General features: G+C 43.9%; 1 protein-coding gene and 1 long non-coding RNA gene across 5 annotated transcripts; both read left to right on the forward strand.

Moving 5' to 3' along the window:
- Positions 1-27,553: 27,553 nt before the first annotated feature.
- On the forward strand, positions 27,554-40,000 carry MON1B (MON1 homolog B, secretory trafficking associated). 3 transcript variants are annotated; one of them, XM_066242133.1, is made up of 8 exons: positions 27,554-27,695; positions 28,074-28,231; positions 30,202-30,531; positions 30,928-30,984; positions 31,081-31,900; positions 32,270-32,417; positions 36,520-36,743; positions 36,776-40,000. In XM_066242133.1, the coding sequence occupies exons 2-7, from the start codon at positions 28,084-28,086 to the stop codon at positions 36,727-36,729; spliced, it is 1,713 nt and encodes a 570-aa protein (XP_066098230.1). In that variant the 5' UTR covers positions 27,554-27,695; positions 28,074-28,083; the 3' UTR covers positions 36,730-36,743; positions 36,776-40,000. The 3 variants fall into 3 exon arrangements, with proteins under 3 accessions (XP_066098230.1, XP_066098229.1, XP_066098231.1); XM_066242132.1 differs by having other exon boundaries at positions 36,520-40,000; XM_066242134.1 differs by lacking the exon at positions 30,928-30,984 and having other exon boundaries at positions 36,520-40,000.
- Positions 40,001-48,020: 8,020 nt separating this feature from the next.
- On the forward strand, positions 48,021-48,683 carry LOC136313418 (uncharacterized). Of its 2 annotated transcripts, none has more exons than XR_010727141.1 (3): positions 48,021-48,112; positions 48,314-48,342; positions 48,550-48,683. It is a non-coding gene; the product is annotated as an uncharacterized lncRNA (long non-coding RNA). The 2 variants fall into 2 exon arrangements; XR_010727140.1 differs by having other exon boundaries at positions 48,038-48,112; positions 48,314-48,454; positions 48,550-48,677.
- Positions 48,684-72,089: the final 23,406 nt, after the last annotated feature.

Consider the following 72,089-nt stretch of genomic DNA (forward strand, 5'->3'; position numbering starts at 1 on the left):
CTTCTAATTCAGAAGATCCTATATTTCCTCATCTTGCCAAAAAGCAAGAGCTCTGGGCCCAGACAAATGGATAAACCCAGAAAAACTAGGGTTAAACAGCCCCTGACATGCCCTAAACCTTCCCCAGATGATGTGCTGAGCCAAAACCCGCTGAGTGGGGGAGTAGGAGATTCCCCGTTCCTATAGACTCAAGACTCCTTTGAAAATATAAGAATCATGCCTTGTCATATTAAAGTCCTGAGAAGAAAATAGAAAACTTTTAAATTTTTATAAGAACACAAGGGGGGATATTTCTTGGGCATCAAATCACAAAAGGTGCAAGATGTGCAGGGAACTATCGACATATTTGACTACTTTAAAATAAAACATCTTTCCAAAAATAAAGTACGATAAACACTGTAAAAATAGAAGATGCAGACATAGATTGGAACTGTAGAGGATTTTCAGCTTTAGAGTAAAAATGAGGTCTGGACTGTGAATGTTTTGGAGGATTGGTTGAAGGGTTCCTTTGAACGTAATGGACTTAAAAATTTCCCAGAGTCCTTTCAAAAACAATCTCTTCTCTCTTTATTTTACTGAATTCTGTTTTTTTAATTTTGAAATACTTTTGGATATATAAAAAAAAGAGGTGCCAGGTTGGCACAGAGAATTCATGTGCAGACGGCCCATGACTTATGATGATTCAACCTGTGGTGTTGTGTTTTTTTGACAGTAAAATGGTGTAAAAGCAATAGGCTTTTTCAGTAGAAACCGTACTTCGCATTTTGAACTTTGATCTTTTTCTGGGTATTGATATATAATACAATATTCTGTCATGATGCTGGGCAGTGGCAGCAAGCCACAGCTCCCGATCAGCCATGTAATCAGGACAGTCAACAATCCACGTGCTATTGTGTAGTCACTGTGTTAACTGATCTCGCCCAATGGTAGGCTAAGGTAAGTGTTCTGAGCAAGTTTAAAGCAGACTAAGCTATGATGTTTGGTAGTTTAGAAGTATTAAATGAATTTTCCTTTCTTATTTATTTTAGAGAGCCAGAGAGAGGAAGGTAGAGAGAGAGAGTGAAGAAAGCATTCATTTGTAGTTCCACTTAGTTGTGCATTCATTGTTCACCCTTCGTGTGTGCCCTGACTGGGGATCGAACCCTCCCCTTGGTGTTTTGGGACAATGCTCGAACCTACTGAGCCAACAGGCCATGGCCTGCATCTTTGACCTATGATATTGTAAACCTTTTTGTAAGTCAAGGAGCAGCTGTATACCCTTCACCTAGCTGACCCTGTTGATAACATCTTATGTATCTAAGTTTGTGAAAACTAAGATATTTAACATGAGTACAATACTATTAACTAAATGACACTCTATCCCAGTGGTTCTCAAACTTTTTGAAGTCGGAGCACATTTAAAATCCTACAAATAATTGGAGGCTCACTGTATACAAATTTCTGAGAAATATGTTATAATAATTAAGTTAAATGTTAAAGAAAAAAAAAAAAGTCCAAGTGTGCTTTTATGGTAATTGAACAAAATAAATATGACAAAATTAAATTTATTCTGACATTAAAAAACATTTTTATGTTACATGTTTTGAGTTATGCTTTTTAGAATTCATAAAAAAGAGGGGTTAAAAAATTAAAAAACAACAAAAAAGTTATCTTTTTATATATAGATAGATACATTCTTAGTAAGATTTAGTAAATTTGACAGGTCCCAGCATGAATGTGTTTTTTCATTCTTGTGTTTATAAGAAACATGAACCTGATATGTCCTAGCGATTTCTTCAATGTTTGGGCATATATTTGAAAGGCAAACTCTCATTTCCTCGTCAATACATTGAAGAATTCCTCTCTTTTTACTCTTAATAGTGTTGAGTGCAAATAACCCTACCATACATATTATTTTAACTTTACACCAAACAAAGGAGAGAAGAAACTTACCTCCAGTCTTTCCGGGAAACATGGGGGGTAGTGTAAACAATCCAGCACCACAGTTTAACAGCCTTTTGCAACATAATCAGGCAAGTGAGGTGGGGGGTTGGGCAGACTGTCAGCTTACAGCCAATTCCCCACACCTCTGTCCGCCAAAACTCTAAACTCCAAAAACCCTGTTGGTTTTTTGGTCCCCAACAGGCACATATTTCTCTGGAATACCACAGGGTGCACCTGGAAATCTTCTAGGGCGCACCAGTGCACCCTGGCACACACTTTGAGAACTACTGCTCTATCCAGACTTCCTCAGCTTATCCTTTTATCTGTGCCAGAATCCAATCAAAGTCATGGCAAAAATTAGTCATCCAGTCTCCTCAGTCTTCTCAGTGCTGTGACAACTACTGAATCTCGTTTAACTTTCTTTGTGACAACCTGGCAATTTTTAAGAGCACTGGACAGGTGTTCTGTAGGCTTTTCCTCAATATGGGTTTGTCTGGTGTATTTTCATGATTAGACTGGGACTGTGGATTTTGAGGAAGAGCACCACACAGAGGAAGTACTTTTCTCGTTGCACCACATCATGACAACATAGCACTTACGTTATCTCCCTGGCTCTGGTAACATTCCTAACTTAGTTAAAGTGGTATCTGCCAGGTGTTTTCTCCGTAAAGCCTCCATTTTTCGTTTTCTAGACTTCATTGGCCATGCCCTCATTTTTTTTTTTTTTTATTAGACAGTGGAATTTAGAATCCCCTATCTGGACTCTGGATTATTCATTGCCACTGGGGTGTTACTGCTTCCAGGCCCTCTCGGTAGACAGTGCCAGGAAATATATATGTGTAATTCATGTGTATACTCATAACTATTTCTCTATCTCAGTTTATATTCAAAGTAACATGATTTTATACTACCTTTAGCCATGGAGTAACACAGGGTTTATTCTAGCCTTCAATCTTTGATTATTTGTACCTTTATTCTCTGACAATAAGAAATCTGGCTTCTATTTCATATAATTTATTTACTTGTTTAACCCCAATATACACATAAAATAGTTACAGAATTGTCAACCTATAGCCCTTTAAAAAGAAATTTACCAACTAGATTACCAGATTTATGTAGTTTTTATATAAATCCACTCATTTCAACTCAAGTGCATATGGTCCCTACCATCGGGCCCCAAAGGTTCCCTGGGTCCATCCATTCTGGGAGGGGAAGCCTACAGGGGAGATGGCACTCCTGGAAGAGGCCCAGGAATCTGAGTGGACATACAGTGTCCGAAATAAAGGCACTGCCTCATATCTACACATCGACAGTCCCCAGCTAACCAACCCAGACCCCTGATAGCAACCTTCCAATAAGCAGGTCCTCCCATTGAAAATTCTCAGATTAAAATAGAGCCAAGAACCAAAAATCTAAGGAAGCATAGTTGTGGTTAATAAGCATAAAGGAGGCTGCAAAATCTGTCCATGATCTCACCCTCTGTGGAGTTCAACCATCAAACCTTGGGATCAGAGGATCATTCGAGAAAAAGAACACCATTGGGACAGATGGAATACCTCACACAGATTTTGGGAACCAAAGAGAGCACAGGGAAGTTTCCTGTGGCTACAAGGTTGTACACATGCACACACTCACGTGCATGCTCACACACATATATGCACACGTTTATAGATATTTGTATATACACAGGAAACATACTAGATGTTCTAGCTTTGTCTTCTGAGAATCTAAATGAAATAAAATTTATCAGTTGCATAGGCAACAGTTTCTTAGATGGAGTACAAAAAGCAAAAACTATAAAAGAAAAATAATTGTGCCTCTTTAAAATTTAAAACTCCCACTCTCCAAAAACTGTAATTCCAGAAATAAAACATTAAGCCCCAAAGAGAGGAGTTGTGTGCAAAACACATATATTTTACAGACATCCTATATCCAGGATATATTAAAAGAAAAAAAAAAGAAGTCTCTTACCACTCAATAATAAAAGGAAAAAGAAACCATTAAAATGGTCAAAATATTTGAATAGACACTTCATAAAGTATGATAGATGAATGGCCAACAGTCCCTAACAATACTTGTTTTTGGAAAAAAGTAAATAAAAACTTTATAAGATGCCACTTTGTATTCACTGCAATGGCTAAAATAACAAAAGACTGACAATACCAAGTGTTGACAAGGATATGAAGTAACCGGAAGTCTTCTAAAGTGCTCCTGGGAGTATGAAATATTGCAACCAATTTGGAAAGAGTCCAACAGTTTCTTATGAAGTTAGTGATATAATCATCCCATAATCAACTGATTACAGTCTCGGTGTGTTGCACAAATAGTGAACACATAGGATAATAAAGAGACTTGTAATGAATGTATATAATATTTTTATTCATAATGGCCAAAATCCATTAGTAACTGAATGAGTAAACACATTTTGGTTTAGTCATACAATATAATAGTAACTAGCAAGAAAGGAAATGAACTATTAGCACAGACCACAACATGGATGAATCTTAAAAGTATTGTGCTGAAGGAAGAAACAATTTACCAGAAAGATTACACTGTATTAAGCTATTTATATTAAATTCCAGAATACACAGACTTAATCTATAGTTATAGAAATTAGGTCAATGTTTTTCTGAAGCTGGCTTGGGGGACTGATTAACTCCACATTTTTAAGGGTCATACTGGAGAATTTAAATTCAAATATATTAGAATTTAAATTCAAATATATTAGAATTTAAATTCAAACTCATTCTTCCCTTAGGATGTTAGTAGTGTAACTGATTCCTGCCATTATCCCCAAATTATGATATTATTTTATTACCTTGGCCAGGAGTTCGATTTCAGAGGCTTCCACCTGGTCTTACTCATTAAGATAGGTCTTATATTAGAGATGAAAAGCCCAAATTAGTGGTTGTGTCAAGCACCACTTATACCTACCCCAATTATACATTTGGAGACCGGGATCCAAACTACTGGCTGTGTCTGTAGACCTCGTAGACACAGTGTGATCTGTTCCGGGGCCAGCACTCCATAATTACCTGGACCCATATGATCCCAATCAAACATGGATTCCTGATGATACTTGGGTGGTCCAGATATCAAAGTAAATTCTGACTTATGTCCTGGGAGCACAATGTCCTAAGTTACTAAGGAGGGACAATTACAGTGTTTCTGATCTGTTGGCCAAAATTGAGGGTTCCTGAGGATCTGGAAAACAGCCCAAGTGTCCGTCAGTGGATGAGCGGATTAAAAAGCTTTGGTACATATATACTATGAAGTACTACTCAGCCATAAGAAATGATGACGCCTGACCTGTGGTGGCGCAGTGGATAAAGCGTTGACCTGGAAATGCTGAGGTCACCGGTTCGAAACCCTGGGCTTGCCTGGTCAAGGCACATATGGGAGTTGAAGCTTCCAGCTCCTCCCCCCCTTCTGTCTCTCCTCTCCTCTCTGTCTCTTCCTCTCCTCTCTAAAATGAATAAATAAAAATTATAATTAAAAAAAAAAAAGAAATGATGACATCAGATCATTTACAAAAACATGGATGGACCTTGATAACATGATACTGAGCGAAATAAGTAAATCAGAAAAAACTAAGAACTATATGATTCCATACATAGGTGGGACATAAAAATGAGACTCAGAGACATGGATAAGAGTGCGGGGGTTACAGGGTGAGGGGGAGGAGAGGGAGGGGGTTGGGGGAGGGGAAGGGCACAAAGAAAACCAGTTAGAAGGTGATGGAAGACAATGGATTTTGGTTGATGGGAATGCAGCATAATAAAATGTCAAAATAACCTAGAGATGTTTTCTCTGAACATATGTACCCTGATGTATCAATGTCACCCCATTAAAATTAATTTTAAAAAAATTGAAGGTTCCATGCAGGGGGTCAGAGAAGGTAAAGGGCTGGGGGAGGGGCAGTGAGCACACCCTAGGGGAGTTATGTTTTACTGAAACTATATATGCATGAGTGTAATTATGACATTTTCCTTCATCTCTTGTGTAAGCATCTTCAGATTTCCCCCAGGAGAGTTGAGTCTCTGAGGGGGAAAGAGGAAAATGATTTGGCACTCGGGAATGTGGGTGGGGTGGCAGGTGGGAGTGTTGATGTCTAACCAGGACCGGTCAGACTCCAGACACTCTGCGTGTTCTCTCAGTTCGAGCAGAATGGAAAGACTTCTGTCCTCGTGGGAGAATATGGATGGGGAGAGGGTTTGGTAGGTTGACCCTGGTAATATGACCTCTGAGAGCTACATTTTCCTGTTGACATGGCCAGGCCCTGTAATGAAGCGGCAATGATGGAGAGGGTGGGAAGGGTATGCATGGGACCCCTCGTGTTTAGGTTCTCAAGGTGCCGCTTCCATGACTCCAGCCAAGTCTCAAGATGACAAAATGTGCATCCACACTGTACCCTTGCCCAAGATCTACCACTCAACCACCAGAGCAGGGAGAATGCTCACCCCTTATTATTTATGCATTTATTTATTTATTTTTATTTATTTATTTATTTATTTGTATTTTTCTGAAGTGAGAAGCTGGGAGAAAGACAGACAAACTCCCGCATGTGCCTGACCAGAATCCACCTGGCATGCCCATCAGGAGGCAATGCTCTACCCATCTGGGGTGTCTAGCACCCAAGGTGGAGGCCATGGAGCCATCCTCAGTGCCCAGGCCAACTTTGCTTAAATGGAGCCTTGGCCGCAGGAGGAGAAGAGAGAGATAGAGAGGAAGGGGAGGGGGAGGGATTAAGAAGCAGATGGGCCCTTCTCCTGTGTGCCCTGGCCGGGAATCAAATCTGGGACCTCTACACACTGGGCCGATGCTCTACCACTACGCCAACCAGCCAGGGCTATTTATTTATTACTAATTTTCACCTCTTATAAACACATGATGAGGCGCCATAGCGAGGGTCTCGCCAAACTAATGGACTCATCATCTTCTAAGTAAACAATTCAGTGGTGTCACAGTACACAAGAACAGGACTGCCCACCCACGCTGGTCAGAGTCTGAAGGATGCAAAGACCACCAGGAAGGTGGGAATCAGGTGGGAACCTGAGGCCCAGGAAAGGACTTAGGAAAAGGCCTTCTTACAGTTCCTCGGTCTTTAATAATATAGCATTATAACATTGACAGAATATGGCTAAATCATGTTAGTGATTTGTGATAAGGATTCCTTTAATCACCGTAAGGAACCTAGTGGCTAACTGAATGGAACCTGGACTCAAGGTACTTGGGTTAAAATCCAGGTTGAATTAATTCCTGGCTGTAGTGCCTGAGGGCAGGTTGTTCAGTAGCATTTTGCTTCAGATTCTTCAACTGTGAAGTGTAAATAATTACAGAACTTCTCCTACAGAATTACTGCCAAGATTAAATAATTTAACACCTGGAATACACTTGAAGTATTAGCTGAAGTCAAGTAGGCACTCAATCAGTTTGGATTTGTATTGTATACTCTACGGTTAGTAGCTATTATTACTAATACTTGAGCAATAATGAACACTGCTTTAATAAATATGGATCTGCCTCGTGTAAGCCTCACCATACACATAAAAATATGGATTTACGCTCTAATTTGTAAGTATCTTTTCATTTCTAATTAGAGCATTAATTTCAATTATACTTTAATTGAAATGAATTATACTTTAATTTAACGAAGGAAAAAATAATATCAACGATGCATCATAACTATCTCAATTTTCATATGGATTAAAAGGGAACAACAAGATTCATCAGGATAGTATTAATTGTAGTCATAATGCTATGTTTATGCAGTTTAATAATGTACTGAAATCATCCCCTTTGGAAAGGAAAAGCAGTATTCCCAAGGAGAATGCCTATATTTTATGACTGCTTCCTTGGCCTGGAAAGGTCCTGGAATAGTAAAGAACTCTGCAGGCTGTCACAAAACTTCTCAGAGATTAGTCACCACAATCATCCCACACTGTCCTTCAAAGTTGGCCATGGATTTTTTTGGATTAGCAGTGCCCTACCTTCTCATCCCATGCTGGCCACTAACCGGGGTGAGGCCATAATGTAGTCTTTCTCCCTCCTCTGAGAACGTCAGAGCCTAAGCAGACATGTAGCTGGATCTTACTTGTATTTATATACAACATACCCCAATATTAAACATAAAATCTTTGTAGGCTACATTCCCTGACTGTCACCACAAACTCACACATTTGCCTCAGGAGGAGGTCACAAATAGGTCAAGGATCAATTGCTTGTCCTCATGCTCTATACTAGGGCCTCACAGTAGTATCAATGAACTCATCCAACCCACCACTCCTTTCTTGCATAAGCAAAGCAGACAAGTGGCACATTGTATCCTCTGGTGATAGATTAGTTAGATATATTAGTGCAGTGTGAATCCATGTTTATTTTAATAGATATTCTAATAGATGCAGAAATAATCATAGATATGTTTCTATACAAAATTTCCATATATGTATATATATGTACATATGTATGTGTGTGTGTGTATATATATATATATATATATATAATATCTCAATTATTTATTTGTTTGTTTTCTGGCTCTGCCTCATGAGCATTGACACCTTGATAGCAATGAGCACACCTAGTGCCCCTATCATGGTTTCTAAACCCCATTATCCATTAAAAGAAACCAGGATCCTTTGTAGAAAGGGCTAAATATAGGGTTGGGGCAGGTTAAGTATAAAATGATCTCATGTGTGCTCAAAGGACATGTGAATTAATATGAAAAAACTTCCAACAGGTGAGGCTGGAACAATTTTTCTCGTAAACTGTATAACAACTGGAAAAATTAAAACATGGGAAATCTTCCTAGCTAAATAAATATGTAGCATTGAATTATAACTCAAAGAAAATACCCATCAGTTCATACCAATATTAATAAAATATTTGAATAAATAAATAAATAAATAAATAGGGGAAAATCATAAATCTTCCTTATGGAAAAATTCCAAATAACATGTATAGACACCTGCCTTCTAGAAGGTAGAAACTCATTTTCTTCTTTTTAAACATGGGGAGGGCTGCTACTATCCCACAGAATAGAATATAGAAAGGACAAAACAGTGATTTCATAAAAGAGAAGCATTGGAGAATCCATCCTGACTAAGAGATAACGGCTGATATCTGCAGTGGTCATTTATATTGCCATCGTGTCACCCCTGATCTGCAATGAGAAACACACTTCACTTCTGAGTATATTTTAGAAATACACTTCTCTTTCAAAGTGAAATTTACTTAAATTTATAATGTAATGTATTACATCTATTTTAATTTTTTTTAATTATACTTGACATAAAATATTAGTTTTAGGTGTTTAGACATCTATATAATTTACAAAGTAATCACCCCGATAAGTCTAGTGCCCACCTGGCACCATACGTGGTTATTATCAATAACAATATTATTGACTATATTCCCTATGCTGTATTTTATATCCTCATGACTATTTTTATGACTACCTATATACACTTCTTAATCCTTTCCCACTTTTCACCCAGACGCCCACCCCCACTCCTATTGGGCAACCATACATCTGTTTTCTGCATCTGTGAGTCTGTTTCTGTTTTGTTTGTTCATTTATTTTGTTCTTTATATTGCACCTATATGTGAAATTATATGATATCTGTCTTTATCTGACTTATTTCACTTAACATAATACCCTCTAGGTCCATCTGTATATCTTTTTTATTTTATTTTATTTTTTTGGAGGATGCATATAACTTTTTGTTTCAATAATATCTAAATAAATACCTAGAAGTAGAATTGCTGGGTCATATGGTAGTTTTAGTTCTAACTTTTTAAGGAAGCTCCATACTGTTTTCCGTAGATTGCACCAAACCTTGCAATCTTACCAACAGTGCACAAGGGTTCCCTTTTCTCCATGTAGTTGCCAACACTTGTTATTTGTTGATTTATTAATGATAGCCATTGTGACAGATGTGAAGTAATATTTCATTGTAGTTTTAATTTGCATTTCCCTGATGATTAGTGACATTAAATTTTTTTTTCATATGTCTATTGGCCATCTGTATGTCCTTTTTGGAGAAGTGTCTACTCAAATCCTCTGTTCTTTGTTTAATTTGATTTTTTTTAAGTTAAGTTGTATGATTTTCTTATATATTTGGATAGTAACTGCTTACTGAATGTTACATTGGCAAAAATATTATCCTATTTAGTAGGTTGTCTTTTTGTTTTGTTCATGGTTTCCTTTGCTGAGAAAAATATATATATTTTTAGTTTGATATAACCTTATTTGTTTATTTTGTTTGCTTCCTTTGCCTAAGGGAACATATCCAAAAAAATTATTAAGAATGATGTCGAAGTTTTGGGTCTTACATTTAAGTCCGTAATCCATTTTGAGTTTATTCTTGTATGTGGTATAAGAAAATAATCATGTTTCACTCTTTTGCTTGTATCTGTCCAGTTTTCCCAACACCATTTACCGAAAAACTATCTTTACCCCATTGTATTTTCTTGCCTCCTTTGTTATAAATTAACTGGCCATATGGGCATGGGTACATTTCTGGGTTCTCTATTCTGTTCCATTGATCTATGTGTTTGTTTTTAGGCCAATACCATGCTGTTTTGGCTATTATAGCTTTGTAGTATATATATAGTTTGATATCAAGTAGTGTATTACCTTCAACTTTGTTCTTCAGTCTAAAGATTGCTTTGGCTATTTGGGATCTTTTGTGGTTCCATGTACATTGTATGGTTATTTGTTCTACTTCTGTGAAAAATCCCTTTGGTATTTTGATAAAAATTACATTGAATTTTTAGATTGCATTGGGTAGTATGGACATTTTAACCCCATGAGTAGTGAGTTTTTTTTCATGCTCACTGACCCCCAGGAGTGAGTTTTTTTTCAAAAAATGAAATTAGTTCCTGTTATAGTTTTATTAACTTAAAATCATGTTTGTTTGATAACCAATTTATGGAAACAAGAACATACATTTGCCTTTTTTTAATGTTGCCTTACACGTTTTTAAAATAAATCGATCATACTCTAGATGGTCAGGAGGCATGAGGACGTGCATGAACGTTCATACTACTCCAAAGGGTTAAGGGTGTTCATTCTTCTTATCCATGAGTATGGTATAGTCTCCCATTCATTTGTCTCTTCTTCAGTTTCTTTTTTCAGTGTTTTATAGTTTTCCAAGTAAAGGTTTTGTTTTTTTTCTCTTGGTTAAATTTATCCCTGAGTATTTTATTCTTTTTAACGCAATTGTGAACAGAATTTTTTTCTACGAGTTTATTATCAATATGTAAAACTGCAACCCATTTCTGAATATTAATTTTATGTATCCTGCTACATAACTGAATTCATTTATTAGTTCTGATAGCTTTCTGGTGGATTTGTTAAGGCTCTCTATATATACAGTGTGTCCGTAAAGTCATGGTGCACTTTTGACTGGTCACAGGAAAGCAACAAAAGATGATAGAAATGTGAATTCTGCACCAAATAAAAGGAAAACTCTCCCAGTTTCATACCTATTCAGTGCAGTTCGATGTGGGCTCATGCACAGATTTTTAGGGCTCCTTAGGTAGCTATCCCGTATAGCCTCTACAGACTAGTCACTGACTGATGGCCTACCAGAACGGGCTTTCTCCACCAAACTACCAATTTCCTTCAACTGCTTATCCCACCCAGTAATGTTATTCCTATGTGGTGGTGCTTTGTTATAAATGTGCCGATATTCATGTTACACTTTGGTCACGTATTTGAATTTAGCGAGCCACAGACACACTGAACTTTCCTCTGTACCATCCACATCTCTACTGGCATGGCCGTGGGCTGCTCCGCTATATACACGGTGTTACGTCATCATCTGCGTATGCGCACAAGCTACCACATCATCCTACAGAAACTGGGAGGGTTTTCCTTTTATTTGGTGCCGATTTCACATTTCTATCGTCTTTTGTTGCTTTCCTGTGACTGGTCAAAAGTGCACCATGACTTTATGGACACACTGTAGTATCATGTCATCTGCTAATCCATTATATAATATTTAAGTTGCAATTATTTTGCAAGCCTCTGTTAGAACTTCCTAAATTTCTATAACTATATCTATACCCACCAACTTTAAAATAATGCAACAAAATTAAATACTAACCATTACATATTTGTTCTCATTTTCTGTTGAATTTTCTTATCTACAACCCACTAACTCAAAGCAAATAATCTCAAAATGTGACTATTGGAGTACAGGGATCTTGCTGAGTGTGTGACTCAAATTAGGTATTTCCCTGTGAGATAACCAGTTCATGGTTTTAATGACAGAAGATAAATATGTCTTAGCCTTCATGATGCTTGTTCAGAAATAATTTTTTTTCTAATTTCCAGGTTTTGTTATAATCATGTTTCAAACGTCTCTCTTTTGCATCCTCAGCTCAGGTTTTGGTTCTGTAGGCTGACGAGAATTTAGGGGTCGCTAACACTAATTGATACTATCATTGCTTGTCAAGGATGTGAGCATGGCAAATAAATAATAGGGATCAAACCATTTGCATGAATTTAAGTGATCTAGAAGTAGTTAACTCATGCTCTTGACACAACATCTCACCGTGTATATAACCATTCCAAGTTTTCACATATGGACCTGTATTTAGGCTTTAGGAATGCCTAATATTAAGGTTAAAAATTTTAGTGGATTTTCCTCTCAAATTATGAAATTTGCCTTTATAAAAATTATTTCATAATCTTGTCCTTATATTGTTCGCCTTAGAGAAAACAAATAATACTGCTATATCTATTAATTCTTTCATGATACAATGACAAATGTCAATCCCAGAACCAGATATCAAGGTTACTTTGAATGGTGATGAATGGTGTTTTGGGACTCTGATGCTGATTAGACCTTCTTATTTTAAGATCTTTGCAAATAAAATGATCAACCATTAAGAGAATGATTAAACATAGCCTGTAGGGACCCTCAGAGCCCGTTGTGGGTGGAGGCTCACAAGGCAGCGCCTTAGATTATAAGTGACAGAAAGCTAGCTCAAAGTCACTTCAGCATAAGAGGAGGTATTTTGGGGCTCTCATGATTGGTTAATACAGAACTTCCCCCTAGCTACTGGCCTGGCTTGACCCCAAGATTCAGAACCTTTAGAGCTTTTGGTCTGTTCCTCCACCTCACAGCTCTGCTGGTCCCTTCTAGCACCATTCCTCTGACCGCCTCCCACCGGCCAGCTCAGCAGCCCCACTGAGAAGAGGCAGTCTTCTCTGTTCCCAAGCGTAACAATTTCCAAGAATTTCAGTGGGCCATGTGCCCTTCACCAACCAATTATCATGTTCAGGGCTGGGGACTCGGTTTAGGCTGGCTTGGATTGGGCCAGGCCTTCTACTCCTCTTTCCAGGGAAGGTCAGGGCCTGGAGAGGCATGGATCAAAAGGAGAGGGGGGAGAAAGGAGAAGTTCTCAAGCAAGAGCGTCCTCTGAGCAGAAAGACTGCAATCATACAGGAGTCACCACAGGAGCCTAACACTGGCCCAGGTTGCAGCCTCACATACCATCTGCTACCCCTTTACTGTTCCAAGCAAGATCTACGCAAAGCAAAGCATGAAGAGAATCTTCTCTGCCTCAGCCTTATCAGCCTGTACCCTCAGTGTAGTGCCCCCTCCCACTCATAGCAGGGACAGGCTCCCAGACACCATGTGTACCATGTTTGAGAGGGTTGATGCTGAGCTGTTACACAATGCTCCTGAGCATGAAGCCGTTCCACCAGAGAAACACATCAGGCTGGAAGAATTGAGTGATGTTTTGCCTGTGGGAACAGAAGCAAATAGACATGAGTTGGTCCCTGACTCAACCCCTTCACTGCGCTAAAGAAGATCACGTCACTTGGAGCCAGCAAGACAGTCCTGGTTTAAAATATTCTGCTAACGTCAGCCTAGGTATTGTCACAGTGCTCCCTTAAGAATTTATGTTCATCCTTACTCGGGGTAACACAGTTAAAACTGTTTTCCAGATATAGTAATGAGAAGATTTTAACAGGTGCCACAGAGTCAGGAGAACAATCTGAACTCATAAAGCCCAGCGATGCTAACATCAAGCACCATATTGTAAATTGCATGTAGTATGAATACATAAAAAGAAATAGTCTTGATCATTTTTCTAATTGTATATAGTTTGCTTGAGCCAATCACTGAAATTCTCTGGGCATAGGTGTACTTCTTAGTACAGGATGTAAAATATCCATCACTTTATAAGGTTGTTATGAAGATTAAATTTGCCAATATAAAGCACTTAGTATAGTGCAGGGGTCGGGAAACTTTTTGGCTGAGAGAGCCATGAACACCACATATTTTAAAATGTAATTCCGTGTAGCCATACAACGACCCATGTACATAACGCATTATCCAATAAAAGTTTGATGTTGTCCAGGAGGACAGCTGTGATTGGTTCCAGCCACCCGCAACCATGAACATGAGTGGTAGGAAATAAGTGGATTGTAATACATGAGAATGTTTTATATTTTTAATGTTATTATTTTTTTTATTAAAGATTTGTCTGCGAGCCAGATGCAGCCATCATAAGAGCCACATCTGGCTCGCGAGCCATAGGTTCCCGACCCCTGGTATAGTGCCTAGCATACAGGTAGTGCTGAATAAATATCACCTCTTATTATTATTTAAAAAAGTATAGGGCTGCCTCCACCACTTAATTTTAGAAGCAGGTGAACTCTTTGTCCAAAAATGTTACATACCCCATTCTGGCCATTACAGACACCTCACTTTGAGATTGCCAAATCTCTATGGTAATACAGAAAACTAGTAAGAAACATGAAATACTGTACCACATTCAAGTCTTTTATAAAATAGTTTTCAAAGTAGATTATTTCCTCCTAAGGGATTTTAATGAAGAGAAAGATGAGATTAACCACAGTACTCTTCAGACAGGTACAGATTTAGTTGAATGGCTTAGGAGCAGTCGGTGCTGGAAGTGGTGGGTGGAGAAGAGGAAGTCGCAGAGAGCAACACTGTCATATAACAACCACCCTACATGTTCAGTATTTACCAGCAGGTGAGCTGGTCTCCTCAGAAAAACTTCATAGACTGTTGGAGCTGCATTGGCCTTGGAGCAGGTGTCTCCATATCAAAATCATGGATTTTCCTGCCATCTACTGGTCGTTTCTGAGAAGAACAACAGTCTTTATGTGAGCAAAGGTGGTAGGGTCTTTGATGTCTTCTCTGTGGGCCCATGTGGGCCTCGCCCACAAACCTCACTGGAACTGGGGGTCATGGAGCTGGGTGTGTGGCGTAAATGTCAGGGATTGAGGTGTATGGGGACACTGAAGAGCAGGTGTGGAGTCGGTGGCAAGTGTCTAGAGGCTCCGTCATAGTAGGGGTCTGAGAGTCAGGGACTGGGGCTGAAGGCTGAGGGATTGAAAGGCCGTGGAGTCAGAGATAGGTTTCTTCAGAGTTGGCAGTGAGGTCTCTAGAAGTAATTTCTAGAATCGGAGATTGAAGTAGCTGAGATGTGGAATCTATTTTGTCTGTGGTACACAGTCTGTAGGATAAGCGATGTTCAGACAGGGTGTTCATGGTGTTGAATCTGGAGGCTCACAAGTGTGGGGCCTTAGGTTAGGGGGTGGGGTCCTGGGGTGTGGTGGGAATCTGTGAGTTTGCTGATGTATCAGCTCTGGATATAGTGACAGGGTTCCTGGGGTCAGTAATGGAAGGCACAGAATGGGGTCTGTGGGATCAGTGATTCTGGGTTTGGGCAGTAAGTACGGGTCTGTAGGCCGAAGGGATGAGGCATTTGGTTTCAGTGATGGGTTGTCTGTGGACTTTTCTAGCCTCATCTATACTAGTCATCAGACAGTGTGCAGGCAGCAGGCGTGCACATGACTGATGCGCTTCCTCTTCAGTAGGGGCAGTTCCCTGGAACTGACTCAGATCTCGGACGTCAGCATCCATCATTCCCAAATGCCTCAGCCCTGAAAGAGGGGCTGATTGTGCCCCATACCATAAACTAAAACAGATAACATGATTTTAATTATGGAAAACTCAAAAGAATAACTGAAAAGTCACACTGCAAACAACTATAGTATTTATTAAAATAGCAAATTACAGAATCAACATACAAAAATCAATACACTTGCTATATCCCTATATAAACCAGTAGAAGACATGAACGGAGGAAAATACTCCATTAACAGTCACAACTAAGTAAGTAAATGGCTAGGCATAAATACAACCAATAAAGGAGCTGCACAAAAGCATGCATTACCTAACTAATGTTTTTGATTATGTAAAATATGAATAATATGAATGTAATCATAGGAAATACCGAATACACCAAAATAGAGGAAGTCTGTACACAGTAAATTGACTGGACTGTTAAAAAATGTGGAGATGATTAAATTAAAAACAAACAAACAAACAAAAATACCTGAGGAGCCTGACCAGGTGGTGGCACAGTGGACAGAGCACCGGCCTGGGATTCTGAGGATCCAGGTTCAAAACCCCCAGGTTGCTGGCTTGAGCGCAGACTTACCAGCTTGAGCCTAGGATCACAGGCATGACCCCATGTTGCTGGCTTGTTCCAGCTTTGCCTATTGAGAGAAATTTCATGTTGGCTTCTGTACCCATTTGAAAAATCCATATTTGAAAAAAGAATCAGAGAATGGTATTTAAAAACCAATATCTGGAGGAGTCATGTCAGCAAAATGGCAGAGCAGGCAGTGCAAGCTCTCCTCTCCCCACACACATCAAAACACAAGCAGAAAATATCAGAACGAATTCTATCAAAACTCTGCAAAATAACAACGTATAGCAACCAAGCAAATGCTGAATCAAAACAAAATGTGACTTCAAACCTGCAGAAAAGTTCTGTGGTGATTTTACTAGCCTTTGTCCCATTCCCTCCCCGGCTATTCCATGGTTTTAAAGGCAGTAGCCACACAAATCCCCAGAGAGGGGTCCTGGTTCCTGAATCAGGGAGGAAGAGAACAGACATTATTTGCAAATTATTGTGCGTCTGTGAGGTCTTTGAGAGACTGATGCAAGTTCAATCTCTGTTTCAATTAACTGGGAAGTTAGTATAGGAAAGCAGGTCAGAGAAGTGGCAGTCAGTGTTCAAGAACACTGCAAGGCATGCTAACAACCCTCAGATGCCCAGAGCAAAAAAATTACCACGTCTTAACACAGTTTCTCCACTCTAACGTGCCTATCTCAATGGCTCCGTTTCCTTTCCTACTTCTCTGTCTGCCATAGCACTTCTGGCATCTCTCCATCAAGTACTTGAGTCATTGCACACCTCTAGGAGCCATCCCAGAAACATGCTCATAGCATCTGATGCAGTTCCTGCCGGGTGCTAAATCCTGCACCCTTGCCCAACCCCCACATTCAGATGTAATCTGCAATACCAATACCACTCGGCCAGCAACCTCAGATTCTGATCCCATGGCCATTGCCTGGCTCTTGCCAGTACATGACATCACATACTGCCTCTGTATTGAGATATTGTCCCTATTTTACGAGCCAGCTCAACATGTCCCTGGCTGGGATATATTATGACTTTTCCCTCGTTATTGGTTTAGTGGGAAGCCCTTGGGAGGGTCTGCATTAGGAACTAGTTCAGTAGGATGTGACAAAGAGGGCAGTGCCTGGGAGAAATGGCTGGCTGTAGGGCTCCAGCAGGGAATATGCAGACTGATTCTGAAGCATCTAGTGCCATAAATCTAGGATGTACACTTCTTCCAGCTTTACTGAGGTATATTGATCTAAAAATTGGATATTACTAAGTTGTATGACATCATTGTTTTATACACATGTACACCTTGAAATAGTTACCTGGGTAAAGCTTAATGCAGTGGTCCCCAACCTTTTTTGGGCCACGGACCTGTTTAATGTCAGAAAATATTTTCACGGACCGGCCTTTAGGGTGGGATGGATAAATGTATCACGTGACCGAGACAACCGTCAAGAGTGAGTCTTAGACGGATGTAACAGAGGGAAACTGGTCATTTTTTAAAAATAAAACATCATTCAGACTTAAGTATAAATAAAACGGAAATAATTTAAGTTATTTATTCTTTCTCTGCAGACCGGTACCAAATGGCCCACAGACCGGAACCAGTCTGCAGCCCGGGGGTTGGGGACCACTGGCTTCATGAACACATCTATTATCTGACATAGTTAACTTTTTTTTTTTTGCATGCTGAGAACACAATATCTACTCTCTTAGCAAATGCCAAGTATAGAGTATAGTATTGCTAACCATAGTCACCACGCTGTACGTTAGATTCCTAGAATTCATGCATCTTATAACTGAGAGTTGGTACACTTTAACCACCCTCTCCCCATTTTCCCCACCCTGGGTAATCATGCTCTAGAAGAATGTACAGTACAATTTTTCAATAAATAAATATTACTGAAACACCAAAATGACATAAGAGCAAATCTAAAAGAGCTCACAGCCCTGGCCAATGGCACAGTGGATAGAGCATGGTCCCAGAGCAAAGAGGTCACTGGCTCTATCCCAAGGATGCTGGAATAATTTGTCCCAGACAGGGCTTGATCCCAAGGACACTGATGTGAAGCCAGTAGCCACGGCCACCATCACAGCCGCCTGGCTCATGCAGGTTCGCATCAAATTCGGACAGACGGTAATGAAATAACAGAGCCAATAACTGGTGGGCCATTAGCTTTAATCCTAGCTTGCTCCTGGCAGGCAAGATATACACACACTGGGCTCCAAAACCCACTCATTCAGTGCTCACAAAGCCACTGACTTATCCGAGTTTCCTAGAGTCAAAAGTTTCTACCTCACCAGCCTTATTCACCTCTGTTTCCCATCTCCTTCTCTCTGCACAAACTCTGCACAAACTGACATCTCCCTCAGCACTCCACCATCTTGGCCACTTTTCCTGGCCTCCTCCACGTGGAATTTTTCTGCTCTCCTAAAGCATGGGCTCTTCCTAGAACGTAATTACTCTTTTCCCAGAACAACATGATCTCTCTTCCTTTTAAAACCTTTTGGGGCGAAAGCCCTCCCCCAACACACGTTAACATAATCACGCCCATCCCAAGCAAGAAGGGCAACTAGCAACTAATGTTATCACCTGGGCGATGGGCTTCCATGTGGGCAATGCCATCTTTAACAAAGTGAGCATAATATATTTTATCTGCCCAACAACTGGCGTGATCCCAAGGTACCAGAGGTTACCAGCTCCATCCCAAAGATGCCGGTTCAAGTCCCAGATAGGGCTTGATCCCAAGGACAATGGCTTGATCCTAAGGTACCTGTTCAAGCCCCAGTTAGGGAACATATGAGAAGCAATCAATGGCACCATGGTCAGACTAAGTGGAACAAGTTGATGTTTCTCCCTTTCTCTCCCCTGCCTTCTTCCCCTCTAAATAGATAGATAGATAGCACAAAAGCTGGAATAATTTGTCCAAAATATATACTATAGAATTAAACCCCAAAAGAATAAAGTAAATAGTTATAAGTAGCAAATAAAAGATTAAATAAAGAAATAAATGAAAAGATGCAAATCTTGCTTACAAAGGTGATCCAAATAACATACACAGATATTCCTGCTGGATTTCACCTCCCTGTTCTTTGCAGGTTGGACTTAGTGATTACTCACTTCCAAAGTATAAGGTGTAGAAGTGTAAACAGTGGCTAACTAGAAAACACCTTTTTCACTAAGTGATCAAGGTGAAATCACCAGAGATAATTTATCGTGATAACATGAATTTACAGTAATCACTCGATATGATGTGCTAAGAAGCAGAATACACCCTTATGGTATTCTTCTCAAACACTCATAATCCAAATCTAATCAAGAGAAAACATCATACAAACCAAAAATGAAAGAAATTCTACAATATACCTGACCTGCATGCTGCAAACCTCTCAAGTTTAAGAAACCTAGGAAAGACTAAACACTGTCACATATTGTACAAGACTAATGGCACATGAAGACTCAGTGTAACTTGCTATCCAGAAGTAGATAAAAATTATAAAAAGAATATGGGTAGCAAGACAGATTAAACATAAGTAAAGTCTATAGTGTACCTCACAGTATTGTGCCATTAACGTCGTAGTTCTGACAAATGTACCATGGTTAAGACATTAACTTTGGGGAAACTGAAGGAAAGGTATACAGGAGCTCTCCATACTAAGTTTCCAACTTTCCTGTAAATTGAAAATTATTACAAAATTAAAAGTTCATTTAAAAAGTTAAAGTGTAAAGGCAAAATTGTAAAAATAAATAAACAAAGCAAAGGAATCCAAGGGCAGGTGGAGTGGTGATTTGTGTAAAGGAAGCTGTTGGTCAAATAAGTTTGTAAATATGATGTATATGTTTGCTCGCTTATAGTTTGCACTGGGTGTGGGGGACAGGCTGTAAGCAGGCAGGGTCATTATAGCCTAAGGCTTAGTTTTAAGACTAAGTTTTTCCCCACACCCTTGACTGTTGCATGGTGTGGGGTGGTGCACTCTCATGAGGAATCCCATTATGCCTCAGATAAGTAACTTTGTATCACAGATTTCCTTGTTTGTATATTGGATTAAAGGTTTTGATTTCTACACTATAAAATGGGGCAGAGGAGCCCATACTGGAGGAGAGCAGAGAAAGGCCACGCAGAGCAGAGGAGAGGCAGCCAAGAGGGTGGAGTGCTGAAGGAGAAGCCAGTTTGTGTAGAAAGGAGGAGATGGGGAACAGAGGTGAATAAGGCTGGTGAGCTAGAAACCCTTGATTCTAGGAAACTCGGATAAGTCAGTGGCTTTGGGAGCCCTGAATGGAAAGGGAAGTGTTTTCCCACTGTGTGTATTTCATGCCCGCCGGGTCCAAGCTAGGATTAAAATGAAACAATGGAACCACCAGTTCTTGGCTCCATTGTTTCATTACTGTCTGTTTGAATCAAATTCGAACCTGCACGGGCCAGGCGGCTGTGATGGTGGCCACGGCTACTGGCCATACAGAAGCTAAAAGGATTATTCCAATTGATTTGTGAACCCATCATCAGGCCTTATTTTCCTCATGGATATGCAAGCCCAAGAGATGAAAATAAAATACAGTTAACTGTTTCTCCCCCACGGAGCTTGGGAGCCCTGCAGAAGCTTTGTGCAGAATCTCAGCCAAGATGGCCAAGGCAAACACTTTATTTATTTTTTTTTCTTTTTTTTTTTTTCTGAAGCTGGAAACAGGGAGAGACAGTCAGACAGACTCCCGCATGCGCCCGACCGGGATCCACCCGGCACGCCCACCAGGGGCGACGCTCTGCCCACCAGGGGGCGATGCTCTGCCCATCCTGGGCGTCGCCATGTTGCGACCAGAGCCACTCTAGCGCCTGGGGCAGAGGCCACAGAGCCATCCCCAGCGCCCGGGCCATCTTTGCTCCAATGGAGCCTTGGCTGCGGGAGGGGAAGAGAGAGACAGAGAGGGAAAGCGCGGCGGAGGGGTGGAGAAGCAAATGGGCGCTTCTCCTGTGTGCCCTGGCCGGGAATCGAACCCGGGTCCTCCGCACGCTAGGCTGACGCTCTACCGCTGAGCCAACCGGCCAGGGCCAAGGCAAACACTTTAGAACAGTGGCCCTGACCAGGTGCATCTTGTCAATAGAAATGCACTCTGTAGAGTATGTTTAGCCCTCCGTACGTGCGTGACTGCTGTCATCCTCTTGCCTAGAGCTTGGAATTACATCGCTACTTCCTTCTTACTTCTCTGCAATAACAGGATGGCGTCTGTTCCTCGCCCAGCTAGAGAATATGGAAAGTTTTCAGGAGATGATGAAGCAGAGGGATTCAATTTGTATATAATCTAAAAAAATAAAAAATAAAAAAATCTTAGGATGCATAAATGTAAATGACCAGAACCAACACAAGTAAAAGGTTTGGGAAGTGAACAACAATATAGAATACTGAACGGGTTTCAAGATTGGCCTGTGAGTGGCACCAGATCGCACTGTAAAGGCTGTGATAGCTGAATTCAACTGAGCTACCGCGCCACCAAGAGTAGGCCAGAGTGTATATCACAATCCACTGCAGGTTGATTACTTCCTAAAACGGAAGGTTTTTAAAGGAAGCATGTTACATAATGCCCCAAATATCTGAGATACAGCATAAAATAGTATAATTGCCTTCTGTCTTGTGGACCCATAGCTTTGCCTTGTTGCTGTTCTCAGCTAGAAATCTTCTCTTCAGTAATTCCTGCTGCATATATTCAGTTTTAATTTCTTATGATTGAGAAAGGCTCATGAAAACAGAAGTCCCAGCCTGGGGAGTCACTTCAGTGTGTGCAGATATCTGCAAAAACGAACACACTGTGGTTTACAAATAGTCCGTTGCAGAGACTCGGGGCCCCCTGAAGCAGATGTAGAATTGCTCATGATTGGCTAATCCTGGGAATGCAGTGTCCGGGGTGACTCATGAAGAATAATGTACACAGAGGGGGTCCATTTTGTCCTGGAAAGATGGGATCCACTTTTTAGAAACAAATGCCAAGGGTTAGGGGTAGAAATCTGGAGAGTGATCAGTTTGCCTTATGCAAGGAATTTCTCCTGAGATGTCCACTTTTGGATGTAAACACAATTATCCTCCTTAGAAGTTTTATAAATGAACTCAAATACTCCTTCAGTTGCCTTGATCCTCTGTAATGAAAGGAGGTATGTGGCATGAGATTAAGGAATATGCTGCTGCTGTTTTCATTATTTTAATTGATCTTAGCGGGAGAGGAAGGAAGAGAGAGAGGAACATTGATCTCTTCTTGTACATACCCTGACCAGAGATTGAACCTGCAACCTCTGTGCTTCAGGACAATGCTCTAACCAACTGAGCTATCTGGCCAGGGCTCAAGTTACTATAATAAAATAGCATAAACAGGGTGGCTTAAATAACAGGCATTTACTTCTCACAGCTCTGCAAGCTGGAAAGTCCAAAATCAAGGAGGGAGCAGATTTAGTATCTATTGAGGACCCATTTCCTGGTTTTCAGACCACTGCACTCTTGCTATATCCCAGAGAGAGAAAGCAAGCTTTCTGGTATCTTCTTATAAAGCCACTAATCCCATCACATGCACTCACCTTTATGACACTCCCAAAGCTCCCTTCTTATTAAGATAATATCAGGCCTGACCTGTGCTGACACAGTGGGTAAAGCGCCAACCTGGAACACTGAGGTCGCCAGTTTGAAACCTCGGGCTTGCCTGGTTAAGGCTCATATGGGAGTTGATGCTTCCTGCTCTCCACCCATCCCCTAATCTCCTCTCTAAAATGAATAAAAATAAAATCTTTAAGAATGCATTATTTAAAAAATAATAATATCATATTAAGATAATGTTTCCTCAAAAATTCATGGTAGGGTATTCATCACAATTACACTAAAACATGGACTTTTTTTTTGGAGTTTTCCAATCAACGATCATAGTATAATCCCAATTTATTTAGATCTTCTTGGTTTCTTTCAGCAAAATTTTATAGTAACCTGGATAGAGGCTTTGCACACATAATACAAACATTCCCTCTAACTGTTTTGTGGTTTTGATGCTATTGTATCCATCAGTGAATTTTAAAATTTTTCATTACTATTTAATTGTAGACATTAAATTGCAGACATTAAATTCTGATGGTTGTGCAATAGTGCCTCTTGTGGTTTTCATTTGTGTCTCTCTAATGCCTGATTAGTGGAACATCTTGTACATACTTACTAACCATATGCATAACCTCTTTGGTAAAGTAGTTGTTCGGTTTTTGACAATTTTGTTCTTGATTATTCATTTTCTGGTTGAAATTGGAGAGTTGCTAATATAATCAGGTTTATTATATATGTGATCCCCCCCCCCCCAATCAGTGGCTTGTCTCTTATTTTTTTTAGCCTTTCAAAGAGCATAAGTGATTTCTTATTTAATGAAGTCCGATGTATCAAAATTTTTCTTTCTTAGCTTTGGTGATTGTGGCTGAGGGTGTTTTGTGAGGCTGAAGACAAAGTGAGAATCAGGACTACAGTCAGCTCAAGACTCTACTGCAGGGAGAGTCTACCTAGCTTGGCTCTTGGTAGACTTGTTTTTTGCCTTGAGAGCCATTTCACCCACCTCATGATATGGCATCTGGCTTCTCCTAAGCGAGAGAGATAAGGAGTTTGCCCAGGAAAGAAGATACATCTTTATAACTAATCAGAAAAAGGCAACCCTTCAGTCTACCATATTTTATACCTCAGAACTGAGTCATTAAATCCAGTATACACTTAAATGTAAGGGTTTACACAAAAGTATGAATACCAAGATGCAGAAATAATTGGAGGATATCTTAGAGGCCTTTTACTACCATTCACAATTCACCTTCTGTCACCCAAAATATTATATATAACACTTTCATATGAAGAATGCTCTCACCCTCCCTTCAAAGTCCCCCCAAATTCTCATCTTGTTCTAGTATAAACTAAAACAAATCCAGAATCTCCTCATGTGGATCAGGTCCAGGTATGGATGAAACTCCCCTGCTGTAGTTCCTGTTGACATAAGAACATCCAAACCTGTAAAGAATTTTTATAAAAATTTACTTAAGCCAAACAGGGAATACACCTGGAAGCAAGACCTCAACAGACTGAGATAAATGCTTCCAAGAAATGACAGTTTGGGAATGGGGCTAGCCCCTTACTAAGTGAAACAGAGTGCTGAAAGCTCCAAATCTGTGGTTTCATTTTCACCTATTAGTCCCACGGGGTAAGTAGGTGCTAATGTTGTTGCACTTGAATTCAGGGCAAGAAGTATTCCATTCAAAATTATGTATCTAACAAAGTCTCCATCACTTTCACTGTGGAAGTCTATTTGAGCAATGAGATAAATGTAGCTAAGATCATCATTCCTCTTCTCCCAATTCCTGTTCACAGCACAGTCTGGAGAAAATAAGAGCAAGGGATCAAAGACAAGAAGAATGACAAGACAGAAAAAGCAAAGAAAAGTGAGGAGCAAGAGTCAAGGAGACAGAGCAGAAAATAGCATAATGGGGCAGGGAACAAAAACTAGGAGCAGGGAGCAGAGATACAAATCAGAGAAGAGTATAGAAGAAGGTTTGGGGGCACAGAAAAGAGAGACAGGGTGAAGAACAGGTGGACGGGGCAGGTAATAGGGAAGTAAAGACACCAAGTGTTCCTGCAGTACAGATACAACTGAGGGAACCAGTCATAACTACACAACTACACAAATGCACTACAAGTTTCCTTATTTCTGCTCATGGCTGTGTTCTTCTTCCTACCCCAATTTATACCATATATATTCAAGTTCAATTTTCTAGCATTCAGGAAGTCTAAAAGGAAAAGAGCCTATAGCATGAGGGTCACCATGATGTATCCAGATAAGCAGAGAAAAGTTTCTAATGTGATTTTTGACTTGTCAGTTCCAGAGGCTCAAGACATCCTGAGACAAGCAGAGAAGTAGGCATGGTTGTTCAGTTCTGGGAACATAATGTTCTAGTGACCTCATGAAAAAAGAATGTGTATAGTAAAAGACTCTTTCCTGGGCTTGTGGGTGGGCCTAATACGGAGGTCTTTAGTAGAATGAGAGGGCAAGTATCTGGAGACTGATCAACCCACCTCAAATAAAGTATTTCTCTTTGGGGATGCCCATTTTGGGATGTAAACCCAATTATTCCCCTTAACAGTCATATAAATGAAACTCAAATACCCTTTGGTTGTCTTGATCCTCTGTAATGAGGGGTCTTACCATTTCACCAGGATATACTGAACTCCAGAAACTCCATTCTTTTGGCCAGGGCTATTTCTTCATGTTGTGTTTTGGTAGGAACATGGATGTGGGGAGAATTGGTGTTTACTGATGATGTTGATTCATGAAAAAGTATATTCTCGCTGACATGACGACGACAGTGGAATTGAGCACAGCACGCTGAGGGAAAGGGAGTCACAATTCAGAAAAACCCTGTTGTGAAGGGATGGAAGTCCATCTGCTGAGGTGTGATCAGAGTATATTTCTCCTAAGATTCCCCAATGTAAAGAGGAATCCTGTGGGCGATAGAGCTGGAGGCTCCACGCGGCTGGTCCTCATCAGGGGTTTTGCTCAGCGGAACTCCGGACAGATGCCTCTCTGCTGGCCAGACGGAGAGAGCATGGGAAGCCAGAGACCAAGAGAGAGCAATGCAAGAGCAACAGAGGAAGAGAGAGAAGGCGACATACTGGAGAGAGAAAACTAAAGGACTGAGAGACACACAATGACCTGGAGTGACCAGAGGTAGTCAACCTTTTTATACCTACCGCCCACTTTTGTATCTCTGTTAGTAGTAAAATTTTCTAACCGCCCACCTGTTCCACAGTAATGGTGATTTATAAAGTAGGGAAGTAACTTTACTTTATAAAATTTATAAAGCAGAGTTACAGCAAATTAAAGCATATAATAACTACTTACCAAGCACTTTATGTCAGATTTTCGCTAAGTGTGTCAGTATAAATCTTTTTAAAACAACTCACTATAGTTAAATCTATCTTTTTATTTATATATACTTTGGTTGCTCCGCTACTGCCCATCATGAAAGCTGGAACGCCCACTAGTGGGCAGTAGAGACCAGGTTGACTAACCACTGAGTCCTAGACAAAAGAGACAAAAATAGAGGGAGGACACAGGGAGATACAGAGACAAACACACCGGAAGAGAGACAGAGACTCAGAGAGAAACACCCAGACACAGAGAAACAGAAACAGACTCACAGGGAGTCGCAGGCAGAGACATTCAGAGCTAAAGAGGAGAGTCCAGGGCGGGCGCGTCCACACCTCCAGCTCGCCTTCACATTAAAATAATACATTAGGACCACTCTAATCCCACCCACTGCGTTCCTCTTTCTATAAAGACTCCCTCTAAATCCCAACGCCCTCTCCTCGTTCAGCCAATAGTGGCGCGAAGCGGCCGATGGGCATTTCCCTCAACTAATGCGACTCAGAAGGTCGCCAAGGCCACGCCCAGAGGCAACCCTGTTAGATTTGGAATTCTAATCTCTATAGCTCCACCCACAGAGCCGTGTATTGAAAAGGAACGTCAGTTCATCCTTTTGTCCGTCTGGGCAAGCCCTGGTCAGCCTGCACGTGAGCTTCGCAAACTCACTTTCCCGCGCCATGAAGATGTCCACGGCTCGCGCATCCCTTTTTCCAGAGACCGCGAGGGCTTTGCCTGCCTGAGTCGGTGACGACTCCCGAACACTCTATTTCTAAGAGTTCCGCCTCCCGCTTTAGCAGCCGAATATCATAGGCTGCCCAGGTTGCGCACGGCACTCCAATTGGAAGCAAAGGCTGTCCGTCAAGCATTCAGACTCCACCTTCATTACCCCCCCCACACACACACACACACACACACATACACTCTCCGCCCCCTCCTTTCTTGGTGGATAAGTGAGGCTGAAGTTGCTTCACTTCTGAGAGAGCACGTTTAGTGTCAGGCACGTATCTAACATTACTCAGGCTGAGAACGTCCTCGAGTGAAGAGAGGACTTGGCCCGAGCCTTTGATTGGGTTCGAGAAAATGTCAGTCAAGGAATGGGCAGGTTTAATCGCAAACCAACGCACAGTATTGGTAGAAAGAAATACGAGGCGGCTAAGAAGCCGACTTCTCTTGATTGCGCCGTAGGAGAGGCAGTGCCGCCCTCCTACTCCGGATTGGCTGAGCGTGAGCCGCGCCCCCTCACGCCGACAGCCTTCAGTACCAGAAGTGGGCCCGGCTCGCCCGGGCTACCCGCGCCAGGCAGTACGGTGGGCGGGAGTGCAGAGCGGGCTCGCTGGTTTCCCAGCTAAGATCCGACGTAGATCCGGGAGTGGTGCGCTCCATCTCAACGGTGAGCGACGACCAGTGGGCGGCGGGAGAGAAGGGTCGGGCCGGCGGGGAGCGAATGAAACTCCTCAACAGGAAGTCCCTTCTGAGCTTCGTCGCACCCGGAAGTGTGATGTTACCGCGGCTACGGGAAATGGTACCCGGCCAATTGAGATACTGGGTTAAAACAGGTGTTCGTGTATCTTTATTTCCTGAGGCTCGGTAGATCTTCCTTTTCGGCAAGTGTTGGAGGATGCGAGTATTTGGTCATATTTTTAAATGTCTCATCCTGTTTAAAACCGAGGGGAAACGAGCATCAGGAGTGTGTACAAGAGGGCTAAGCTCAGTAAAGGCTTTTAAGTTTCTTTTACTGCCTGTCACCCTCAATTCCCCTCCCGCACAGGGATGTGCAGATGGAGGCCGGAGAAGACACTGCTGCCCCCGCCCCCGGGGACGCAGAGGACTTGGAGGAAACGCGGATCCTCAGCGAAGAGACTGGAGACGGCGGAGAGGTTCGCGAGGACCCAACAGATCCCGGAGACGGGGGCCTGGAGGAAACAGGTATGCCTTTTCCTCACTAGGATCTTAGAAAGAATATATAGGGGGTGCCGTTGTTGGGGGAGATCAATGGGGCCCCAGTGAAGAGTCTTTTGGGTTTAACAGGGTTGCATATAGCCAGAAGGAGGTCATTGTTGACTCACATTGTAGTTCAAATCATCAAGGAATGAAAAGGATATCAGTGGATATCAGTGAATATTCACTGGGGACTTGAGTTGAATTCAGATCTTTGAGGAATCAAAAAGGAACTAGTTGGGGTCAGAGAGGGGCATTGGGGATTTAGAATGTTTAGGTCAATGACTGACCAAAAGAAACTTAATAGAGTCAAAGGTGAACTATTTAGAAGTCAGTGTATTTGGGGGCTAGGGTGTTAATTATGTCATTGAGGTAGGGAAGAGGATCAATAGGAATCAATGGACATTCAGAGTATTTACATCTTTGAGAAGACATTGGTGAATTGTTGGAGTCTGAAGGAACTAGATGTTAGTGGATGTTTATGGAGGTCATTGGTGTGGGAGGTTGTGGCCATCAGTGAGATTATTTGGAGAGTTAGAGAACTAGTAGGAGGGTCTTTGAAGACCTAGGCGGATGTGAAAGGTATTGTGTGGAGAATCAGTGGGAGTCCCTGGGGGAATTGCTCAATGACCACTTTGGGATTAGTGGATGTTAATGAGGTCACTAGGAAGGATCAGAGGACATCTCTGAGACTAAATAGTGGTGGGGGGGTCTTTGAGAACTTGGGAATTATTGGCAACTAATGGCAGCTATTGGGAAGAGGTCATCGGAAATTGGGTGCACATGGAATCAGAAAATGTCCATCAGAGAATGAAGGAATATGAGGTCATTGGGATTTTATGGGGAAATTTTAGAGACATAGTTGCCAGTGGATAATAATAGTTGACTCCGGGGATCAATGGGCATCAACAGGAATTAATGGAAGGGTGTCAGGGGAATCAGTAGGGGAGCATTGAAGTTGTGGGTTTTATTGGTAATTGGTATTGATGATCATTGGGAAGGGCAGTGAAGGTGATTATTAAAGTCCTGGGTATTGGTGTATATTATGGTGGTTTTTATAAGGAGGGGAGTGGATACCACTGAGAATAAAGGCAGTTGGGGACAGAATAGTCAGTGGAGGTCATTGAAGTCCTAGGTATTAGTGGAGCTTAATAGTGATCACTGGAGAGAAGGGAGAATGGAATAAAAGAAGGGAGTCACCAGAGGGCCCTAGAAGTCTTGGATGTTAGTGGAGATTAATAGTGGTCATATTGGAGATGGAATGGACATGAAGTAGAATAGATTGTGGGTCAGGGCAGTCACTGAAGATCATTGAAGCCCCAGGTATTAATGATGTTGATGTCAGGTCATTGGAATGTTAGTGAACAACAGTGGGAGTAAATAGGAGAGGGGGGTTGAGGGGTTCCTAAAGATTAGAGTGTTAGTGGATATTTGTGGCAGTCATTGGGAGAATTCATGGTCATCATAAAGGATATAAGTGGTGCTCAGGAGAGTCAGTGGGGTCATCAGTGATTGAAGGATGTCAGTGAGAATATTTAAGGAAGTAAGGGTGGGAAGCAGTCAAAGACCCAAGTATTAACAGATGTAATGGCCACTATTACATCTGTTGTGGTGAGTGATATCAGGAGAATAATGAAGGGTCAGGTCATTAATGGGGGATCACTGAAGATGAAGTTTATTCAGAGGCAATGGGATACTTTAAGACTTGGGAGTGACAGTTATTGAAAGGAGAATAATTGGTCTCTAGGGACTTAGAGGGTTCAGTTATGACAATGAGAGATTGGATTATTGGGGCTTGAAGGGGATCATGTGGATGTAATGGAGGGGCAGAGGAGATACCTGGAGGTTTGTGTCAGCATCAGAGGTCATTGATGGGGCTGGTAGGGATTTGGTGGGTCCTTAGGCATGGGGTGACTGGGAGTCCACAGGCAGATGACCCACCAGGGACTCCCTTTCAGGATCTGAGACCAAGGACCAGCCACCCAGCTTGCTGTCACCGCTGCCTCAGTCAGAGTCCCCTTCATGTACTTGTGGGCTCTGGGATCCTGCAACCTCTGAGAATAGTCCCATCGGTGACCCTGAGAGTAGCTCTGGGGACCAGGGCGGAGACCCCAGTGACGAGGACTGGCGCAGCAAGCGGAAGCATGTGTTTGTGCTGAGCGAGGCAGGCAAGCCCATCTACTCGAGGTACGGTAGTGTGGAGGCACTGTCGACCACCATGGGTGTGATGACAGCCCTTGTGTCCTTCGTGCAGAGCGCAGGAGACGCCATCCGCACCATCTATGCTGGTGAGCAGAAGGGCAGGAGGCAGAACAGGGGGCGGTGACTGGGAACAGGGTTGGTGGCCAGCTGTTGGTCTGTCAGGCATCCTTAGCCACTGTCCAGCCAGCAGGAGTGGGTCAGTGTGTGGATGGCTGTCCAGGCATCTGAAGGGGGGTAGAGGAGGCTGTGTCCATCTGCCAGTTTGGCCTTCTGGGTTCTGAGTGCATAGCTCACTGGATGTGAGTGACTGGCTGGGATCTTCCTTGTGATCTGACAGCATGCTTTTGTGGGTTGTGTGGCTGAGCTGGGTGTCTTTCTGGTTGAGCCAGTCCTTGCTTCATCTTCCCCCACTTCATGCTGTATGTCTAACCTGGTACTTTGATCATCCCATCATGTCTCCACAAACGTTCAAACTCCCCCAGCTTGTCCTTACCCTAGTTCAAGTGTCCACAGAGTGACCGCGCAAGCTCAGGACAGAGGTGTGTGTTCAGGGAAAGGGCGGAAGAGCCTCACCTGACCCCCTCAAGTCACCACTGACTCATCTCTGCCTCCTGCCCATCCCTTCCTTCCCCTAGAGGACCACAAGCTGGTGTTCCTGCAACAGGGCCCCCTGCTGCTGGTGGCTGTGTCAAGGACTCCTCAGTCGGCAGCCCAGCTGCGGGGGGAGCTGCTAGCCGTGCACGCACAGATCGTGAGCACACTGACACGCGCCAGCGTGGCCCGCATCTTCGCCCGGAAGCAGAACTACGACCTCCGCCGCCTGCTGGCTGGCTCGGAGCGCACGCTAGACCGGCTTCTGGACAGCGTGGAGCGGGACCCGGGGGCCCTGCTGCTGGGTGCCGTGCGCTGTGTGCCCCTCGCTCGCCCGCTGCGGGAAGCACTGGGCGCACTGCTCCGACGTTGCACAGCACCCGGCCTGGCGCTCTCTGTGCTGGCGGTGGGCGGTCAACTGGTGACAGCAGCCCAGGAGCGGACTGTGCTGGCTGAGTGCCGCCTGGACCCCGCCGACTTGCAGTTGCTGCTCAACTGGGTCAGTGCACCGGCCTTTGCAGCGGGAGAGGCATGGGCACCTGTGTGCCTGCCCCGCTTCAACCCCGATGGTTTTTTCTACGCCTATGTGGCCCGCCTGGACGCCATGCCTGTCTGCCTGCTGCTGCTTGGCACTGACCCTGAGGCCTTCCATGACATGGCCACCTGCCGGCGCCTGGTGGAAGACGGCATGCACTCCCTTGGTGCCATGCGCACCCTTGCAGAGGCTGCCAGCTTCTCTAGTACTCCATCAGCCAGTGCCCCCTCCTACAGTGTACAGGCCGTAGGGGCACCTGGCCTCCGGCACTTTCTCTATAAGCCACTGGACATCCCCGACCATCACCGCCAGCTGCCCCAGTTCACCAGGTGGGTCCTGATCCTGTAGGCAGTTGGCCGGGTGGGAAGGCTTGTCTAACTGCAGGGTTCGGCATCCCACAGACATGACTCGGGATAGAGAGCTAGCACGCTCTAAAGATGGAGTAGAAAGGGTCTCTAACTGATGAGGGAGGCTCAACCACCAATCACAAGGAATCCGCTATTCTAATGGAGAATAGGGCTCCAATACTCAAGGGATCCCATAGTTTGATGGAGAAATTGGGCCTCCAGCTATGGGGATGCCTCAAGTTTAACGAGGAAGGCTTAGCTCCCTAATTAATTGAACTCTCTAGTCTGGGGAGGTGGGCCGCCAAGAAAAGCCTAGACTGACCTTGTACCCGGCCCTGCCCGTCACTGCAGCCCTGAGCTAGAGGCCCCCTACAGCAGCGAGGAGGAACGGCAGCGCCTCTCGGACCTATACCACCGCCTGCACGCGCGCCTCCACAGCACCTCGCGGCCCCTGCGCCTCATCTACCACGTGGCTGAGAAGGAGACACTGCTGGCCTGGGTGAGCTGGGTTGGGCTCGGAAGGGGTTAATTCTCTGCTTCAGTTCTTTGTTCCCTTCATTGTATCCCCCATCGCAAACTCCATCTATCAAGCACACTGTGCCTTTGCCTCAGCTACGTATACTTTTGCCTTCAACACTGTCACTGCCATTACACACCTGTCTTTGAAACCCATAAGGATCAATCACAATGTCTTCAAACCTCATTAGCCCCATCATTCTGTTTGCTGTTCTCTCATTTGCAACCAGTAGAGTGTCTTTGACTTTTGAGAGGGCCCATTACTGTGCCTGCTGGTTCCCCATTTTCCCATAGGGCCTGCCCAGGTGTCTGCAGGCACCAGTTCAGGGTGGACGCCCTGAGTCACGCCCAGCTCTCCTTGAACATCACAGCTTGGCCCCATGCTATGACTTGTACCTGGGCTGTCCTCCCCTGGGGTCTTTGCAGGGCTCCTGTCCTCACTTCCTATGGATCTATTAAAAGTCAGCTATTGCCTGACCAGGCGGTGGCGCAGTGGATAGAGCGTCAGACTGAGATGCGGAGGATCCAGGTTCGAGACCCCGAGGTCGCCAGCTTGAGCGCGGGCTCATCTGGTTTGAGCAAAAAGCTCATCAGCTTGGACCCAAGGTCGCTGGCTCCAGCAAGGGGTTACTCGGTCTGCTGAAGGCCCATGGTCAAGGCACATATGAGAAAGCAATCAATGAACAACTCAAGTGTCACAACGAAAAACTGATGATTGATGCTTCTCATTTCTCTCCCTTCCTGTCTATCTGTCCCTATCTATCCCTCTCTCTGACTCTCTCTCTCTGACCCTGTAAAAAAAAAAAAAAAAAAAAAAGTCAGCTATTGTGGGAGTTTGGTCAAGGTGACCCCATTGGAAATGGCACCTTCCCCCAGGCTCTGCCATTTAGTGCACATTTATTAAATAATTTATTAGGCCCCTATTGTGTATCAGGCATTGTTCTAGGCCAAGGACTTTATTTTTAACTTTTTTAAACTTCAGTTTTTCAAGCAATTTTAGATTTACAAAGAAGTTGCAAAATAGTACAAAGAATTATTACTATAAATAGTACCATCACCTAGTTTTTCCAGAAATCAACATAACCACAGTAACTTATCAAAATCAGGAAAGTAACATCAGTATAATAACATCCTGGCCACAGACTTAGTTCAGATTTCCCCAGTTGTCCCACTAAGGTCTTTTCACTGGTCCAGAATCCAGTCCAGGGTCACATGTTGTGTCTTCCTAGTCTCATTTATTTCGGAACAGTTCCTCCATCATTTTCGTCTTTCATGACTTTAGCCTTTTAAAGACTACCAGCCGGTTAGTTTATAGAATGTCCTTCTACTTGGGTTTTTCTGATAGTTTATCATAACTAATTTGAGTCATGCATTTTTGGAAAGAATATCACAGAAATGATGTTCTGCCCTTCTTTGTATCATATTAGGAAGTTCATGATGTCAGTTTGTCCCATTTTTGATAATGTTAACTTTGATCACTTAGGGTGGCATATGCCAGATTTATCCACTATCAAGTTAGTGTTTTTCCCCTTTGTAATTAGTAAATAGCATGAAGTGATTATGTCAGTGTTCTGTTTCTCATCATACTTTGATTCACTAATGTTAATATCTATTAAAGATTCTTCCTTTTTTTTTAATTCAGTGACAGGAGGGTAAGCAGAGACAGACTCCCGCATGCACCCCAACCAGGATCTACCTGGCAAGCCCACTAGGGGACATGCTCTGCCCATTGGGGCATTGCTCTGTTGCTCAGCAGCCAAGCTCTTAGCACCTGAGGCAGAGGCCATGGAGCCATTCTCAGCGCCCAGGGCCAATTTGCTCCAGTAGAATCATGGCTGCAGGGGGGGTGGAGAGAGAGAGAGAGAGGTAGAGAGAGGCAAATTGGGGAGGGGTGGAGAAGCAGATGGGCACTTCGCCTGTGTGTCCTGACTAGGAATCAAACCCGGGATATCCACATGCCAGGCCGATGCTCTACCACTGAGCCATCCCGCCAGGACCTCATTAATGATTCTTGCCTTCAAAGATATTACTCTGGTCTTTATTAGATGGTGATTTTCTAACCCTATCATTTCTTCTACAGTTATTGTTTGAGATTCTATTGTCTTGAAGAACTTTTCCTCCTGTATTTGTTTGTTAATTTCTAAATTTTATATCACTGTGGTCTCATTAGTTTTTCTTTAATTCAGCAGGCTAAAAGCCTTTTCTATGATTTATTTTGTTGCTCAAATTGTCTCAGATTTAGCTAGTGGGAGCTGTGATTTAGGCCAGCTAGTCCTGGTGTCATTTTGACATGTCCCCATCACTGCTGGAGCACTCTTCCTTTCTGGCACAAGATGTTCCAAGCTTATTCTGCACTATCTCTGTGTCAGTCCATTTATCCAAGTAGCCCTTGTACCTTTTAGGGAAGAATGGTATTTCGAAACCAAGATATGGCCCTGACCAGTGGCTCAATGGATAGAGTGTCGCCCAGGTGTATAGACGTCCCAGGTTTGATTCCTAATCAGGATATTACAGGGGAAGCAACCGTCTGCTTCTCTCCCCCTCTGTGTCCCCTTTCTTCTCTCCCTCTCCCTCTCCTGCAGCCAGTGGTATGATTGATTCAAGCGTGGCCCCCGGGTGCTGAGGATAGCTCAGTTGGTCTGAGTGTATCGGCTTCAGGCAATAAAAATAGCTCGGTATTCGAGCATCAGCCCCAGACAGGGTTGCTGGATGGATCCCAGTTGGGGTGCATGTATGAGTCTGCCTCACTATCTCCCCTCCTCTCACCTAAAACAAACAAACAAAAAAAACAAGATATGGTAGGCCCAGGATTTTAAATATGGTGGGGCAGAGAGGTAGTAGGCCATTTAGGGACCTGGAAGAAGACTACAGCTGGCAGAGGGAAAGGACTGTGTAAATGCTGTGAGGTGGGACTGAGCCTGGTTTGTCTCAGGAACAGCAAGGACAGGCAAGAGTGGCTGGAACAAAGTGAGAGAGGGGGAACTGAGAGGCAGAGTGGAAAGTTACTAGTGATCTAGTCACATTAAGTCTCTCAGGTTGGTGTGAGGATTAAATTGAATTAATCCTCTGTTTACACTCAGGATACAGATGATGAAGACATAGGTGTTTGGAGTTTAGAACAGGACCTTGTATATAGCAGTTGCTCATTAAAAAGCATTAATTTTGTTATACCCATTCTACAGATGAGCAAACTGAGTCCACACATAGAGCCAGCATCACCCAATTGAAGCTACTAGATCTAAATCAGTGGTTCTCAACCTTTCTAATGCCATGACCCCGCAATACAGTTCCTCATGTTGTGGTGACCCCAAATCAAAAAATAATTTTGGTGGCTACTTCATAACTGTAATTTTGCTATAGTTATGATTCGGAATGTAAATACCTGATATGCATTATGTATTTTCTGATGGCTTTAAGGTGACCCTGCTGGGGTCACGACCCACAGGTTGAGAACTGCTGATCTAAATGATCCCTTAGCTCAACTGAGAACCCATAGCCCATGCATAACACAATATCAGCTTACCACCTGACCAGTGGTGGCACAGTGAATAGAACGTTGACTTGGGACACTGAAGTCCCAGGTTTGAAACCTTCAAGTCGCTGGCTTGAGCGTGGGCTCATCTGGCTTGAGCACAGGATCATGAGCTTAAAAGTAGGGTCACTGGCTTGAGTGTGGGATCATAGTCATGACTCCATGGTTGCTAGTTTGAGCCCAAAGGTAACTGACATGAAGCCCAAGGTTGCTGGCTGGGGACCAAGGTCACTGGCTTGAGCAGGGCATCACTGGCTCAGCTTGAGCCCCCCGGCCAAGGCACATATGAGAAACAATCAATGAACAACCAAAGTGATGCAACTACAAGTTGATGCTTCTCATCTCCCTCTTTGTCTTGTCTTTTTATCTCTTTCTCTCGCAAAAAATAATTATCAGCTTACCTGCTTCAGCCCAGTGACCAGACAGCACCAACTGGGAGCTGCTGCCAGATGTGTCTTCCAGACAGGAGACAGGCATGGGGCCAGAGTCAAATGAACAGGAACGGGCCTGACCAGTTCCAGCGTACTGACCCTGTCTCCTCTCAAACCCGCAGGTAACCTCCAAATTTGAGCTCTATACCTGCCTCAGCCCACTGGTGACCAAGGCAGGTGCCATCTTGGTAGTGACCAAACTCCTGCGCTGGGTGAAGAAAGAGGAGGATCGGCTCTTCATTCGTTGCCCACCCAAGTACTCCACACCCCCAGCAGCCTCATCTGCCTCTACGGACCAGGCTCCCCATAACGGCTTGTTCATTGGACCTTGAAAGGCAGAACTCCCGGATTGCGTAGTGCTGGGAACGACCACCTTTGGTTTTTACCTCTGTCTCCACTCTGGAAATGGGGCGGGTGGGAGGGTGGGAGATTGATGGTGGTGTCTGTGGCTGGCCTCTCTTCTGGGCAGTGGGGCAGGATCTGAGGGCCTGCCCACGAATGGGAGATGGATGGCAGCACAACTCCCACTGGTGAGCAGGCTGCTTCCCCAGCTCCCTCATGCACCTCCACCTGTGGAGAAATCCTGAGGCCTCTTTCCTTCCCTCTACTCACTTCCTCCACTCGGATGATGGTCCAGCCTCTGTCGGGGGCTTTCTCCTCCCATCCTGGGCACCACACCCTCTGTCCTGCATCTGGAATTTCCCACTTCAATGGGGCTCTTGAGTGTCCAGGGCCGGTCAAGGTCTCTGGGTGGTCCACCAGGGATTATGAAATTGGGAATGCAATGCTAGCCTGTGCTCGGAACTGGCCTGAGGAGTCTTTAAAAAAACAAACTAAAGAAAAGGCCTAAACCAATCCCCACAAGGACATTCCTTTGTCTTTCATGTACTTCATACTTAAACCTGTCAGAAATGATCCCCATCAATGTTGCTTGCTGCTCATGTTAATGAGAAAGGTGGCCTCCACAGTGAACCTTTCTGTGTAACAGGACAAAGCCCCTGACTTCACATAGTAGCTGAGATCCAGAATTTTCACATAGGAGAGGCACTGAGCTCATAAGGCTCCTCATTTGTGAAATGTAGGTAACCACACTCATAGGCTGTTAAATGAGGATTTGTGAGCGAAAAGGGACTCGAACTCGTGTGCCACCACATAACACGTACATTTGTCCCAGACTTTCTTACAACCTGCACTACACGAGCAAGCTGGAGAGAGAGACGCCTCCCTAGAGTTTATATATGTACTCACAGCACTTACTCCCCAGTACGCTTAGGCCTAAGTTCTGCACCTGTTTTCTCTTCGAGCTGGAGGTGAGTGCCGCAAACTGCATCAGAGGCACGCTGAAATCCCATTGCTCTGGCCTCGGCCCACTGAGGAGCAGGCGCACACTCCACGCATGCGCACTGCAGAGTCTTTCTGCCTTCGTGTCTTTTTTTTTTTTTTTTTTTTTAACAATTGTCCAAAGTGCATGCCCCAAGTGTCTGTGTTGGAAAATGGCGGAGAAGTTGGAGCCTTTGAAAGGACAGTCACTGGAAGCCTTGGAGGAGGAGGTTGAGGAGGGTGAAGGTAATGAGGATAAGCTGGCCTCGTCTGGCCAGGGAAGAAGGGGGAAACCTCTGTCCCATTCAAATGATGAAATATTGATAGTACTAAAAAGTAAAAGTTTAAGCCTTTTATAAAATACTGTTCAATAATGTGGAGTTGAATAACATGCATATTTCCATCTAGATTAACTCTTGTCAGCTTGATTGACAGACTGCTTAGTATTCTGAAGTAAACCGTACTTCAGTATGCATCTCTTCTAGCAACCAGTGAAGGTAGTCATTCTCACAAAAATCGCTCTGCTGCCACCATATCTAGGAAAATTAATAGCTACTACCTCCCCAATATCATTGGACACCCAGCACATTTCACACTTTGTGCAGACTCAGGTCTTTATTGAGAATGGCCGCTCCCACCGACAGCTTTTCTCCAAGGCATTTTATGACACCCACACCCTAGCAAGGGGGAGCAATTGCCTACAGACAAGTGGGAATTGCAGTCTAACCTCCCAAGACAGTGATCCACTACTGGCCGCTAGCATTTTTTTTTTTTTTAACAATAGGAATTTTTTAAATGTCCCAAAGTCCAGAAAATAGCATGATGAATGCCCATGTTCCCATCACTGTTTCAACAGTTGTCAACTTTCTGCCCTCCTTTCATCTATAACCCCCTTTCCTGCACAGTCTGCTAGATAATAAACACATTGGATTGCATTTTTTCCAGTCCTATCTATGCAGACATTGACAATAATGGTGATTATTTACCCATTTATTGTCCTAGGATGTGAGCTCCACCAGAACCATTTATTGCTGTTTCCCCAACATGCAAACAATGCCTGCTTGGCTTATAGTAGGTGCTCAGTACTTTCCTTTGTTTATTCTATGAATAATGAAATGACTAACATGGAGAGCTCTCCTGGAATAGGGCCACACATCGAATGCCAGCTTTCAACAAAAGGCAGGCAGAAATGAGACGGATGCAAATCTCACTTGTTAAGCACTTACTGTAACTGCCATTGTGCTAAAATACTCTTAGTAGCAATCTTTCCGATTTGTCATAATTGAAGTTACTAATTTCATCAGCAACGGAGAACATTTAAAAGCATGTCAAGTTACCATTTCTAGCCATTAAAATTGGTTTTATAAAGGGAGGGGATAATATCTAGTATTGATTACTCTGAGGGAAAAGGCCATCACTTGTCTCACTGGGAGAGCTGACCAGTAAAGACTTTGCCAGGGGCAGTTTGGCAGAATATTTTTAGCATCTAAAATGCTGTCCGGTCACATCTCTAGTCACCAGGCTTAGTAATCAGAACACACAGAGGTGCGGACTAGAGGGAGTCATTAGAGTGCTGTGGATGGAAGCAAAACTCGCGGAGCAGTCATGGGAATGGCCAACTTTAGGTATATTTAGGCATATTGTGGAATGCCAGGGTGGAGGGTTTTTTAAACAGAGGAAAAAGTAATTGAATTCCAATTTAAAATAATTAAAAATAAATTGTAAAAGGATAAGATCATGGTTTATTGACACTCCAAAAAGAAGATATTTCTATGAGGTAAAAGCAATTTTGGATTTTAAAAGTCTGGCAGGGGGCAGTGTCAACCCTAGCCTTGTGTGGGTGGCACAGAAAAATATCTGAAGCCGAAAGGCCTGACGACTCAGCAAGGGACTTGGGTCTTGGGGGCTGTGCAAAAGTGGAGGCCCTTTTTTTGTTTCTTTTATTTTTCTTTTAAGAAAATGTAAGTAGTACTATATAATTTTAAAGAATGAGAAAGGAGAAAATTTGAATGGCTTCCAAGGATCATATATTAATATTGACTTCTCAGTTTTGATGGTTATACTGTGGTTACCTGGGAGGTTCCCCTTGCATAGAGGAAATAGACACTGGAACATTAAGGAGGAATGAGCCATGATGCCTGCAATTTACGGGAAATACAGGTGGAAAACCTGATAGAAGGGCAAGTAGGGGCCTTGTCTATTTCTACAACTCATGTACATCTAAAATTATTTCAAAATAAAAGGCTTAAAGGGGGCTCGTGTGCTATAGGCTCTTCTGTAACATGGATTTCTAAAAGATTTTATCAAGGTGTTAATTGGATTATTTAAGAGATTTACTGATCAGCCATGATCTTACTCCATGACTAAGCTAAAATACAGGGGAGAGGAAAAATATAGATAGAGCTTTTACAGAAGTGGTTGCAAACGCCAGCTATAAAAGGCATGCGGACAATCAGGTGACATCACCTATGTTCTGGGTACTGAGTGATATTAATTATCCAATGATTAGTGATGACTATTAATATTGGTGTGATTATAGGATTGGAGTCATCTAAGAAAATGTCTTACAGAAGTAGTGAGACTTAAGTATCTGGGGATGACGTGTCAGGAAGCCTGGGGCTTGCTTCAAAATACTTCAGCCCAGTAAAAAGGAGCGCTGAAGCAAATATGCATGAATATTAATGACTGTCAGATCTGCGCAATCAGTAAATCAGAGTTCACCATGGTATTCTCCCTACTTTTGTGTACATTCGGAAGTTTTTATAATGAAATATTTTTAAAAAACAAATACTTATTATGAAAGCTTTAATTTTTGTATTTAATTTCCAAATATTAAGAGTATTTTAAAATGTCTAAAGTCTCAAGAGGATAGATACCAGCCTAATAATATCAGAAAGGCACTGAGATTTGGGGCCAAGGAGAAAAGGGGAAGTTTCATTTTTAACTTCACGTTTGTGTGGTGTTTGAACGTTTTTAGAATGTTACTTGGATAAGAATGTAAAAATTAAAGCAATACATGAAATACATTCAACTAAAATATCTGAGTGCCTTCACCAAACGGCCGGCAGTGGTTACTTCTGGGAAGGGATGGGACTTGGGGAAGGCGGGTGGGGAAGGGAGACTTTCATTTTTCGTTCCATGTTCTTCCACATTTGTTTAGTAAATAATTTAAATTTTTAAATGGAAAGTCAAATTAATGCGTACTAATTTGTAAAAGATTTCAGGCAAGACAAAAATATGTTTTAAAAAATGAACATACCACCAAATAGTTCAACAACATTTAATAAGTTCAGGTTAAGAACCCCAGGTTTATATGATTTTTAATGGCTGCGAAGAATTACATGCTCCAAATGAGTCATAATCCACTAAGGCATGTTTAGGGTGCTTCCATCTTTTAAGATTACAAACAGTGAACGCCTTGCCCATCATCCTTAACTTCCTTACGACAGATTCCTAGAAGGGGAATTTCTGATCCACAGATGTTAAGTAGGTTTTTGGATATTTACTACCAGAAAGTGAAGTGAACTACTTATATTTGTCTATCAGATTGGCAAAAATGAAAAGGTTGAAAACATACTTGGCTGGTAGGGGTATGGGAAGGAATCTTTCTGGGCCTGCCGAAGACAGGTGGGCACAACTCCATCGTATCAGCCTAATTTAAAAATAGGCATGTTTTTTGATCCAGCAGGTAGCCTTCTGGGAATTTATTCAGTAATACACTCCTGTGTGAGCACAAGGAAGAATGTACGTACAAGGATAGTGTACCGGGTTGAATTGTGTCCCCACCAAAATTTTATGAACACCAGACCTCAGAAGATATTTGGAAAAAGAGTCTTTGTAGATATAACTAGTTAGATGAGGTTTTACTGGATTAGGGTGGGCCCGGATTCGATGAGTGGTGTCCTTGTAAGAAGAGGGAAGTTTGGACACAGAGATAGAATGCAAAGTGAAAACAAACACACACAAAAGGAAGCCCCAGTTTGTGGTAATTTGTTTCGGCAGCCCAAGGAAACTAAAGAAGTTGGTCACTGTAGCATTGCTTATAAGTATCCACTCATAGGGGACTGCTTTAAATTATGGTATATTCACTCAGTGGACCACTATGCAGACACTAAAAAGAACAGAAAGATCAACAGTATACATTGTCAAATGAATGATACAAGCTGTGGAGCATCCTTTATGATATGATACCACTTGTGCTGAAAGGGTGGAGATAGGCTTGTATATGAACTGAGTCATCTCCAAGTAAGCATAAACAGCATGTAACACCAGTGGCTTCTGAGGAGGGCAATTGAGGAGCTTAGGGTCTGAGGGGAAGGACTTCTGACTAGACTCCTTTTTGGCTATTGTGTGATTTGTGAGCTGCCTTTCATTTCTCCGCCCAATTTTAGGTCACTGGGATTCAACCTTTTAGCATTGGTTTAAGATGTCAACATTTTTTTCCTGATTCTTTTTGTTGTTATTGTTATTATAATTCTAAAAGTAACACAGTCTCATGTTAAAACTATAGAGAAGTATATATGGTGAAAAGTGTTTGAAGCAAGATCCAAATTAGGTCTGTTCATTACAGTTAATTGATGTATGTCTCAAGGCTCTTTTAATCATAGTTTTCCCTTTCCCATTTTCCTCTGCAATTTATTTGTTGAAGAAACAAGATTGTCTTGTGGAGTTTGCCAGTCTTGTAATGTTGATTACATCCCCACGATATCATTTAACATGTTTCTCTGCGTCTTGTATTTCCTTTGAATTGGTATTTAGATATCTTACCTTAGTAATATTTTCTTTCTTTTCTTCTTCTTTTTTTCTTTTTGGTTGGCAAGAATCTTTCATAGGTGGTATTATATTCTTCCATCAAGAAACTCATAATAACTGATTAAAGAAATTCACATGAAATCTTTGCCCTACCGCAATGGTTAGAACTTCATACTGATTTTGAACAGGAGCAGCAAAAGCACTTTCCCTTCTTTCATTCTTGAGTTTCATTGAGGAATGTGTGGTGTCCTTTGACGTCTCAGGGAGAAGCTGACCTTTAGGTGCCTCAATTCATCCAGCACACACCATAAACCGTAGGGACCAGGGACGGGGTCCCTGCAGGGTCCCTGCTCTAGCTGGAAGCCTAGCCCTCAGCCTATCCCCGGTTCCAGCCCAGGGGTGTCTGTGAAACCCACTGAGTCTTCCTCCCTCCCTTCCCAGTTAGACCTGGACCTTTCCTCAGCCCCCTGTCACTCTCCCTGGAGCCTGTAATTCTGGTTCTCATCTCCACAGGGCAGACCAAGACTGAAGACTTGCCGGCAATGGTGAAGAAGCCACAGAAAGGTCATGTGTCTCCTTGTACTTGAGGCTCTCTGGGGTTTGAGTCAGGCATGGGGCTCACACCCAGCTCCCTCAACTCTCAACCTTGAGAAGTTATCCGTGGCTCTTCCTCCTAATACAATTTATTCTTTGAATGAAAAATACAGCTTTAAAATTCAAGAAGTATACGGAGATGGAAAACCCAATGCGTGTGTGTGCGTGCGCGCACGCACACACACGCGCGCACACGCACACACACGCACACACACGCACACACACGCACACACACGCCATTTCTTTCCCTGAACAACAGGCCAGCAGCAACAACTGTTTTTTAATTGTTGGCTATTTTTCCAGAGATTAAAAAAAATACATTTTTGCATGTATATTCTTTGTCTACTCTTTTTATATACAAATGACAATACAAATACCTTTGTGCCCTGCTTTGCTTGTTGAGAGGGGCCTGAGAGCCAGCCTACTTCAGGGCTGGGTGGAGCAGTGCTGGCGGGGTTTGAAGTTGGACCCGCCCCCCTCACACCATGACTGCCTGCAGAAGTGCACTGGGGCTCCTACCTAGGCTGCAATTAGAGAAAATGCTTTGCTGGAAATGCACAGTGACCCCGACCACAACCCGAGCCCACCCTGGGGATTTCTCAGTCATAATTAGCACCTTGGAAGCACCCACTGTCCTAGAAGCCACAAGAGTTGGAGTTGGTAGCCTCGGAAAATCCAGGGCTTGAGCTGATTCACTCCAGAGAGTTGGGTTTGGCCCCAACTCTGTGCTGCTGTCGATCTTGAAGCCAATCGGATGAGGAAGAAGGCTTTTCCATACAAAGCGCTGATATTGGGGCTGTGAGAAGGTAGAGATGACTCCACTAAAGAGACGGTGACCTCCCTGTCACTGGAAAACTTGAAAGCTGCCACCACAAAATTAAAGCAGTATTTTCCCCATTTCTCTAATGAGACCGATACCAGAGACCAGATGGACAGAGGTGACGACTGCTTTGCCAGACTTTCAACAGGGTGGGGAAGGCAGGTGGTCTTCGTGGGCTCCCACCACACTCAGAATGGCATCTAGAAGCCTCCACCATATCCAGGAGGCCCTGAGTGATCTGCACCCCCATCTCCCCCCACCTTGCCTCTTGCTACTCACACTTGCAATTAGACTCACGCCTGCCACACCAGCCCCTTAGCCATTGCTTTGGGCATCTGCTCACTCATTCTGTCTGTAGGGACTATGCACTCGTTCCTCTGCCTGCCATGGTTCCTCCCTCCACACCCCCCATTCCCACAAAACTGCAGGGCTCCTTTTCCTGTCTTCATTTGGGCCTTTTCATATCCCAAGAAGCACCTTCTACTCTTTAATCCCTTGCTTCACTTTATTACCACACTGATGTCATATCTCTTTGGTCGATGTCCACCTCTCCACCCAGAATGCAAGCCCCATCTTACAGAGCCCAGCATACAGCAGACACTCAATAAATGTGTGTTGATTGATAGCAACAGGGACACAGTGCCAACACCTGCCCCCCCCCCCCTGCCTTGGACAGCTGGGCAACTGTCTTCTCTGGTTCAATCTTTCTTTCCTTGTGTAGAGGGAAGCCTGGAGCCACAGATAGAAGATCTGATTAACCAGATTTATGAGCTTCAGCAAGGTAACTGGGGCATAGGCTGGCCAGCTGGCCAGGAAGGACTTTGAGTGGCTCCATGTCAAATCTATAAAATTCAGGCTCAGCCCTGGCCAGGTGGCTCAGTGGATAGAGCATTGTTATGGCATGCCCAAGGTTGTGGGTTTGATCCCCAGCAGGGTACATGAGAAGTAACCAATGAATGCACAACTAAATGAAATAACTATGTGGAACGAGTTGATGCTCCTCTCTCTGTCTCTTATTCCCCTTTTTGATAACAGACTCGCTAGACAAAAGACTTCTATGCTCATCTCTGGCATTAGTGGCGTTAAGATGAACTCATTTAATCATTTCTTTTTTTTTTTTTAATTTTATTTTTTTATTTTTTTATTTATTCATTTTAGACAGGAGAGGGAGAGACAGAGAGAGAGGAGAGACAGAGAGAGAGAAGGGGGGAGGAGCTGGAAGCATCAACTCCCATATGTGCCTTGACCAGGCAAGCCCAGGGTTTCGAACCGGCAACCTCAGCATTTCCAGGTCGACGCTTTACCCACTGCGCCACCACAGGTCAGGCCATTTAATCATTTCTTGCTAGTTTCTTTATGCATTTCATCCACTGGTGTCATTCTAAACCTCCCCCTATTGATATCCAGCCCTTCTGCCATCCATTCATTCATTTATCTGTCTGCTCATTTAGGGCCCCCAGTCATCCATTTACCCACCCACCCATCTACTCATTCACCCGCCCACTCACCCGTTTCTCCATTCACCCATCAATACATCTGTCTTACTATCCAACCCTCAATCCAGCCAGCCAGCCAGACATTGTCTGTCCAGCCTTCCATATAATCATCTTCCATCCATTTCATCATTCATTCATTTTCTCCCCATTTCTCCAATCATCTATTCATCTAGCTATTCATTTCTTCACCCAACCATCCACCTACACATCTATCCATCCTTCCAGCAATCCTTTTATTTCTCCACGCAACCTTCTCCCTCCATCATTTCTCTAACCAGGCACCATCTCTTTAGCCAGCCATTCACCCATCCAGTTAACTGTACATCCAATCATCCGCCTCTCCATTATTTGCACCTTTACTTAACATGCTCTGCTGACCAGAGGTGTCACACATTGGTACACCGTGATTTTAGTTATGCAGGAAAACATGATGATAGTTAAAGCGTGTGTGTGCTTAACTACACCACACACACACACAGTCTGATAAGCAGTTTATGGTCATTTATCAACATAATCCTCACAATGACAATGGAAGTAAAGGCTAATGGCATCCTCCGATCATTACCACCATTTTACATATGATTAAACTGAGACCCAGAGAGGTTACGTAACTTGTGCAGGATCACAGTACAATAGCAGATTCAGGCTTTAAGCCAGGACTTTAGAATCTATGAAAGTGAACTACTGCTACCCTCACAAAGTTTTCTTCCAACCAAAGCCCCTCCTTACTGGCTTCAATGTCTCCACTTCCCGCTCAGGTTTACCTACTGCGCAGGCTCAACTTCATGATTTGGTAGGGGGTCATGGTCTAAAAACAGAGTCCATAAAGTTTCACATTCAATCAACAGAAGAAAGGGTAATGAAGAAGGTTAAGAACAGACCCATCTCCTTTCCCACTCCTGCAGGAGGGAGCGGCGGGGGGGGGGGGGGGGGGTGCCATTCAAAGAATTTGATTGAGGTTGTCTTTCTCCTCCCTGGAAGCACGTGCTGCGGGAGTTCATGGACCATATTTCCATCCGTAACTCTCAGATTGAAGAGAGTTATTAACAGAGGAAGCAGGGGCAACCACTGGGGTCAGCTCAGGTCTAGGGCCTAGTGTGGCACTGGGTGGGGACTGGGAATGGGGCTTGCATCGGGGGAGTTTGCTGGAAGAGGAGCTACTGGAACCCAGGCTTGGAGGATAAAGCCCAGAAATGGGCTCCTAGCAGAGGGAGCACCAGGCAAAGATCCAAAGGCCTGAGCATGAGGAACCCCCAGACTGGGCCAAGCTGTGTGTTGGTCCGCGTGTTCTCTCAGTCCTGGGTGTTGGCCCCTAGGTTGCACGTGGAAGGACAACTGGAGGATTTGATGGGCGAACACAAAGACCTCTGGGAATTCCAGGTGAGCCGTCATCATTGCCTCCAATCAAAGCCCCTCTCCTGACTTCAGTGCCTCCACCAGCTGCTCGGGCCCAGCTTCATGGAATGATCCTTGACTCTGTTCTTCCTTTGGCCCATCCACCCAGTCCTTCAGCTTTTACCTTAAATCTGGCCACCTCTCACCATGCCCCACTGCCACATGGTTGCCCAGACTGTCACAGTAACCACTGCTGATCCTGCTTCCCTCTTGCTCACCTAGAGCGTGCTTCCCTTGCAGCGGCAAATGGAAGCCCTGAAAAAGCCATGCTCAGGGCCCTGGCCGGTTGGCTCAGTGGTAGAGCGTCAGCCTGGCGTGCAGAGGTCCCGGGTTCGATTTCCAGCCAAGGCACACAGGAGAAGCGCCCATCTGCTTCTCCACCCCTCCCCCTCTCCTTCCTCTCTGTCTCTCTCTTCCCCGCCCGCAGCCGAAGCTCCATTGGAGCAAAGATGGGCGAGAGACAGTCAGACAGACTCCCGCATGCGCCCGACCGGGATCCACCCGGCACGCCCACCAGGGGGCGACGCCCTGCCCACCAGGGGGCGATGCTCTGCTCCTCTGGGGCGTTGCTCTGCTGCGACCAGAGCCACTCTAGCGCCTGGGGCAGAGGCCAAGGAGCCATCCCCAGCGCCCGGGCCAACTTTGCTCCAATGGAGCCTTGGCTGCGGGAGGGGAAGAGAGAGACGGAGGGGGGAGGAGTGGAGAAGCAGATGGGCGCTTCCCCTGTATGCCTTGGCCAGGAACCGAACCCGGGACTCCTGCACGCCAGGCTGACGCTCTACCACCAAGCCAACCGGCCAGGGCCCAGGTCAGCATTTTAAGAAGAGCAAACTGGAGGATGGGCAGGGAGGATGAGGAGATTGGCAAGACATGAGACTTGAGAAGTACACGGGGACATGGGAGCGATTGGGAGGAAATGTGTCTCCACCAGCTCAGCCACAACAAAACTGCACATCGAGTGAATAAACAGTTGGATGAATGAATGACCTAATTCCAGTAAGGACTCTCTGAGAGGCCCGAAGACGGGGAGGGGCCAGGAGTACAGGTGGACGGACAGTCCTTTCGCTCTCCTGGCAGGTGCCTGAGCGGCGACTGGCCAGGCCACTGGCCAGGGAGATCCGTGCCCTGCAGAGCAGCAAGGAGGAGCTAGCTGCTCACTGAAGGTGGGACTCGGGCGTGGAGTAGAGGGCGAGGGGCGGGGCCGGCTCTTCGAGCCCCAGGCCACACCCGTGACGTCCCCCCACCCCCACCCCTGCAGAGAACTCCGCGCGGACCAAGCTGAAGCTGGTGGAGCGGAGGCTCCTCTCGCAGACTGTGGTCGAGGGCAATGAACAGAGGGTGAGAGGGTAAAGGCCTGGCGAGGGGGAAGGGGCAAGGAGGAAGGGAATGGGCGGATGCCTCCCCAGCCCCAGTAGCAGTGCTTCCAGAAGGGCTGGAGCGGGTGCGGGTCTGCGGGGCCTCGGCGTGTGGGCGCTGCCCCTGCCCCTGTCTTGCTCTCTTCTTCCTCCTCCTCTACTCTCCTCTGTCCCTTCTCCGCAGGCTGAACGTGGATTTGGAGAACTTCAGGGGTGAGTCTCCACCCAGACCCACAGCACCTCAGAGGACTAGGCCGACGCGGGAGAGGTGGGGAGAGAGGAAGACAGATGGGCGGGGATGTCCCCAGTGCCCCTCGGAGAGAAGGTCTATGCCATAGGAGAGCGGGGCACCCCCGGGTGATGACGGTGACAGGGCAAAGGCAGCCGCGGGCCCGGCCGCCTGACTCTCTGCTCCCGCAGGCCGGCCCTGAGCTTCTGGGCGCCCACCACGGGGAGGACCTGGAGCTGCGGGCGGAACTGGCCCTGACGCCCCGCTAAGCCAATAGCACCCATCTGGCCCCCACCCAACTTCAAGAAATAAAGGCAATGATTTCAGATGGTCCTCCCTTGGCTTAGTCTGTGGTCTCGCAGTCACTGGGGGTGATGGAGAGGGTCCGGCAGCCTCAGGGGGCGGGGCTCCAGGCACTCTGGGCGGGGCCTCGGAAGGACTCCGCCCCCAGGCTCGCAGCCGCTGTCGCCGAAGCTCAGTACGTACTGTAAATGTTCCTGAGTATCTCAGTGAACAAGTGGGTGTCAAGTTCACCCCAACTGCACTAACGCATCTCGAATTCCCGAGCCGTCTGTTTCGGCAACCAGAGCAAGAGGGAACGTGTTAGAAACCCACATCGGGTCCTGTGGGACTGCTGTGGTTGAGTGGAATCCCAGAGTCCCTGCATCCCCAGACCCCTCTTGGACCTATCAGAACTGCGCGCCTACCTGAGCTCTCCCTCACAAGTTCGGTTCTAGCTTTCCACCCTTCTCCAAGCACATTGTCATCTTAGAGCTTGTACGTTTAAGGTGCTGTGTCCTCATCTGGGGTGCTTTCCCTCGTGTCTCCTTAGGGTTTTTGCAGGCCTGTTTAAGTATGTCAAACAACTGCTCAGGAGGCTGGCCTGGGGACTCAATTCCAAAAGGCACCTCGCACCAGGCCACTGCCACTTAGTAAGCATATACTGTATTGATTAAGCAAAAATTTGCTGGATGTCTGTTTCATAGCAGACACTAGTGTAGGCCCTGGATTTTAAATAGCATGCTGAGGGAAGGTCTCCCTGAGGAAGTGGTGTCTGAGTAGGGAGGCGAAGGGGGATGGTGAGGGAGTGTCACGTGGGTATCTAGGGAACAGGGCATTTGGCAGAGGGAATGGGGCATGCAGAGGCTGTGACAGGGCTGAGCTTAGCTGTGTTTGTGGAGCATCTAGTGGAGGCCAGCACTGTGGAGCACAATGAGGTGCAGAGGGAGGGAAAATAACATGGAAGACTGGCTGGGCACCCAGTCAAGTTGGGCCTTGTCTATGTAGTTTATCGTGTTCTGAGAACAAGACTGGAACACAGCAAACAGTAGCAATCACATTATAGTGATAGTTCATTATTATTCTCAATCCATCAGTAAAGGGAACTGATGTGTGTGAGTCACTTAGAACAGGGGCTTATAATCCATTAAGAGTTCAATAAAAATAGTTCATATCACCTGAACGGTGGTGGCGCAGTGGATAAAACGTCGACCTAGAAACACTGAGGTTGCCTGTTCAAAACCCTGGGCTTGCCCGGTCAAGGCACATTTGGGAGTTGATGCTTCCTGTTCCTCCCCCTTCTATTTCCCTCCCTCTCTCTCTCCCCTCTCTAAAATAAATAAATAATTTTAAAAAATAGTTCATATCATTTATTATTATTATTTCTAGGCTATAGATGAGGAGCACCAAGGTGTGTATTTCTCTTAGAACAGAGATTATGCAATAAATGCTCCATATATGGTACTTAGTGTTTATTATTCTCACTAGTGTTCTTGTTTTCCCAATTTAGAGATGAGGAAAATTCTGGCAGTGAATGTATACAGTAAGCCCACAATAAATGTTGGGTCTCACCACAGTTGCTATCGTTATCCCAGGTGCGCGGATGAGACCCAGGAAGCTTTAATACCATGGCTCACAAAAGGCCCAGCCGACCGCAGGCCTGGGCTCCAATCTCCTACCCCACTGACACTGCCCACCTGCCTTTGGCCAGCCTCCAGGAAATGTGTCTTCATCATCCTCTGTGTCACACAAACAAGGACAGCCTGGGCATTCCACTGACTTCCCACTTTCCTCCTAGGATCCAAATCCTGCCTTCTCTGCACACTGGCTGACCCTGACCTTGGGCCATTTGTTTCATGTCCCGAAAACTCAATTACCAAATTTGTTAAATGGTCTTACCAGCTGCACAGAACTTATAAACCTGACCAACTCCCCACTCCTCCTAAAACCTTCTCAGAGGATAAGCTAAACTGGCCCTCCTGAGGGTGCAACGTGGTGCTGGAGAGGGTCCGTGCATAGGATAGTCTCGCCCAGACTGAATGCTCCGAGAAGAGACCAACTGCACCCACTCTGTCTCCCTGGGTGCTAGTCACAGGCCCGAAAACATAGACACCTCAACACCCTGTTCAATTATTGCCTGTGTATTATGTGTGAAATGGCACTGAAAGGTCCTAGATCTGAAGGCTACTTGATGATTAATTGTTAATTGTTTCCCTGTGCTGTTGGTTCCTATTCTTAGCCATTTCCCCTCTCCCATCTGAAATTGGTTTATTATTCCTGCAGTTCCCTAAATGCTTATACTTTGGGTGGTTGCTTGTTTACTCTCATACATTTCCCTTACTCATCTGATTTTTAGTTAAGAGCAGTTATCAGATATATTCCCCAGACAAGAGAGAACCAAATGGTGTTCTAGTCAGGGGAATTTTTTTTTTTTTTTTTTTAGCCTTTTCATCTTTATTTTATGTTAGGAATGTGGGTTTGGCGGGGAAGATAAAAGGACAGGAGACTGATATTTGGATATGTTGAACAGAATGTGAGAATTGCACTTTTTTTTTCTTTTCCAAGTGAGCAGAGAAGAGAGAGAGAGAGAGACTCCTGCATGCTCCCCAACTGGGACCCACTCAGCAATCCCCGTCTGGGGCCGATGCTCTGCCCATCTGGGGTCATGCTCACAATGGAGCTATTTTAGCACCTGAGGCAAGGCCATGGAGCTATCCTCAGCACCTGAGATCAACTTGGCTAGAACCATTCAAATCAATGCTGTGGGAAAAAGAGAGAGAGAGAGAAGGTGTGAAGGGATGGAGAAGCATTTGGTCACCTTTCCTGTGTGCCCTGACTGGGAATTGTACCTGGGACATCCACATGCTATCTACCACTTAGCAAACCAGCCAGGGCTGAGAACTGCGCTTTAGAAGACTGAGTTGTACATTAGCACTGTGCTGTCCAATATGACAGTGGCTAGCCACATGTAGCTACTGAACACTTGCAATATGGCTGATCCAAACTGAGGCATGCCTAACATGCAGAATACATACTGGATTTCAAAAACTTGACACAAGAAAATGTACAATGTATCTAATAATTTCTATATTGATTACATGTTCAAATGATAACATTTTGTGCATAGTTGTGTTCATAATGCTTCATGAATATATGGACCTAAATACAATTTAGTTTTGTCTTATTTTTCCTTAATTTTTTCAATGTGGCTAGTAGAAAATTTAAAATTACACGTGTAGTTTGCATGGTATTTCTTTTGGACAACATTGTTTTATTAGATGGTGTTGAAGGCAATCGGACCATCTTCTGTGCTTCTGGCCCCTTTGGAGACATTGTTGACAGGCCACGTGATTCCCGGACCGTCTAATGTCCTGATCTCGGTGGATCCCCTTGGTGCCATGAACTCAGCATTAAAGAACAGAGCAGCAGTTTTTAAAACTGACTCTGAGCTGAATGGACATGCCCACAGGGCACACACAAGGATCTGCAGCCCGATCCCTTCTCTGTGTACGTATCTCAATTCGAGCAGGAACAGATCACAGTCTCGCCTTTCAGCAAATGTTTGAAAAGTGGATTTGCAGGACATTGGAAATTCTCAGTGAAACCAGATTCCCTCAATAGCTCAAGGAAAGCACTGATTTTATCCCCTGAATAACTAGATTAGATCACAAAGTTTCTTCTAATGCCATTAGCAAGAGGCTCAAAATGTACAGACTGCAAAATGACCAGGCTTCCAGAATGTATTTTACATAACTGTCGTGGCACCAAAACTGTGGAGAGGCTGTTGAGGATCAGGGTGATCTCATATTCTTAAAGTTACAGCCTACGGTTTATTTATTCATACTGAAGAAGGATAGGCCTTAACCAGGGTCAGGTTTAGCATTACCAGTTGCGGGACAGTTTGACCTTACCTTCCGCTAGGTGTGATGAGTGGGAGGCACACATCATCACCGATGTCGGGCTATTGATGAAAATGCTGAACTTTAATCAATAGGAAATTGACACAGTGAGGAGTTCTGTGGGACAGTTTCCTTGGACACCTGAAAGGAGTCACAGTCGTAACGAATAAAGGAGGCTCTGATGTACATAAACTTGGTGGTTAACCAATACAGACTTATTACCTTGCAGTTTGGAAGTCAGACGTCTCCGTTCTGAGGGACTTCCCTTACAGTACTGGAGGACTAAAATCAGGGTATCATCAGGGCTGTGTTCCTTCCGGATGCTCTCAGGGAGAATCCATTCCTTACCTTTCCTAGCTTCCCAAGGCTGCCTGAAATCCTTGGCTCGTGTCATTCTGACCTCTGCTTCCGTCGTCACGTCTCCTTCTCTGACCCCGACACTCCTGCTTCCCTCTTATAGGACCCTTGTGATGACATTAGACAATCCTGGAAAATCCAGCTCAAGCTGTCTTCACTTACTTCCTGTATTCAGTTCCCATAATTTGTTCTCAGAACTTTGCTTCTTTGTTTGTCTTTCAGGTTCAAATGTGAATGGACTTGGGGGAGTTCAGCGTCGCAAAAAGACTGAAGGGCACACCGGAGAGAACTGAGCTAGAAAGAAACCAACTGTAAAAACAGGAGCCAGAGAAGGGACTCAAGGAAGCCCACACAGAACACAGCCGGCAGAGGAGAGGGCGTGGCCAAGAGACGTCATTAGACTCTCCAGGTAGATAATGGTTCCTCCTCTGGGCAGGCAGTGGACCCCCTTGGGCCAGAGTGCTTACCTTAGGATCCCTGCTCTGCTTCGCACTGGCTGGGTGACCTCAGGCAAATTACTTAATTTCTCTATGCCTCAGTAAAGTAGAGGGTTGTTGTGAGGGTTAAATAAATTGATAACATAGAGAAAGTGTTTATAAAATGGGACTTGGTCCATCACAAACACTATGTTGGTGGTAGCCATCATTAATGTTACTAAGCATTTTGATATCCTCATTTAATCATCACCCCAGTAAACCTGCACAATCAACAGCCTCTATTTTTGCCATAAAGGAAACTGATGGTGACTCAACTAAAGCCAGAGAGAACAAGAGTTTGAGCCCAGGTCTTCCGACCTTAAGTCCAGATTCTAACTGTTCTTTATGTCAGAGCACAATTTATTCTTTTCCATTCCATCCAGGGTTTTGTTTTTCATTTTATTTTTCTCTTTTTTTTTTTTTTTTGCTCCATCTTATTAAAAAACAAAGTTCAACTGAATAAATTGGAAAGATCTCATTGGTTTGATTCAGCAATTAATGAACGTGGCAGTATCCAATCCAGCAGGTAGAAAGGAGCTGAGTATCTGTACAAATGAAAGACTTTTATGGGCAGAAAGGAGCAGAACAGGAAGTTATATGCATAACTTATAGCTGGTTGGTTATTGCAAGTCTCCTTCCTTTAGGGGATGACAGCGGTCTATTAGGAAGATGACTGAATGATGTGGAGGCTGGCCCACCCATCCAAATACCCATCCTCAGTTTGATTCTTTATTTTAGGGAGAAGATTGTCAACTAAAAACGGAAATCAAAAAATTCCTACATTCTAGATTTAAAGTCAAGTGTCTTTGGAATGTTTTAGTAAACCCTTCCACAGAGGCTTCAGAGTGTTTTTCTTTCCCTCTGGGAGTAGAGTTTTAGTCTAGCTTAGGGGAGAAGGCCCCTTAGGCCCCAGACAGATGATGCAATCATGCCTGCGCATGACCGCAGGCATTCAGTTTGGAACGCACGGCGTGCGTTCAAGCTGAATATCGCTGCTGCAGATGGTAGCGCGGCTTCTCAGCAGCTAAAGCCATCAGAAATATGTATTTTCCGATGGCTTTAGGCAACCCCTGTGTTTTGGTTGTTCGACCCCCGCCGGGGTCGCGACCCACAGGTTGAGAACCGCTGTAATTGCTACTGTTATGTGATAGGAAAGTTAAGAGAGTAAATCCTAAGAGTTCTCATCACAAGATTTCCCCTTTTCTTCTTTTCTGCTTTTCTTTCTTTTTATTGTGTTTATATGAGAAGACGGATGTTAGCCGAACCTAATGTGGTAATCGTTTCACAATATATGTAAATAAAACCATAAAAAAGGAAATTAACTCACATTTGGGATAAAGTTAACCTATTTTGCAAGCCTCTGGGAACCATTTAACAGAAGTGTCATAATTGTGCATAATAGCAGATCGACCAAATACTCTAGACAGGCGTCCCCAAACTACGGCCCCCGGGCCACATGCGGCCCCCTGAGTCCATTTATCCAGCCCCCTGCCGCACTTCTGGAAGGGGCACCTCTTTCATTGGTGGTCAGTGAGAGGAGCACTGTATGTGGCGACCCTCCAACAGTCTGAGGGACAGTGAACTGGCCCCCGGTTTAAAAACTTTGGGGACCCCTGCTAGAAGTTTGCTGATTTAGCATTTAATTCTCGCAGAGCAATTATTGGGAAAACAAGTTCCATCAAGATAATAAAATTAATATTGCTACAGTATTTATATTTTAAAAACTGCTTCTGAGAAGGTAGATTTGGTGGAGATAATTTGAAATAATGTGTGTGCTGTGTATGCATACAACATACACATGTGCACACACACAAACACACAGGCACACACACACATCCTCTTATGGTGTAAAAGAGCCTTTTTTCTCTAAATATATAAAAACAGAAAGCAATAGCTGTCCTGGGTGAGAAAGATTCAACAACCAATGGGTACCCCAAAGTAAAATGCATAAGAGTCTGAATTTAGAAAAAGCTAAGTAAAATCTTATTTTTCTCTCTCTGTTTGTAAGTTGGGGTGACACTGGTTAACAACATTACACAGGTTTCAGGTGCCCAGTTCTACAACACATCATCTGCACACTGTATTGTGTGTTCACCACCTCCAATTCAAGTCTCTATCCATCACCATTTATCCCCCCATCCTCTCCTCCACCTTCCCTCACTCCCCCACCTTCCCTCACTCCCCCTCCCCCCGTCATCACCACAGTTATCCTTGTCCAGGAGTTTTTTCTTTTTTCTTTTCTTTTTTGTCAGCCTCTCTCAGTGACCCTGGCTGCCCTCCTTGGCCCCCTGACAGCTGTCAGCCTGCTCTGTATCTGTGAGTCTGTCTCTGTGTTTTTGTTCGTTCTATTCCACGTATGAGTGAGTCATATGGTTCTTGTCTTCCTCTTCTTGGCTATCTCACTGAACATAATAATCTCCAGGTCCATCCATGCTGTTGCCAAGGGTAAGATTCTTTTTTGCAGCTGAGTAGTATTCTGTAGTGTAAATGTCCCACAGCTTTCTCATCCCTTCATCTACTGATGGGCACTTGGGCTGCTTCCAGATCTTGGCAATTTCGCTTGGAATTTATCCGAAGGAACCCAAAACACTAATTCAAAAAATGTATGTTCCCCTTTGTTTATTGCAGCCTCACTTGCTTTTCTCTCTTGACCAGACACCAGAGAGAGGGAGCTGGGTGAGCTGACTTTAATAAGAATTCTCGGCCCTGGCCCGTTGGCTCAGCGGTAGAGCGTCGGCCTGGTGTGCGGGGGACCCGGGTTTGATTCCTGGCCAGGGCACATAGGAGAAGCGCCCATTTGCTTCTCCACCCCCCTCCCCTCCTTCCTCTCTGTCTCTCTCTTCCCCTCCCGCAGCCGAGGCTCCATTGGAGCAAAAGATGGCCCGGGCGCTGGGGATGGCTCCTTGGCCTGTGGCTCTGGTTGGGGCAGAGCGACGCCCAGGAGGAGCAGAGCATCGCCCCCTGGTGGGCAGAGCGTCGCCCCTGGTGGGTGTGCCGGGTGGATCCCGGTTGGGCGCATGCGGGAGTCTGACTGCCTCCCCGTTTCCAGCTTCAGAAAAATACAAAAAAAAAAAAAAAAGAATTCTCCCCCTTGGCTCGCTTCTGCATTTTCCCAGGGTCCCTTCTGCAGGTTCTGGGGTGAGGGGCTGTCTGCGCAGGTTTCAGTCACCTGAAACTCAAGGAGGAAAAATAATTTTCCATTTACCTTTTATGGTGAGCCCTTTTTTTCCTGGGCATTTTGTAAATGGATAAGCTTATCCAGGTTAAAAGTTCTCCACTGTGGCCACTTTAAATTTGATTATCTTTGACAAGTTAAACCTGCTTGTTTATCCTTAAATTTTTATTCACCTGAGGCTTCACCCTGGCTCCACACCAGCTTTAAAAACACCTGACCCTGAATGCGAAAGTTTCTAAGTCAGTCCCGGTCCAGGAGGACAAGGGCTCAAACAGCCTGAAAGCCCCTGTGACAAGGGCGAGGGAGCAGGGACCGGAGCCCGGAGCCCGGAGCGCCCTACCCAGCGCCTCCGGAGGCAGCGAGAGAGCAGCAAGCTCAGGGGCTCGGCAGGTATCCTCTCCTCCCTCTCCTGGTGGCTTGTTGCTCCTGGGGGCCGTGGGGTGTCGCCTTTGCTTCCCTCTCCTGAGGCCAGAACTGTTTAAATAGAAACTAGGGCACATTAAATGTTTGGAAATTCATTCGAGCAAAATCGATTTGAATCGGGCAGCATGCCATCTTGCAGCTAGAAGGACACACGGAGGAGCTGTTCATCATGAAAGGCTCCAATAGGCAGAAGGGAGCGGGGACAGGGTTTCACTGGGCAGAGAAGCCGGTTGGTTCTCGCAGGTTCCCTTCCCGTGGGAGATGGCGCTGGTCGGTCAGGCAGAGGACCCGACTTCTGCTGCTCAGGGGACTCCTGGTTCACTGTTTAAGATTTCATTTCTGAGAGAGCTGAGAGCGTGATTCAGTTAAATCTTGGTTTGGTGAGATGGGCTTAGCGTAAGCCCCATTTTGGGCCTGTTGTCTTGTTTTTAACAAAGGCTAGGGGCATTATCCTTGTTAAAAAGGTATGTCAGGTGACATCCTGGGCATTTGAAGTGGCAGATTCGAAGTTTTCTTTACATATCATCTATATGCATGTGGGTCCCAAGTGTTTCTGCAGATGTTGAGAAAAACACAGCTTTTTGGTTATTCTATTTCTGTACCTGAAGTAAGTTCTTATCAACCACGTGTTTCTGTGGACCTCGTGAGAAATACAGCTGGTTGGTTATTGCTTTATTTCTGCACCTCACATCAATTCTTGTGAACTATCAATCTTAAAATACTGCTTTCACTTAAAAAGGAGCTCAAATCAGATGCCGTAATTTTTTGTTGAAAGAAACATCAGTGATTCTGATTTTATATATAAATATATCACGGATTCTGATATACAGATATACATTATATATCCATGTTCCCATCAAATTCTCAAAATAATAATGTAAATGAGAGGTAGCTATGACAGAAACTCTGAGGTTCCTCTTGTAGCAGGAGGAATTCTAGTTACCTCGTGGTCCAAAGCCACGTGTAACTAACTCATCCTCTTGATTGGGGGCAGGACCAACAAACGCTGTGATTAGCGCGCGCTGTGTGGCACAGCTGACAGTAAGGGGGACGAGCCTCAGCGGGCCTGACTTCCCCAGCTGAGCCCTCAGCAGGGCCAGGTGCTCCCCGGCCAGAGACATTCAAGGCCTGAGAAGGATTCCGCACAGGCTGTTCTCCCTTTCTGGCTTTGAAGCTCAAGGAGCAGGGGCCCCGTGACAAGGAGTGAGGCTGCATCTATAAGCTGAGGGTGACATCTGCTGACAGCCAGCAAGGAAGCTTTTCAGTTTCATTGAATTATTAAAATTTCCCCATCAGGTTTGTGAAACATTTATCGTCATGACCCGCTAGTGAACATTCCAGGCTTCACCGCCACGTACAGTCTGTTTGTCTCTGTCACATATTTTCTTCCTCCCTCTTTCCTTCTATATTTAAAATATAAACAAACAATCTTTTTTTAGTTTAAGGACTGAACCAGAACAGGTTGTGGCTAGTTTGCCACATTCTGGTCTAGATAATCAATTAAGCAAAATAAATTAAGACCTGGATCGTAGCGTTTGCCAATTTCTGCAGTGTAAAATGCCCCACGGTGGATTTCAGGCTACCAACGTGAAGTGTCTTCGCTGTTAGAGAAAGATATGCAGTAGCATACCATCGTATAGTGTTTCCATGCATAACCAGTAGGAGTAAATAACCGTAAGAGCAAAGGTAATACATAGTAAAATATAATGACGTAATTAAGGAGAGAGGAGTTTTGAGTATTTCCTGCCCCTTTTTAAATTTGTTTTATTGTGAGTTTCTGTAATTAAATTTTTACTAAAGGCTGTGTTTAACAACCAACTCCTGTACTTCCTGAAAAGCTAATACCTGGCTCTCATGAGCAAGTCCTGGCCACCTCCACAACACTGCTCGTGTCCCTAACAGAGAGAGAGAGGAGCGTGTCCCTCTCCCCAGCTTTTCCCTCCTGTCGGCAGGACGGTGACCCCAGCAGACATGACGATGGACCTCAGCACCCTGTACTTTTACATACTCTTCTGTGATGCACACTCAAATATCAGACAAATTGAATAGAGTACTCTAAAATGAATTTTCATTCACTTTCCCAAACAAATGGAGAATGTGTAATTGACTAACACTGTATTAGAAATAAAAACCAAATAGCTTCAACCCCTAAATCCTGTATTAATAAAATTTTAATATTTGAAGGATTTTTTCCATAACTAAATACATTTCACAACCAGTTAATAAAGACACATTGGGTCAATTAGAACATTTCTATATGAACTGGCATTAGATAATATTAAGAAAGGTTTTTGTTTTTGTTTCTTTTTTAGGAAGGTATCATTAATCTTTTCATTTGTGTTGACAGTATTATAAATTCAGGGATATGCTGGAGCACATTTGTTTGCTACTTTTAATTTATTTTTTTATCTTTCAATTATAGTTGACATACAATATTATATTAGTTGCCAACCTCAGGATACATGTGCTATTTCTTCATCCATTTGTCTGTCAATGGACACAAGATAGTTTCATATCTTGGCTTTTGTAAATAATGCTGCAGTGAACATCAGGGTGCATATGTGTCTGTTCAGATAAGAGTTTGAATTTATTCTGATAATTATGCACAAATGGAATTACTGGGTCATATTGAAGTTCTAGTTTGAATTATTTGAGGACCCTCCAAACTATTTTCCATAGCGGCTGCACCAATTTACACATTTATTAATCATACACACGTGTTCCCTTTTCTCCATATCCTTGCCAACACTTATTTGTTGAATTGTTTATGATAGCCATTTAACAGTGCTACAATTTTTGCAAAGAAATACTAGGTCACTCAGAAAAACAATTACAGCTGACTGTTGTATAATGTGAGTTTTAACTGTGCTGGTCCACTTATATGTGAATTTTTTTCATTATATACATATAGTACTATAAACGTATTTTTCTTACAATTATTTTATTAACTTTTTTTAACCCTCTAGCTTATTTTATTGTAAGAATACAGTATATAATATATATAATATAAAATACGTATTAATCAGCTGTTTGTTATTGGTAAGGCTTCCAGCCAACAGGAGGTTATTACTAGTTAAGTTTGGGGGGATCAAAAGTTACGCATAGGTTTTTGTCTCCATCAGGTAGACAACCGCTGCATTGTTGAAGGGTCAACCGTACTAAGAATGAAATCTAAAATACTTACCATGGCCTCAAGACCCTACAATGTCCAGTCCCTTTCTACCTCTTTGACTCATTTTTCAAATTTGCTTCCTCTATCCACTCAGTTCAGTTACCTCCCTGAGGCTGACAATTCTCCTGCCTCAGAGCCTTTGCACTTACTCTTCTCAATTTTTTCCTAATGATATTTGAGTCAGGTTTATTCCTGTTACATATTTTATGTTATAAATGATATCGTTTTAATTTTAATGTTAAATTGTTAGTTTCTGGAACATAGAAATAAGATTTTATTTTTGTATATTGATCTTGTATCAATTTTTCTTTCTTTCTTTTTTTTTTTTGTATTTTTCTGAAGCTGGAAACGGGGAGAGACAGTCAGACAGACTCCTGCAAGTGCCCGACCGGGATCCGCCCGGCACACCCACCAGGGGCGACGCTCTGCCCACCAGGGGGCGATGCTCTGCCCCTCCAGGGCGTCACTCTGCCGCAACCAGAGCCACTCTAGCGCCTGGGGCAGAGGCCAAGGAGCCATCCCCAGCGCCCGGGCCATCTTTGCTCCAATGGAGCCTTGGCTGCAGGAGGGGAAGAGAGAGACAGAGAGGAAAGCGCGGCGGAGGGGTGGAGAAGCAAATGGGCGCTTCTCCTATGTGCCCTGGCCGGGAATCGAACCCGGGTCCCCCGCACGCCAGGCCGACGCTCTACCCCTGAGCCAATCAGCCAGGGCCGTATCAATTTTTCTAAACTTAGAATTTTAAGAGTTTTTTTCATGGATGTCATAGCGTTCTCTATATAGACACTTGCATTTGGGATAATGTGAACTATGCTATTTTTGATGCAATGTTCTATTAAGTCAATTTGGTAATCCTTTTGGTAAATAATTTATTCAAGTCTTTTATATCTTTCTTGATTTTTGTGTACTTTTAAAAAATCAGTTATTAAGAGAGGAATGTTTAAGTATGTGATTAGAGTTGTGAGTTTGTTTTCTTTTTCTTTTTTTTACAAAGAGAGAGTCAGAGGGATAGATAGGGACAGACAGACAGGAATGGAGAGAGAAACATCAATCATCAGTTTTTCGTTGCGACACCATAGTTGATCATTAATTGCTTTCTCATATGTGCCTTCACCGTGGGCCTTCAGCAGACCGAGTAACCTCTTGCTCTAGCCAGAGACCTTGGGTCCAAGCTGGTGAGCTTTGCTCAAACCAGATGAGCCCATGCTCAAGCTGGCGACCTCAGGGTCTCAAATCTGAGTCCTCTGCATCCCAGTCTGACACTCTATCCACTGCGCCACCACCTGGTCAGGCAAGGGTTTGTCTATTTTTTTTTTGCAGTTCTATTCATTTTTTCTTCATGTATTTTAAACCTCTGTTACTAGTTGGATAAAGGTTTAGGGTTATGTACTCCTGGTGGATTTTTCTTTATGATTGATTTATCATTATGAAGGAAACTCTTTGTCCTGGCATATTCTTTGCTCTATGATACCTCTTTTTTTTCATACTTTTAATTCTAAATTATTTTTATTTTTAATTTTGAGTTTCTTGTAGGCATCTTAAAAGTGGGCTATTACCTCTTTGTCCAATCTGACCGTCTCTGTCTTCAATAGCATGTGCAGACTATTTACATTTCATGTGGCTGGTTTAGGTTGGGTTTGAATTCACCATCTTACTTTCTGGTATTTTTATTACTTTCATCTGGCATTTGCTTATATTTTTTCTCTTTTGTTAACTTTTTTGTATTGTGTACATCTTTTCTTTTGTGTGTGTTCAACATTTTTTATTTTAGTAAAATCAGAATGAACACAGCACCTGCAGTGCTAGCATCTAAAACGAATACAATAAGCAGCTACTAACCTACAGTGACTTGAGGCTCAAGGACTGAACTCCACAAGTTTAATCACGTATCTCTTTATTTTCAGTTTTCCCATTGCCAGTTTATGAGATACAATGATTTGTCATTTTAGGGCTTATTTAGGGTAAATAATACAAGTCTTTAGGTTATCTTAATTTATTCAAGTGATACTATACTTCTTAGTACATATAGACATATTTTAGCTATATCATTTTAGAGATAAAGAAAGCCAAAACTCAGGTGATGTGACTTGCCTTTGGCCAGAAACCTTGGTTAGGGGATTAAAATAGGAATTCTAGTCTATGGACTTCAGACTCTGTGCTTTTTCCACAGTGTAATGCTCGGATGAGTGTCACTGTGCTTGCTTTGGAGAATACCAACTCACCACAATTAGAAATTATAAGTATTAATGGGGGGAAAGTTGAATTTTTTTCTTGTTTAGGAAAAAGTAAGTTTGGAACATGCAATATATACAAAAGCCCTAAAATTTCCCTGCAGACCACTGAGTAGGCATCGCACATGGGCATCAGGTGAACAATTAGAGATAAAGCTATGAGCCAGTATTTCAGCTGAGACCCTGGAGAACTAGGATTTGTTGGGATTTCCACATTAATCACAGCGGGAGAGCAGTTCACATCCCATAAATCACATCTGGCTGTGATGTGTAGGGTTGCCTGAAATTATATTTACTCACCTTATTCTATGTGCTTGAATTAAAGAATATCTGAAACTCCCTCCGCATGATAGGTACCTGTGCCTCGGCCTTGTTAGGTAGACATTGAATGCAAGGTGCATGTTTACTTCTTGCATTTGTAACATTAGGATTGCAATTTGATCTGTTAATATATCCATTAGGAAAAATTAGAATTTTATGTACCCTGGATCATCATAGGAACAAAGAAAAGAGTCTATTAATACTAGAGATCTATTTGTCTATTACTTTTTAACACAAGTATAACATAAAGAGGAAAGAATGTATGTTAAAATTAAAAATGTTTGAATTCCAATAATTCTCTTAAATATATTTTTCGTAGTATGATTGCATTTATGTCCAGCTTTAATCCAAGTATTATATATTATACAAGATTAAAATGAAATGCCCTCTGGGTATTTACACACCGTCTTTTTGTTTGTTTGTTTTTTGTGACAGAGACAGAGAGAGGGATATATAGGGACACACAGAAAGGGAAAGAGATGAGAAGCATCAACTCTTCCTTGCGGCACCTTAGTTGTTCATTGATTGCTTTTTCATATGTGCCTTGACCAGGGCTACAGCAGACTGAGTGACCCGTTGCTCAAGCCAGTGACAAGCTGGCGAGCCTTGATCAAACCAGATGAGCCCGCACTCAACCTCGGGGTTTCGAACCTGGGTCTTCCACATCCCAGTCTGATGCTCTATCCACTGTGCCACTGCCTGGTCAGGCCACACCATCATTTTTCTTTTTTTCGTCATTCTTATTCATGATATCTAAATAGCAGATACTTAGTCTCTGAAGCTAGGAGACAGGTCATAAATGTGGTCAGTTGTTATAACTAGTCTGATGTATGCTTTTCTCTGGTGGAAGAAAAAGAGTAGAATTCTTAGGTTGAGACAAAGTTTGTCAGACTAGGAATGTATGTAGACATATGCATATGTATGTGGTTTTTCAGAAGTTGTTTTTTTTTTTCATTATTGGCTGATTTATTTGAGAGAGGAGGGAGAGGGAGGGACGGAAGCATTCATTTGTTGTTTCACTTAGTTATGCATTCATTGGTCGCTTCCCATGTGTGACCTGACCAGGGATCAAAGCTGCAACCTTAGTGTTTGAGGAGGACACTCTAACGGACTGAGCTTACCAGCCAGGGCCTTCAGAACTTGGATTTTTAAAGACTATCAATGATGACAGAATGCCTGGATTTCTTTCTTATATTTTTATGAATACTATATAGAAATAGCCTCAAAATACAACTTAAAAATAACTTTTGGACTTAGTTGTTATGGCCCTTGATAGTTTCTGTCTCTAGCGGTTTGCACTGTGTACGCACAGGAACAGCTGCGTGCCTGTGCAGGGAGCTGAGCATCACAACCTCAGGCCGCTGGAGCCCACGGCAAGGCGAGTTTCTGAGCTGGGGACATGATGAGGGAGAGTGGGAAGTGAAACAGCGGAGACGCGGCCGCTCCACCCGGTCCAGTCCCTCTCGCTCCGCAGCTGCGCAGCTCTTGTTGGCGGTGCTTTACGGCCGTGTCTCTGTGGTTTAATAAAAACAAGAAATGTCTGCAGCATTCCGCATGAAATTGTCTATTGGAATAGATGGTTAGCTGACAGTTTCACACTCTAGTTTCTTTAAAAGAGATACATTGTCAGTGCTCTTTGCAGTTCCATTTCAAGAAGTAGCTTTGCCCTGGCCGGTTGGCTCAGTGGTAGAGCGTCGGCCTGGCATGTAGAAGTCCCAGGTTCAATTCCCGGCCGGGCACACAGGAGACGCGCCCATCTGCTTCTCCACCCCTCCCCCTCTCCTTCCTCTCTGTCTCTCTCTTCCCCTCTTGCAGCCGAGGCTTCATTGGAGCAAAGATGGCCCGGGCGCTGGGGATGGCTCCTTGGCTTCTGCCCCAGGCGCTAGAGAGGCTCTGGTCGCGGCAGAGCGACGCCCCCTGGTGGGCGTGCCGGGTGGATCCCGGTCAGGCGCATGCGGGAGTCTGACTGTCTCTCCCGGTTTCTAGCTTCAGAAAAATCCAAAAAAAAAAAAAAAAATAGAAGTGGCTTTATTTCAGCGTGAGGGCCGTCTACCCTTCTAGACCAGGTGACGGTGTGCGGTCCACTGAAGGGAACTGTGATAAGTCCCAGCCTGGGGCCGGCTTTGCCTTCATTTCCTAAACTGTGCCTTAGACAGGCTGACCATCTGGAGGAATGATAACACAAAAAACCCGTGAAACTAAATGAAAATGTTTGCTCAGGAAAAACAAGAGTGCAGAGTGAAATCATATAAAGGATTAGTAGTAAAAGATAGGATTTGAATAATGAGATGTGTTTTCATTCAAAAATATTTCCGAATTCCCTCCATGTTCTAGACAATGTATTATCCTTGGTTATCCATGGGTTAAAAGAAAGGGGGGGACATGTCCATTGCCCTAGGAACTCCATCTGGGATTCAATCACTAAGAACTGGACAAATTTTAACTTTATCATAGAATTCATCAATTATATGTATTTTAATATAGAGAGTAATTTAGTTGGACCCATTTTCAGAAAATGTTATTGTAAGTCCCTCAAGGAACTAATGTTTAAACCACACTCAGTGAAATGACTAGTCCATCATGTGAAAAATTGGCAATATCACTCCAGGAAAGGGATTGTCATAGCAAAGGCTGGAGCCTTAGCAGTTTGGGGAACTGGAAACGATCAGTGTGTTGAGAAGCAGACATAGTCAGGGACTATGTCATTTGGATTATATAGGGTCTTGTAAGTCATCGTAAGATGTTTAAAACATATACCAAAAGAAATGGGTCAATATGGTAATTTCATTTCTTCCTTACTAATTGGTATTTTGTTATTCAATAAAAATTATTGTTGAATAAGTACAAATTATTGAATAAAATATTAACTTTTATTATTCTATATACATAAATAGGCATCTACTTTAATCATTTAAACAATTTCAGACCATCCAATGGCAAAGAGCTGGTGTTGTGGTAGGGTTGTCATGCTGAAGGAAATGACATGACTTTGAAATGACATAGACTAAGGATAGATGGTGGAAACAGATTTGAACTCGTTTTATGTTGAATTTTTTTTTCTGGTTTTTTTTTTTTTTTTTGTATTTTTCTGAAGCTGGAAACGGGGAGGCAGTCAGACAGACTCCTGCATGCGCCCGACCGGGATCCACCCAGCACGCCCACCAGGAGGCGATGCTCTGCCCATCCGGGGCATCGCTTCTGTTGCGACCAGAGTCATTCTAGCGCCTGAGGCAGAGGCCACAGAGCCATCCCCAGTGCCTGGGCCATCTTTGCTCCAATGGAGCCTCGGCTGCGGGAGGGGAAGAGAGAGACAGAGAGGAAGGAGAGGGGGAGGGGTGGAGAAGCAGATGGGCGCCTCTCCTGTGTGCCCTGGCCAGGAATTGAACCCGGGACTTCTGCACGCCAGGCTGACGCTCTACCACTGAGCCAACCGGCCAGGGCCTTATGTTTAATCTTTGACATGATGCTTTTGAGCTTCAGTGAATTTAAAAATCCTGGATTTGCCTGACCTGTGGTGGCGCAGTGGGATAAAGCGTCGACCTGGGATGCTGAGGTTGCCTGTTCGATACCCTGGGTTGCCTGGTCAAGGCACATATGGGAGTTGATGCTTCCTGCTCCTCCCCTTTCTCTCTCTCTCTCTCTCTCTCTCTCTCTCTCTCTCCTCTCTGAAAATTGAATAAATAAAATCTTTAAAAAAAAATCCTGGATTTATTATGATGTATTAGTAATATGACCTGATACACTATATGATTGTGTGACAAGCAGGATTCAAGAGGTGATAATGTCATGGTGACGAAACCATTTTCTAGTGTGGATCTCTGTACTTTCAAAAATAAAAAAGATGGAAATAAGAAGAAACTTAAAATATTATAAACTGTAAAGCTGTCATTCATATATGTTTCAAGAAGGTTGAAAGCTATACCAAAATTATTCCCAATAATGGGAGTATTTACTTTACAACAGTAGTTGGAGGATAAGGTGTGCAGAATAGATCAATATTGTCGATCGAGTTTCCATCAGAAGCATAGGTAGTTCTATAATTATTTGTTTACCCTACTTTCAACCTCAAAATGCATTTTTCTTTCTCCCAGTTAGCCCTTCTTATCTTCCAGTCTCTTAGGATCTCCCTTGTTTTTGAGTTCTTTCTGCAGTGTGCTGTCTTTAAATCCTCCTTTACACACTAGTTCGCTGCTTTTATACAATTGCTAGGACACCTGCTATGCAAGACATCTAGTAAAGAAGCCATTGTCTTTCCTCTCAATGTATTGAAACAAGATCAGCAGGAAGAAATACTTAGATTAACAACAGCAATATTGGGGGGGGGAATTGGTGCAAGAGAAATTACAAACCTCTGAGAGTGGGGAATTCAGAAGAGAGAGGGACAGCATTTGGTTGGGAGGATTACCATGTTTATGGAGCCAGTAGAATTTGAATTGATACTTGAAGAATGGGCATTATTGTGCAGGTCAGGAAAGGCTGGAATATGGTGAGCAGGAGGGAGGCATGCCTGCACTAATCTTTTTTTTTTTTTTCTTTTTTTTTTTCTGAAGCTGGAAACAGGGAGAGACAGTCAGACAGACTCCCGCATGCGCCCGACCGGGATCCACCCAGCACGCCCACCAGGGGCGACGCTCTGCCCACCAGGGGGCGATGCTCTGCCCCACCAGGGCGTCGCTCTACCGCGACCAGAGCCACTCTAGCGCCTGGGGCAGAGGCCAAGGAGCCATCCCCAGCGCCCGGGCCATCTTTGCTCCAATGGAGCCTTGGCTGCGGGAGGGGAAGAGAGAGACAGAGAGGAAGGAGAGGGGGAGGGGTGGAGAAGCAGATGGGCACTTCTCCTATGTGCCCTGGCTGGGAATCGAACCCGGGTCCCCCGCACGCCAGGCCGATGCTCTACCGCTGAGCCAACCGGCCAGGGCCACACTAATCTTGAGAATAGAATAATTGCTACTGCAAACATGTAGTTTGCTTTTTAATTAATTATGTTTATTTAATTTCATGTTAGTTTGTTTTGACGTAAGCCAGTATTACCCAGCTTGTTCACTTTCTTTATTTGTCCTACTTGCCACCAAATGACTACTGGTTCTTACCAGAAATAAAACTCACCTGCAAGATAAAAATATTTATTCTGATATGATTCGTTTATGTTTATTTTACTATGGGATCCAGGTTCCCAATGATTCACACCCTTGCATAGTGATTCCCTAATAACCTTATATCTTAGGTAGTATTATCTCCAATCTACATACAGATGAGGAAACTGAAGCTTAACAGAGTAAATGTTTGAAGCACATGGCATTAAAAAGTCACTTGGAAATTTTTTTGAAGGATAAAAAGAGAAATAAAAGATCAGTTATTTTAAAAAAGAAAATAGAGATCCTGGCCAGTTGGCTCTGTGGATAGAACATCTCCCTGGCATATAGATATCTGGAGTTTGATTTCTGGTCAGAGCACACAAGAGAAGCAATCATCTGCTTCTCACCCTCTCCCCACACCTCTCCCCCTACTCTCCTTCTTCCCCTCATGCAGCCAGAGGCTCGGTTAGTTCAAGCATCAGCCCTGGGCACTTAGGATAGCTTGGTTGGTCCAAGCACATCAGCCTCAGGCACTAAAAATAGCTTAATTGATTTGAGCATTGGCTCCAGATGGGGGTTGCTGGATGGATCCTGGTCAGGGTGCATATGGGAATCTATCTCCTTTAAAATAAATACTACTAATAATTATTATATATATAAAATAATAATATTACAGGAGAATTTTGAGGGGAAAATATTTATTGCACAACAAATTTTTAGGGACCTGATATAGGCTCTGACAAGATTGCAAATATATTAGCCATTATCTGATTATGGAGGAAACACATTGCTTCCCAAAATACCTTATAATTATAGAAAGGTGGACAGAGGGAACTGTGAGAGCAATTGGACCTCGCAGAAAGGAATGGTCATTTTACAATGAGATAGGCTACATGCTGAGCTTTGATAGATTAGCATGATATATTATTATATATTTTGAATAGACAGAAAGTGAGAATTTTTCCAGAACAGGAAAACTGGGCAACCAATAGTAAGAAAGTGACAAAATATATTGGAGGGCATTTTGAAGAAATAAAATAAATGCAGAAATGAAGGCAGAATGGTGGGGAAAAAATGATGTGCCTTTCTCTCCTAAAGGTTAACCTCATGACCCTACCCTTTCCCAGTCTGAACCCTAGTCCCATTTCCCCACCAGGCATGTTAGTTTGCTTTCACTGTTAAGACACTTAAAATAGCTGAGCTAAAGACACACTTCCTAATCGAATTCAGTAACATCTCCAAAGTTCTCATTCTTCTGGGTTATTTGATTTCAGCTGGGTGTGTGCATGGGTCATCTGACTACCAATTATCTGTGACTTGGAGGAGAATCCACATTGAGTTAATATCTATATCTATCAAAGTGCCTGTCACAGACCACTAAACTCAGCAAGATCTTAATGAGTATTTGTGGAAGAGGCCTGGGTTGAGGTGGGAGGGACTGCGGGGAAGTGGTTGACTTGGTGGCTACCTCTTGGTGGGAGCGGGAGGGGAAGGGCTGGGCACAGCTGGGGACTGGAAGGCGAGAAGTCCGGGTGGCATGGATTCGATCGTGTGGTCACGTGCAGCCACTGAAAGTTTCCCTGAGCAGCAGTGTGCCCGTGAGCTGAACCAATCTTTGAAAAATTTAATTGAGCAGGAGACTGAAGGAGGAAAGATGATATTGGAATTAAATATAACATTCTACGAGGAGGCAATAGGGGCCTAACCGAGGCAGTAGGACCAGATGATGATATTGAGATCTAAAGAACAAGAGACTAGAAATTCAATTCTAATCCCTTCTTTGAGCAGCTCTGAAGTGTGAAAGTCAAGTGAGTTATTTCATTATATTTTTATTGTTGACATCAAGAAGGACATCGTGCTACTTTCTTTTGGTGGAACATGTGATGAGTCGTGGTATATTAGTATAATGCCACTGACCTTGTCCAGCCTTTCGCAGTGCTTGGTAATACCCGATATTTGGGTAGAGTGCAGGAAATACACAGGGAAGTACTCATGTTCGGGTCAGGCTACCGGTTCAAATCCATGTCTCCCCCCTTGTGTGACTGGGACTTAATCAGTGACCTGCCCTAATCTCACTGATTCAAGTGCACGTGAGGTCAGTGGTGTGAGTGTGGTGAGGCCACTGTGGGGACAGGGGATTTCCATGAAGCACCGAGCACAGCTCCTGACCCAGATTAAGGGTCATGCTCACTGACTAACATGCAAACTGTTATCAAGGCACAAGTCTTAACCAAACTTCTGATCACCACGTTCAGTGAACAAACCAAGAGGCATATTGTCCCACTTGATATGGTCTGCCTGTGTGTACCGTGTTCTTCAGTCCTGGCCTTGCTGTGATTTTCACAATGGGGCCTATTAAGCTTGTTTTCTTAAGAACAAAATTGCTAAGCAGTGCCCCTTTTCAGTGAACAAAATAAAGATTCACTTTCAAACTTTCTTTCGAATAAGAGGTGAATTTCCACACAATGGAGCCGTAAATTTAAGTGAAAGAACACACTTTGGAATTTACAATAGACGGCAGGCTGTGTTCTTAGTCTTCTTGAAGGTGTGAAATTGTAGTTAATTGCTCTGTTCTCCATTTTAAAGAGCAAAGAGTTCATAAATAATAAGCTCGAGTAGCAGTCTGCCAAGGCTTGAAAACCTCTCAATGTATTTTTCATTGTCAAAGATGTAATTCTTCTGAGTGTTGATTATTCCTGTGAATATTAAAGTATCCTACAGAGACCAAACAGATGAAAGTCCTCTCTCAGTCCCCTTTGAATAGCAGAGCGGTACGTGTCGATACCTTTGGTTTCTTATGACACGTGCCTCCTTTATTGAGATATGTCTTTAAAAAACTAACGTAATGAATTGTAGGGTTCTACAATGAATTGTAAATAATGAAATTACTACTTTCTAACTGGGTAATGATAGTAAGTTTTCAAAAATTTTGAGTTACACACGTGTGTGTGTGTGGGTGTGTGTGTGGGTGTAGGGAGAGAGAGAGAATTTTCTTCATAGCTGGCAGGTATTTGTTCACTGGCGAGATCAGTCATTGAATGACAGCGCCGCGGGCGGAAATGAGGCGCTTTCACGGAGTCCTGAGGAAAGCATTCCAGAGACCCACGTATGGAGGGAGGGGCTTTGTGATAAGAGTTACCTGGGATTGAAATGGAAGGCTGCCCACAGGTTCCCAGTGTCTCATCTCGGTCGGTCCTGCCATGGAAATAGTCCAGCCTAGTCTTCATTGGGCCCAATGCAAAGACCAGTGTCCAGATTTTCCGTCATGATTCAGTCCAGGTTGTCGTCTGGCTAGCATGGTTTGTGTCCCCACTGCTCTCTGGCTGGCGCTGTGCTCAGGCCCCCGCTCGGAGCCTGCACTTGGGAGTCTGCATGGCTGCTGGTCTCCTAGGCCACTGCTGGCCCCTGGATCCGAGGGCTGCATGGCCACTTGGGGAACAAACAGGGTGAGTGCTTGTTACCAAATGAGAGAAAAGAGACAACGTTCCTTTGTTAGGTTTGGGTTATATCATCTCGAGTTGGGAAGGACTAGCCTCTTTTCAAATAACCAGTCAATTTCGCAATCATCCCCAGTACTTGTGTCGGTTCCTCCCCCTAATTCAGTGCTTTTCTCAGGCTAGACTGACAGGTCTCTATGGCTGCCACCTTGGTTCCTATCGCGCATGTGCCCAGCAGAGGAATTTCTCCCGCTATTAGTCCTCCTTCCCCATAGTCTGGGGATGGACCGCGGGGGAGATTGAAAAACTAGCCCTTGGCCCTGGCCGGTTGGCTCAGCGGTAGAGCGTCGGCCTGGCGTGCGGGGGACCTGGGTTCGATTCCCGGCCAGGGCACACAGGAGAAGCGCCCATCTGCTTCTCCACCCCTCCCCCTCTCCTTCCTCTCTGTCTCTCTCTTCCCCTCCCGCAGCCAAGGCTCCATTGGAGCAAAGATGGCCCGGGTGCTGGGGATGGCTCCTTGGCCTCTGCCCCAGGCGCTAGAGTGGCTCTGGTCGCGGCAGAGCGACGCCCCGGAGGGGCCATGTGGGAGTCTGACTGTCTTTCCCCGTTTCCAGCTTCAGAAAAACAAACAAACAAACAAAAAACACCCCAAACTGGCCCTTCCTCCCTGCACGGAGGAGGAGGGAGCGTTAATCCCTTGGCGGGCAATGCTGAGATTTCCAGGGGTGTCTGGAGCTGTAACTTCCTAGTGAAGCAAGCAGGCTTTTAAATGTTTGATTCCCTCCCCTCCTTTCCCTTAGTTACCGATGCTACCAACAAACAGCGTGGTCTACTCAAGATCCTGAAAAACTTACATATATGTTCAGAACTGTACTGTCCTTAAAATAAA

The sequence above is a fragment of the Saccopteryx bilineata genome, chromosome 9 (genome assembly GCF_036850765.1).
Source record: "Saccopteryx bilineata isolate mSacBil1 chromosome 9, mSacBil1_pri_phased_curated, whole genome shotgun sequence".
In the NCBI taxonomy this organism is placed as follows: domain Eukaryota; kingdom Metazoa; phylum Chordata; class Mammalia; order Chiroptera; family Emballonuridae; genus Saccopteryx; species Saccopteryx bilineata.

Bases quoted from the DNA above. Each gene is read 5' to 3' on its own strand.
- MON1B (XM_066242132.1), top strand. From the start codon at position 28,084: ATGGAGGCCGGAGAAGACACTGCTGCCCCCGCCCCCGGGGACGCAGAG. The intron at 30,532-30,927 runs GTGAGCAGAAGG...AAACTCCCCCAG, and splicing joins CATCCGCACCATCTATGCTG to CTTGTCCTTACCCTAGTTCA. The intron at 32,418-36,519 runs GTGAGCTGGGTT...TCAAACCCGCAG, and splicing joins AGGAGACACTGCTGGCCTGG to GTAACCTCCAAATTTGAGCT.